This window comes from Furipterus horrens, unplaced genomic scaffold (assembly GCF_987537825.1).
Source record: "Furipterus horrens unplaced genomic scaffold, mFurHor1.1.pri manual_scaffold_7, whole genome shotgun sequence".
NCBI classification, from domain to species: Eukaryota; Metazoa; Chordata; class Mammalia; order Chiroptera; family Furipteridae; genus Furipterus; species Furipterus horrens.
Window position 1 is genome coordinate 31,952,361 of NW_028327177.1, and position 60,948 is coordinate 32,013,308.

At 43.5% G+C, this 60,948-nt stretch overlaps 1 protein-coding gene and 1 pseudogene across 1 annotated transcript; one reads left to right on the forward strand and one right to left on the reverse strand.

The window, feature by feature from the left end:
* The window catches only part of LOC150004236 (elongin-C pseudogene), a 421-nt pseudogene extending 170 nt beyond the window's left edge, over positions 1 to 251 (reverse strand).
* A 26,315-nt stretch (positions 252 to 26,566) lies between these two features.
* Positions 26,567 to 38,797, forward strand: GEM (GTP binding protein overexpressed in skeletal muscle). The gene is made up of 5 exons (XM_090283562.1): positions 26,567 to 26,735; positions 28,106 to 28,445; positions 35,077 to 35,153; positions 35,953 to 36,157; positions 37,557 to 38,797. The coding sequence occupies exons 1-5, from the start codon at positions 26,715 to 26,717 to the stop codon at positions 37,832 to 37,834; spliced, it is 921 nt and encodes a 306-aa protein (XP_090139688.1). The 5' UTR covers positions 26,567 to 26,714; the 3' UTR covers positions 37,835 to 38,797.
* Positions 38,798 to 60,948: the final 22,151 nt, after the last annotated feature.

The window sequence follows — 60,948 nt, forward strand, 5'->3', positions numbered from 1 at the left end:
TAAATGCATACTTTTGATAGCACATGTGAGGGGATCTCTCTAAAACTGACTTCATTAGTTTCATTCCCAGCAAACTGACCTGGGCCACTCAACATGGCTTTTATTGTTCCTGATGTTAATGCATGTTCTCTCTTTACAATAAATTCGTGACCATCTGAAGATATCAATTTGACATACATGGCATCAGGGCCTTCACAGCCACTATAGGTTTTCTCTTCTCCATCTGCTATTTTCTTATGAAACTTACCCATTATGTTCTTATGAAATTCTACTTCGCTTCCACAGGAAGTTTAGCGGTTTCTCGTCAGGCCTGCAGACATCGCACCAAGTCCCCACGCACCACCACAGCCCCTACTCCAGGGCCAAACCCCCACCCCCCTGGATATTAAATTTTAAGGACAACTTTCTTTCCTCATCTGTTAAGTTCTCAAAAGATGAGGTTCCCTCTATTCTGATAACCTTCCAGCTGAATAAAATTTTAGCTTTAGGAAGTGGAGAGAGCTTAGAATAGCTTTTAAAAAATAGAAATCAGAAGACTGAAGATTTTAGCCCTGGCCTTGCCACTTATTAGTGACTTTCAGGAGATCTCTGGAGACTTGGTTTCAACATCTGAAAAATTGGCAGGGATATTGCCTTAGTTTTCTTCACCTGGATGTCATAAAGATGATATTTTAAATAGCACTTTGTAAATTATTATATCAATGAAAGCTATTGTTTGGAAGGGTCAGCGCTGTTGAAGCAACTCTTGTTTTAAGCCTATGCGCTCTCAAAACCAGATTTTAGTGGGAAAGTAAGATCTTTAAAACAGGGAGTCTTGGTTCTAAAGGTACATTTATTTGTTTAATAAATGTTCACTATTAGGTTCAGTAAGAGCCTCAAAAACCCCCACCCAATAAGTTGATTAGCAGGAAGTAAAAACCACAAACAATGACTATTGAGGAGTCCAGTGAAAAGTTCCTCAAGTCTTGCAAAACACCAGTAGGAGGTAGAAAATTTTTTACTCCCTTATTCTATTCTTCTCCCCAGCAACATGCCCAATAAATCACCAAGTACCTTCTCCCGAACAACATACCCAACAGAACACCAAGTACCTCGTTGTTCCTACCATTGTTCACGCCGTTACCCCCAGACTCAACCCATTGTTCCTGCCGTTACCCCCAGGCCCAACCAATCACTAGGCGCCCCGATACCCTGTTCCAGTGATCCTCTATCCCTCCCTTTAAAACCTTGTCAGCCTGTACGCCAGCTGCTGTTCTCTCCTTTGAGACAGCCCGGCAGGTTCCTCTTAATAAATCTTGCATCTCAGCTTCCTTGGTTTTGGTTTTTACTATTTCTAACATTCACCAAGCACCTTCTCTGCACTTGTCACAATGCAAAGCACTGCAGAGATAATGATGAGTAAATCAATATGATGCCTGCCCTCATAGGGCTTATAGATTAGAAGGAAATATGCACATTATCCAGATAACCACTTAAGTTAATATGGCAGAATGTAGATACAGTATTCCCTCACTTATCGCAGGTATTACATTCCAGACCTCCCTGCAAAGTAGGAACCTTACATTTATTCTAGACTCTTAAACCTACGTAACTTTCAAAACATAAGTATACAGTACCACAAAATCCTGCGATATAGAGAAAAATTCGTGATAAATAATTAAATATAATATTTTTAAAAATCCTGCGATATAGTGAGGCCACGATAAGTGAACTGCGATATAGTGAGGGACTACTGTAGTCTGAAAACAAAGGATTTGTTTTGTTACTGCTGTGTCCACAGTGCCTAGACTGCTCAATAAATTCTTATAAATATTTTTTAAATGTGTGCTAATTTGTAGGGAGGAAAAGTCGGAAAGGCCCAAGAGAAAACACCAGGGGATCTAGTGTAGCCTTGGGGATTGAGGGCTTCCTTGAGCAAGTCATGTTTGAGCCAAGATCTGAAGGATGAGTAAGAATTAACTTGGAAGAGGTGGGAAAGGAGTGTTTCAAGCCCAGGGATTAGGGGAGGGAAGAACTCGTCATGTTCTGGTGACTAAAAGAAGGTGAGTACTTGACCGGCCTAGAAAGAGAGGTGACAGGAACATGGATGGAGACCGGGATGGGGGGAGGGGAGAGAGGCACGGACTGTGTCTCATAAGGACTCCTGGAACTTTAAAAAGATTGTGGTTTTTATCCTAAGAGCGAGGGGAAGCCAGTGACACACTTGAGAACCGGAAGGTCAAGGTGAGATTTATTGTAAAACAATGACTCTGTGGTCTGTGAATTCAGAAAGAAACCCATTAGGAGGCAGTGGATGAAATTCCAACAGCAGAAGCGATAGTTTAGAGGAGAGTCATTATGAGATAAATGGAGAGAAGTGCATGAAATCAAGAACTATTTTGAAGAAATATCAGCAGGACTTTGTGTTGGATTGTATGTGAGAAAGGAGAGACGCAAGAGTTGAGCCTGATCCTGAGTTTTTGGTTGTAGCTGAATGAATGGAGAGGAAACTTGGAGAGTAAGAAGGACCTCTAACAGCAGAAACCCTTAGGTGAACTTCAGGAATCTCTCTTAAGAGATTTCCCTTATAGTCCTCTCTTCCCGCCAATCCTTTTATCTTCTATCTGATTTTATTCCGTTGTGCAATAGTTGCCTTCAAGAACACCAAGCAAGCTATCCCAGAATCCAGAAAATCACATTGAACAAATTAAGAAGCTCAAATAACATAGATTATTATGTCAATTAAAAACACACAAGAAATAAAGAGAAAGAAATGGGACTGGTTACACACTTAGCATAGTGTGCAAGGGCCACTCTGCCTGAGTCCTGGGCTATGCAATGTTTGCATGTCCTGTCTCTCTCTGAGACATTAGTATTTCCTGGTGTGGCTACAAGGACCAAGTTGAAGTTTGAGTAACAACAGAAAGAAGGTACCTGGGACCAACACATATCCTTGTTCCATCAGCAAGACATGGGGGCAACTACTCCTGACCACCTTATAGTTCACCAGTTAGCTGACCAAGCACTATGGATTTTATCTGTGAATATGTGGGGACAGAAGAGGAATATTATGAGTGCCACCAATGGTTGGCCAATTTAGGGGTACCATAGCTGTCAGCTCAAAGTGGTGCAATCATACCTTATAACTTCCTTTTTTAGATCTAAGTAACACTCTTGTTTGTTCTATCATATATTCCATTTATTTGTATCTATTTTTAACAGATCTGACAGGTCACTGATTTACCTACTCTTTGTATTTAACGTATCTTAAGAATTCTGTCTAATTCTTACAAACTACTTGTTGACTCATTATCTATGTTTAATATTTCCTATGAGATATTATAGCTTACTTATGTTTTATCAGTTTCATCCATCCTTGTTTTTCTTGGTTTTTATAGCAAGCTTGGAAAGTCTTAGTAATTAGACACACATTATATACTCTATTTAAGATTGTTTAAGTTTTGTAAAACACCTGCACAGAGCCTAGTACATTATAGACATCCAAAAATAAAGAATAGATATTTAACATGTTTATATTTTATATATAGCATGTCTTACTTTAGTCAAGCAAAATATTATTTACTTTACAAAGTATTGTTTCACTTTATAAATTATTCTCCATAGTAAGGTCGAGTGTATTTCAAACATGATTCAATTTATAACAATTATAACTGTGTATATGATCTCAGGCAACTCTTACATAAAGTGAAGCACACTTAAATTACATAGGCCATTGTTTATTATCTCTCCTTTTCCATGGCCTGTTACTGTGTCCTGTCTTGTAGACAGCATTTTTAAAAGGCAGGAAATAACCACTCAAAACCTTGAAACTAGAGAGTTAAGATACCAGTTTTGTTGCTATTGCAAAGACCAAAATAATAATGGCTTAGACAAGATAGAAGTTTCTTTTTGTGGTAGGCAGAGTAATGGTCTCCCAATGAAATCTATTTCCTAATCTCCAGAACCAGTGAATGTTGCTTTACATGGCAAACAAATAAAAACTAACAAAAAACAAACAGAAAAAAGTCTTTGCATATGTGAGTAAGGTTACAGACTTTGAAATGGGGAGATTATCCTGTATTATCTGGGTGAGCTTTTAAAAGCAGACTCTTTCCTGGTTGTGGTTAGAGAAGGATGTGGTAATGAAGACGAGTCAGAGAGATTGACCAGAGAAAGATTCAACCTGCCATTGCTGGCTTTGATAATGGAGGAGGGGAACCACAAACCAAAAAAGATGGTGGCCTCTAGAAGCTGGAAAAGGCAAAAAAAGAAAAAATTTCCCTATCCAGGGAGGAACCTAGCCCTGCCAACACCCATGCCCTTCTCATGTGGGCATGAACTGTAAAATAATAAGCTAGTGCTGTCTTAAGCTATTTAATATGTGGTACTATTTATAGCAACAATAGAAAACTAATAAAATTTTGGCACTTGAAAGTGAGGTGCTGCTGTAACCAATACTTAAAAGTGTTGATAGAGCTTTGGAATGGAGCAATGGGCAAAAGTTGGAAGAATTTTGAGGAGACTAGATTGCCTTTATCAAACTGTTGGTAAAAATATGGACGTTAAAGTCTCTTGTAGTGAGGTGTCTGAAGAATAATTTTAGAGAATACCTAAATGGTTGTAAACAGACTATTAAATAGAAATCTGGACTTCAAGGATACTTCTGGTGAAGACTCAGAAGGAAATAAGGAACAGGTAGTGGAAGCTGGAAGAAAGTAGGTCCTTGTTATATACTGGCAGAAAGGTTAGCAGAATTTTGACTTGCTTTTATGTGGAAATATGAGCTTGTAAATGATGAACTTGAATGCTTAACTGAGGAGATTTTCATGCAAAGTTTTAAGGTATGGCCTGGTTTCTTCTTGCAGCTTATAGTAAAATGGAAGGGGGAGAAAAATAATGGTTAAACAAAAAAGACCCAAAACTTGATGTTTGGGAACCTCTCAGCCTACCCATATTGTAAAAGATTACAAGATCTTCTCAATCAAACCAAAGAGCATAGAGAAAGCGCAAGGTCTCTTAGCCATTTCAGGAAAAGCAAACACAGAGATGGGATTACCTATCAAAGATCTGTAGACAGGCTTCTTGCTTAATGGAGTGAATCTCTGTGACACACAGAGAAAACCCACAAAGTACTTGATAATTTTATACCAGCAGAAACACTGCCAGTTTGAACTGAAAGGGACAGGAAATGAAAGAAGACAGGTGGACCCCCAAACTTCTAGAAGCAGGAAACAGCCTAATAAAACTACTCAGCTGCAAACATGTTACCCTTCATAAAAAGAGAAGGGCATGTGGATGGAAAAGGAAGAATTTAAAAGGAGGGTTGTTTGTTTGTTTGCTTGTTTTTTACCAGATGATCTCACTTATAAGAGGAACCTAATGAACAAAACAAACAAACAGTGAAATTGAACCAGAGGCATGGAAACAAAAAACAGACTGACAGCAACCAGAGAGGAGGGAGAAGAGAGTAATGGGGGCAGGGAGAAGGGAAGGGTCTAGTAAAGGAACAGGTATAAATAACTCGTGAACATGGACAACAGGGTGGGGATTGACTATGGGGTGGGGGTGGGCGGGCAGGCTAAGGAGAGAGCAACAGGGGAAAATTGGGACAACTAATAGAACAACAATAAAAAATATAAGGAGGGTATTTGGGGGGGTTTCTTCTTAGACAGGCTCTGTGTAAAACGGGCCCCAGATTGTTTGTGATGAGCTATAAGCAAGCCTGAATTTTTTTGGTACTGGATTGTGGTTGTGCTTGCTTCCAGATGTTGTGGAGCAGAACATCAGAGTTATATTTATAAGCAGTTTATACAATCATATCTAAAATGATCTATGTTATTTTGATAATACTAGAGGGTAGTATCGAGAACTAGCACAATTTTTCAAGCAGATGTCAAAATTAGCTTCATTCAAGCTTGATTATTTGGATAAATAATAAATTTTTATGCCAATGGAAGCAAAAGAGAGGGGAAAAATAGTTTCATAAGAGTAGAGTTTATTATGATGTAGTACCATAGTTTTAAAAAGTACTGGCAGCTTTATTTTTTAAATTATATTTTATTGGTAATGCTATTACAGTTGTCCCAGTTTTTCCCCCTTTGCTCCCCTCCACCCAACCCCCTCCAGTCCCTCAGGCAATCCCCACACCTTTGCACATGGCCATGGTTGTGCATATAAGTTCTTCGGCTACTCTGTTTCTATGCTGTACTTTACATCCCCATGACCATTCTGTAACTATCTATCTGTACTTCTCAATCCCTTCACTCCTTTACCCATTCCCCTGAACCCACTCCCATCTGGCAACCATCAAATGTTCTCTGTATCTATGATCCTGTTTCTGTTCTGCTTGTTGGTTTATTTTTATTTTTTAGATTCAATTGTTGTATAGGCAATTTTAATTTTGAAATTCATCTTTCACCTCATTGGCAATGATTGATTATATTTCCAAAGGCTTGTGCACTTATGACCTTGCCTTTCCTTCCATCAGTAGATGAAGAGTGTTTTCTAACTCTTGACTGTGGGTTGACCTTGTGACTCACTTTGTCCAATAGAATGTGACAAGGGAGACATTTGTCAGAGTTCTCAGCTATGGGAATCTCAGCTAAAGACTTGTAGCCTTTAGTCTTGATTTCTGGGAATTTTCCTGCTGTTATGGGAAGAAGCCAAGGCCAGCCTTCTTGATAATGAGACCACATGGGGTGTGGGGTAGGGGAGAGAGAGAGAGAAACCCAGCTGAGAGCCAGCACTAACTTCCAATTATTTGAGTGAGGCCATTTTGAATGATCTAATCTTGGTGAATCATCAGCTGATAGTTGTCACATGCATAAGCCCCAGTGAGACGAGAGAAGAACCACCGATCTGAATCTAGCTCAAATTGATGACCAATAGTATCATAAACTAATAATAAATTATGTTGTTTTTTTTAATTATTGTTTTTCAATTACAGTTGTTCCATTCCCCCCCATTGCTCCCCCCCACCCAGCCACCTCTTCTCCCAGTCATACCCCACCCCATTGTCCATGTCCATGTGTCATTTATACACGTTTCTTGACTAGACCCTTCTCCTACTTATCCCCCTGCCCCTGCTCTCCCTCCCCCCTCCCCCCCTGATAACTGTTATTCTGTTTCTTGTTCAACTTTGTTCATTTGTTTGTGTTCATTAGTCTCCTGTATTAGGTGATATCATATGGTATTTTTCTTTCATTGCCTGGCTTATTTCACTAAGCATAATTCTCTCTAGTTCCATCCATGTTGTCGCAAATGGCAGGAGTTCCTTCTTTCTCTCTGCTGCATAGTATTCCATTGTGTAAATGTACCACAGTTTTTTGATCCACTCATCTACAGATGGGCACGTAGGCTGTTGCCAGCACTTAGCTATTGTAAACAGCGCTGCTATGAACATAGGGGTGCATAAGTTCTTTTGAATTGGGGTTTCAGGATTCTTCGGGTATAATCCTAGCAGTGGAATCGCTGGTTCAAAAAGCAGTTTCATTTTTAGTTTTTTGAGGTAAATTATGGTTGTTTTGAGGTGGTTTGTTACACCACAGCATATGATTGCTGTTGGGGAGCTCATTGTCTAATGAGTGTATTTCCATGGCTTTTTCATTCTAAAAGATTTACCTAGGAACTTTATATTTAGGTTTGTGGTAATTCAATTCATTGGGTTTCTTATATTTACATATTTTATTTTGCTTTTTCAGTCCAAATTTTCTGAATACCTTGTACTACTTTAGGATTTTGCTAATAAGGATTTATTCAATTCAGATCCAGTGTCTCAAGAGAAATTATCATTGGGTTTATGTTGGACTCCTACTTGGCAAAAGCTGTTTTATATCGAAAGCTGGGAGGAAGCAACTTGTGACAGGGAGGGATTAGCTAAACTATAGTTGAGTTCATTGCAAGAAGCAGGGATGTAGTTCTGGGACAGGTTACTTCTGACTTCTGAGCCTGGCTGTTCTAGAGTCCTTTGTCTGGGCTGAGCACGAGAGTAACTCTGACCAGTGTTCCGCTTGTGGAAGCAGTGTATAAAATTGGATCATAGTCCATTACTATAGTAGAATTTTAGATTTCAGGGATGCAAATGAGCCCCCCAGAGGGAATCTTCCTTGAGTGGCGTGTAGAAGAGATTGCCTTTCTGTGGTTATCAATCATATCAAACTCACCATATCTTAATGGAGTTTTTCCCAGTGACAAGCCTGATCTGGGCTGGCACACCTAGGGTCAGCTCATTTCTAGTCCTGGATAAGAGAACTTCATGATGGTGGAGGGTCTGCTTCTTCGGTATGGGGCAATGCTTTTTAACTAATGTGCCACAAGAACATTTTTCCCCAGTGCTTCTCAGTCTTCAATGTGCTAAAAAACTACTTGGAGCTTGTTAAAATGAAAGTTCCCACACCTTATACTAGAATATCTGTTAATTTAGGTGGGGGGGGCAGGTATATGTTTATATTAATTAGATCACTAGATCCAGGGACTTTAAAAACACTGTTCTAAAATAAAAGTTTAAGGTATTAGACAATGTGGTTATCTACCCAACAACCACCCCTCCTGCCTTTTTTTAACTTTATTTTTATTGTTGACATTATTACAGATATCTGCATTCCCTACCCCCTTTTGCCCACCTCCCTGTAGCCCTCAACCCCACTTTCCTCTGGCCATTACCATGCTGTTGTCTGTGTTTATGAGTTATGCATATATGTTATTTGGCTAATCCATTTACCTTCTTTCATTCAGTCTTCCTTTCCCTCTCCCCTCTGACAGCTGTCAGTCTGTTCCATGTATCCATGTCTCTGTTTCTATTTTGTTTGTCAGTTTATTTTGTTCATTAGATTCCACATATAAGTGAGATAATATGGTATTTTTGTCTTTCTCTGACTGGCTTATTTCACTTAGCATTACACTCTCCAGGTCCATCTATGCTGTCACAAAAGGTAAGAGGTCCTTTTTTATGGCTGTGTAGTATTCCATTTTGTAAATATACCACAACTTTTTTATCCATTCATCTACTGATTGACTATTGTAAACAATGCTGCTATGAACATAGGCGTGCATGTATTATTTTGACTTGGTGTTTTGGGGTTCTTAGGATATAGTCCCAGCAGTAGGTCTGCTGGCGAGGGTGTCAAGAAAAGGGAACTCTAGTGCACTTGTTTGTGGGAATGCAGACAGGTGCACCCTCTGTGGAAAGCAGGATAAACTTTCTGCAAGAATTTGTTTTTCTTTTTGAGTTTTTTTTCCCCATTACCATTTTGTCCCCTTGTACTTCTCACCCCCAACCCCCACAATCACCACACTGTTGTCCATGATCTTTTTTCCTTTTTGCTCAATCCCTCCAGATCCTCCCCTCCCCCACAGCTGTCATCCTGTTATGAATCTGTCTCTATTTCCCTCAAGAATTTTTAAAGCATGCAATACCTGACTATTTAGTCAAGAGCACTGACCTCTTCTCCCTTAGATTGTCAAATTTAAAAAAATGACAACAGTCAATACAACATTAGCCATATAATGTGAATTAATCAAAATTATACTTAATTTTTTTTTGTCAGATTGACAAAAACTATAATATATTTTTTGGTATGCAGCAGAATTTTAGTAATTCGTTTATGTGTGCCATGAAATGAGAAAGGTTGAAAATTGCTGGTATAGGGAAGTGCTCACCAGTGACTGGATGTTTTAGGCCATAAATGAATTGGAAGCTGGGCTTATATCTAGGAGATCAAAATATTTAGGTTGTTTTGTATGATCCTACACACTTTATGCAACATGATGTATCTGTCTTTTTCTAAAACTCCCATTGGTTCTCAGTGATATATATTTTTTGTTCTCAGTGACATTCTTTCCTCTTACATCATTTTTGTGTATTACTTTCCCTCCTAATTTATGGGGAGAATTGAAACATTATAATATTTAATATTAATTAGCTCATGTTTATCAGTGCAGGGCAGGAGAGAGAGACACTGCTTGTGTCTACTTGTTTAAATAAGAAATTTACAGAGGATTTTACAAACAGAATCACAATCTTATCACCAAGATCATAAGGCCTCAGTCACCAAGAAGTACTATAGCAGTCTTAATAATTTTGTGGTAGTGAGGAGTTTTTTCTTTTAATCTATCAATTACTTGCCCTTTTTACCTTTAGATTCTCAGAAGCCAATAATTGAAGAGTACATGTATAAGGCTTATTAAAATACCAGTTGAGGGTACAATAGTATAATGAATACTACAGTAGTAATTTTAGTAAATATATAAGAAATGCTAAACTAGCTATTGTTTGAAAATTTAAAATACTCATAGAGATTCCTAAGCAGCTCATTTTATGTCCAAACAGTATTTGAAGATAGATCAGGTTTTTTATGGTCTGAGTCCTAGAAGCTCATGTTACTCTTTGAGGAGAACTGCCAGGCCATAGTTCTCTTTTCGGAACAGTAGAAGCAGACAGTTCTTTTTTCTTGGTTTCTGTTCTGTGACCATACAACCCCACTACTCTGGCCACAGCTGATAGTACCAGAGATTGATGAACTAATGGATTGATGGCTGATCCAAAGAGAGCTACAGGTCAGTTGAGATCCAATCCAATCTACGTTTGGGGAGAGTGAATTCAATTCACTTAGAGAGACGTTGGCAGGAAAGTGGCACAGAAGCCAAGAGATACAGAGACAGGCAGTAAGTAGAAACAGTAGTAGCTATAGGTAGGCAGAAGCCATGAGGTAGAGAATAAGAGGGGAGAAACTTAGTGACTGTAGTAGAGACTATAGGTTCCTGAGTCACCATAAAGCAGTTCCTCCGCACTTGGAACAAGGGAAGCCTTCTGTGGAGATGACAAGATACCCAAAGATTAGTAAGCACTTTTTGTGGTGTTCACAGCAACCCCTTTCATCTGGGAATGCCCTTCTTTCACGGTATTAAGGCTCCTTAGTGGCAGCCATGATTATGCTATGTAACTCCACGTTCCAGGCCTCAGCTGACTGAACCAAGGATGACAGTTTCATCCAAACTGATCCAATCAGATGCTGTTTCTTAGGACTTTGGAATTGTGTCTGAGAGATTGCCTCTGATTGCGGCTGGAGAAAAGACACATAAAGCTAGGGGGTGAGAAGGCAAAGCTGGTGTGCGGAGAGAAAAGAAAGAAACAGATGTGCATCCAGGAGCAGACATGGAGAGACCATGCAGAGAGAGGGAGGGAGACAGTGTAAGAGTCTTGGCTTCTGGACCCTCATTTCCATTTCCTGGCTCTGAGCCCTCAAATAAGTCCCTTAGTGCCTCAAGATACCTGTGTTCTTATAATATCTACCACCACTTAAAAACAAAATTAAGATGCCTTAAGGTAGTGTCCAGTTTTTGCAGTGAAGAGTCTCCATGAACATGGCACTGGTGCGGTAACCTGTATGAAATTGGGCTCCAAAAAGCCCAGCGGGGCAGCTGTCAAGATGGTTTCTTTCCTCTCTTACAATAAGCTCCCAGCTGAGCATCCCTATTTTCTTGCAATCTAGAAGGGACTAGCAAATACCTGAAGACCCTGACATAATGGAACGAATAGCGTTAGCTCTTCAAACCAATTTCTATTTGAGGCTACGTTTGCTATTCTCTCTTCTCATTACCTTTGCTTTGTATTTGGCTATGCTCATGGAAGGCAGGGGCGGTCTTGGTGCCGTAGGAATGGGGAGCCCCTGCTCAATTTCTCAGGCTCAGAGATCCCTCTTTCCCCAATTAAAGTCTCCTATGATACTGCCCATCCATACTGGCAGGGCTGGCCTTCTTGGTGATTGTGAGTTTATGGAGCAAGGACTGTGTTGCTTTCATTTGTTTACCCTGAAGCCTGGCACCTGGCCCACCACCTAATAGGCCCTCCAACAAAATTTATTGAGTGAAAGACTGAATAAATTGCTTTTCTCAATGGCAATTTGAAGAGACAAAAAACAGAATATAAAACCTGAAACCCAATGATATAGTAAATTATATAATCTGAGCATGCCAATGGATAGATGCCTAATATAATTCCTTAGGGTATTAATTACAGTGATGGTATCTTTACTATGCAATTTCTTAATCCTCAAGGTGTGAATCCCTCATGTGGAAAACAGATAAGAATATTGAGTCTATGTGTCATTTGCATGGAATTTCTTTTTTTCTACCCCAGACCGTGCTTTAATTTTGAGAGAAAAATGGCAAGCTCAGTTGCCACAAGGCTATGTATCACTCCTGCTGAATTCTCCAAGGGAGGTGACCTCACAGTTTCTCAGAAGCTTCTACTTATTTCACTTGTTAGAGGAACATTTGTAGTTTTCATATAAATTTTAATGGGCAGAAACATCTGTCCCCCTCCCAACGGTGATGGTTCGCATAGGGTATAGATGAGAATTCCGTGGCTGAGCACCAACCATATATGCTACGTATTGGATGCTCAGAAAAACAATGCAGCATAAGGACAGAAGTGCAGAGAGGAGTGAAGTGATTGAGGAGGAGAAAGCAGAAGTGGTGAATAGAAGGTGGGTGTTTGGGCAGGGAACCTGTGCAGCTGTCCCTCCTGGGTGGTCTCTCTGGTTCTAGTAGATCCCAGACCTCCCCTCTTCCTCTGGGAGCACAGCCAGTGGGCCCTATGAGACTCTTAGCTCCATGTTATGGAGTTGTTTCCTCTTGAAACTGTGGTGCCTCTCTCCCCATGTATGGGAAAGGGCAGATGTGCAAGAGCCTGTCATGGCTCTGGTGCCCATTTGGCCCTGAGGCTGACCCAGCTGGCTTCCTGTTTGCTCCTGTACCTTGAGAGGTTTCTCCTCCCTCCCATCACCTGAGCTCCTAAAGGAACTTTTAACTCATGGAGTTGGACTAACAAAACTTTAAGCTTGTCCCTCCAATAGTGCAGAATTCAGAGGACACCCTGGCCACCTTTTGGGCCCTCTCTCACCCCTCACTTCCATGTTTTCCAGCCTCCCCAAATGAATTGTAATCCTCCCAGAGTCTTTGTTTTGGGTATTTTTAAAAACGAATGGTAATGGAGTGAAATGCTCATCTTCTCTGACTCCATCTTTTTCAAGCCTGCTTTGTTCCCATGGCCTTCAGAACAATAGCTTCTGCCTAGTTTTGTGTAGAGACATGCTAATCATTAAAGGAATTCTGCTTGCTGCTTGGGTTTCGCCAAAACAGCCCCTTACTGGAAAAATGCCTGTCCTGAAGAGATAAGGGAAGTATGCATTGTTTATCAGAGTTCCAGGAGCCTTGTGACAGGAATCACGTCAACTAGGGTCAAAAGACTAAACACAATCTTCCTAGACCCCTGCTGGCACCCAGATGTATGTGCTTGTCAATCACCACTTGCCCTTCCTGTTTCCCCTTCCCCTTCCCTCACATAAAAGAAGCCTGAACACTGTACTTCTTTCCTGAAGATGGGTTTGAGGATTAGGTCCCCCATCTTCTGGGTTAGAGCCGTCTGGATTAAGAAACCTTTCCTTATTCCAAACTCTGACTTTTTGAGTTCTGGCCTTTCAAAGCATTGGGTACGTGAACTTCAGATGGGTAACAGAATGCTTTCCCTTTCCTGGCCCCCGTCCGTGTGGTAGTATATGCACATGCACAGAGCATGCATGTGAATACATACACGTGCCACCTTGCCAATTTCTATCCATACTTCAAAACTCAGACTGAAGCCTCTTCTGTGAGGTGTTCTCTGACCCAGCCAAGCATAGTTCATCACCCCCCTCTGGCTAGCCCACTCTTCTGCACACATGCTCTGTGACAGAGTCTGTCATGTCACTTGGATGGTTTTGGATAGGAAGACTCTGCATCTGAAACCAAGTTGATTGGCTACAAATCACAGCTCCATCACTGGACTGTAATCCTGAGAAAGTTGCTTAATATCTCTGTGCCTCAGTTTTCTATTTTGTAAATGGGGATACTGTTACTAATATTGAGATAGTGTTATTTAAAAACAGTTAGATGAGATGATACATGTAAATCGCTTAACAAAATACCCAGCTATTAATATTGTTAACTCCTCAGTTTTTCTACCGAACCATCTTGTACAGGGACTATTTCTTATGTACCTTGTATTCCTAGAGCCTGGCATGATATAGGTTTTTCACATCTGTTTATTGAGTTGAATTGTAGAATTATTGGCTCACAATAGCCTACTGGATTAAGTCCATGTTCTCTGGAATGAGAAATTAGAGTTAAAGTCTTTATTACTCTCTAGTTATCGGGACCTTGGACAGATTAACCTTTTTATGTTTCAGTTTCTGCATCTGTAAAATGGTAATTATAATTGTACCTAGAGCTCATGGGGTACTTGTGTGGAATAAAAGAGATAATCCACATTCACAGAGATGAAATATGGAAAGATTTCAATAAATGTAAGTTGATACTCTTCTCATTTGTGTTATGAGTATTATTACATTTATTTATTTTTTTAAAAGATTTTACTTATTTTTAGAGAGAAAGGAAGGGAAGGAGAAAGAGGGAGAGAAACATCATTGTGTGGTTGCCTTTCGCACACCCCCAACTGGGGACTTGGCCTGCAACCCGGGCACGTGCCCTGACTGGAAATCAAACCAGCAACCCCTTAGCTTACAGGCTGGCACTCAGTCCACTGAGCCACACCAGCCAGGGCAGTATTATTACATTTAAAGTTTCATCTTAAATATTACTGCTATGAACTTTCTCAATCAGTCTAGGTAGAAGTAATTCCATTCTTTATTCAGTCATTCAAAGTAATTATTAAATGTCAACTATACACCTGGCATCATGGTAAGACATTGGCTGTGCAGTAGTAAATAAATCAGATATGATCTCCACTTTCATATAAAAGTTGGGGTTTGAGGGAGTGATAAACCTCAACCTGTTCTCAAGTCCTAAACCCGCTGAGCTATAGATTCAAGAGACAGATGGTGATCAAAATACCAGCTTTATAGCTGCTTTTGCTGGACTGGAGAACATGATGTGTTCTGCCAAGTTCAGTTTTTCTCTTACTTCCCGTACAGAATTAAACCCACCTGTCTTCCCAATAGTTTGGTCTATATTTAACAGAACACTTAACTGGCGGTAGTCTATTACCTGATAAAAAGCCTGGAGGAGGGTGCCTCCAGGATTCTTCTACAGCTCAGCGATGTTATTGAAGACCCAGGCTTTAAGCCCTGGCTGCTGTGGCTCAGTGGATTGAGCGTTGGTCTGCGAGCCAAGTATCGCTGGTTCGATTCCCAGTCAGGGCACATTACTAGGTTGCACGTCAGGTCCCCAGTTGTGGGCGCAAGTGAGAGGCAACCACACGTTAAAAAAAAAGACCCAGGCTTTGCTTTTCATTATCTGCCTGTTGCCTTGTGGTCTCAGGGTTGCAGCTTCAGCTCCAGGTAGAAGCTATCCTCATACTCGTATTTCCAGGAAGATGGCACTACAGAATGGCAAAGAGGGCTATCTTTATTAGTGAAGAAAGTCTTTCCCAGCTTTCAAATAGACATCTCTTACACTTTATTGGTCAGAACAGGATGACATGCTCATCTTTACACCAATCACTGGCTAAGGGGCTGAGGTCACTTCACCCTCTAGTACCGGGGGTCCTCCATGTACTACCAGAACAGACCTCTGTTAGAGGGAAGAGGGGAGAAAAATGCTGCTGGGAGGTCATCCACAGTGACTGCCACTCTGTTTACACAGAGAGTAACTGCAGGCCTCTCCCCACCGCAGCTGTGTGCCGCTTGAAAGACCACGAGGAAAAGAAGCCATCCACCCCACAGGCAGCCTGGCCCCAGTGAACAAGCAGTAAGGAGGCCTGACTTCACATGCTTAGTTTCCTCCCTGATCTCACCAATCAGGAGGGTCATGCTTTCCGCATTGGAAGGAACATGTATGTGGAGGAGACGAGCGCAGAGGTGGTTCCCAGTGCAGTTCTTCCCAAGGGACAGGAGATTAGCATTGGGATATGGTGCAGCCTGGAGCTGGGCCGCAGGTGGGAGGGCAAGGGGAGGCTCTGCCGCAGCAGGGGAGACTGAGTGGTCCAGCACCCGTTTCTCGCTCTCATGCACATTTATCACACCCTCTCACCATCTTCTGCATCGGCTCATGCTCTGTGTCTTCCTCTTCTGGGTTCTGAGCTCCTTAGGGCTGTGGCCTTGTATTCTTGGCTGTGTACTCTGCACACCTCACCTACATCCTTGCGCACACTGAGGATTCAGCACGTGGTTGTGGGTCACTCAGCTCCATTTTCTCGGATGAAGGCCCATTGCACTGAGGCCTGTAGAAGAGGCACGGCATGCCGAAGGGTCACTGTGCGATGCCATCGTCAGGGAGTTTCAAATAACTGACTGGATAAGGTGGTGGTGGTGCATGCTCTTTTTTAATTCAGTTATTAGTCAAGAGTCACATCAGGTTCCTGCTGTGTGCCAGGCCTAATCTCAGGAGCTGGGTAAAGAGATGAATGCAATCTACTACCTGCATTGACACAGCTCCCAGTATGAAGGAGGCTGACCTCTCTGTGCCACCTCTGCACATGCTAATGTAATATCGCCCAATTCTGTTCACCACTTCCTGCTACCCGAAAGAGTGGGGGCAGTGCTGTGTCTGTCTTTAGGAGCTGTGGAAAATCTCATCACGACAGCCAAAATGGTAGATGAGAGTTAGACAGACTGAATCTGCCAATTCCAAGCCATGTAACCTTTTCCATAATCTCAGTTTCCATATCTGCAAAATGGGAAGAATAGCAGCACCTACTTCATAGAATTGTTGTGAGGATTAAGTTAGGCATTGCACATCTGTGCCCGACACACATGGTATTGCTGTTATCATTATTCTGTCTATTAGCTTTCCCACCTCCAATACATGCACCATTTTGGGTTAAAATCGTCGTCGTCGGCAGCCGTCCGTCTCGAGAGACGATGGCGTAGCTTCTTGAGAGTCTATCTGCACCGCCGAGAATGGCTGTGCAGTCCGATTCGGGAGTGACAATCCCTGCCGCACTTGGTACAGGTGAAGGCAGATGGCTGTTGTTGCTGCTGCTGACGCTGCTTCCGCCTCGATCTTTTCTGGGCCGCCTCCTCGTTGCGCGCAGCCTCTGCGCGTGATGTACCTTGCCTGACCGCGAGCCTCCAGGGTTAAAATGATACCTGGATTATGTAGAGAAAACAGCATATGTTTGTTAGTTGAAGACTTTTGCCAGATTTTAAATTATGAAGGAATCTTTAAAAAATAACAGTAACTTAGCTATAACTTTTCATCAATTAAGGGTTTGATTCATTTTTCTTTTTTTAAAAAAAATATGGATAATAGTCATTGGAGGGCTGAGTTCAATGCATCCTATAAATACCAAAAAGTCTTGCTCCCTTTTAAGGGCTGGAGGAACAATCCAATTGTTTAATAAGACCTTGTAAATCAGGAAGATGTGGGATCAGACAAACAAAGCAGGCTAACAGGAATACTTACAATCATGGATGAAAGGTGTTAACTCTTATGTCCTCAATCCAACTGTTCATTCTCTCAGCCTTTCTAGATTTATCACTGAAGAATTCTTGTATCACTATAATTGCCTAAATCAAGGCCTTTGTCTCAGTGTGGTGTTTGACTTCTTGGGTTAAATAGCCTCATTAAGTTTTCTGTTGCTGAAGGAAGGGACCCCAGGGGAAATATGGCATTGGCTAGGAAACCAAATATACATGGGGCTAAAGTTTTTAATGCAGCTCTTGGATGATCCTCTCATGAGTCTGGTAGTGTGGATGAAAAAAGTGGCCACATACTAAACCCGACAAGTTCAGGGGAGGCCTGCATGGCAGGCTTTACAAACTCAAAGACCTAAAGTAACCACATAGGATGATCTGAAATTAAGACTTCCTAACTAAAAGTGAGTCATGTGGGTAGTCATGTCCTAGGCCTGTATTTCCATTGACAAAGGTCAATCTTTACCTTAACTGAGCCTGTCTATTGTCTTTTTGCATCTACGATAACATACCTTTAGAATGTTAGAGTGATCCCCCTTTTTCCAGATCTTTCAGGGCATAATCTACCACTATAGCACGAGACCCCTGTACCCCTCATTGTTATCTTGTTACCCAAATGCCATCTCTATGTGCTGGAAATGTTAATGTTAACTATCCTATAACCACCAATGTAAGAGAAGTAGTTGTCTTTCCATTTTACTCTTTATCCAGTCTCAGAGATTTCTCCACTTTGCTTTCTCCCGCCTCCCTAATTTGCCGTCAATGAATTTCAAGTAACTCTCCTTATGCATGTTCCTTGATTATAACATATAAAATAAACAGCAAAACTGCCATTTTCTAGAGCATTTTCTCAATCTGTTAAGGTTTTGCTTCCTGACAGTTGTCAATTTGGCTGAAATGAACTCATAAAAATTCTCTACAGGTTTGGATGTTTCTTATGTCTCAGTTAGGATAGATGTCAAAATGACTATAACCGATAAGAGCTACAGGAACTGTCAAGACAATAGTGGACCAACTTCCAATGAATTTGTCTTTTAGAATTGACAGAAGACCAGCTTGATCCAACATGGTGACTAATTTCACCTGTAGTGACCAGAAACCTCATTTTACATTCATTGTAATATACTAACATTCTATTTGTTTGTTTATTTATTTACTTATTTTTGGAGAGAGGGGAAAGGAGAAAGAGAAGGAGAGAAACATCACTGTGTGGTTGCCTCTCACTTGTGCCCCCAGCTGGGGACCTGACATGCAACCTAGTCATGTGTCCTGACTGGGAATAGAACGAGCGACACTTAACTCACAGGCCGACCCTCAATCCACTGAGCCACAGCAGCCAGCACTAACATTCTAAATGACACCATGGGGACACAAAATGGCCAATGGGACTCTTCTGAGAAGTCTCCACTCCTTTTCCAGAAAAGTCTTGAATATTCTGCCCCCTTTTTGAATGTCCTACTCCTCAATTAAATGAACCTCAATAAAATAAGTAAATTCCAATAAAGAGGGGCCACTCTATTTGTGAAGTAGCTACTCTCTATCTTATTGCTTCACTAATAAACTCTTTTACTTTTAAACTCTGTGCTGACTCATCTATGAATTCTTTCCTGCGCAAAGCCAAGAACCCACAATGAGTCAAGGACATTTGGGTCCCTGGATGCCCAGAACACCTGCATCATGTTGACAGTAGTTTCTGGGGAAAAGAACACCAGACTTTATGCTCCTTGAGGACAGAAACCTTGTCTTAAATAACTGTTTCTGGGTGTTGTTAGACTTCTGAATGGCGTGTGCTTGAACCTAGCTTTGCATATCCTCTCCAATATTAGCATTACCTTTTTACAGATGAGAAAACTGATGCTGAAGGGTCGCATGCTCAGATAATGAGTGAATGAATGCATGAATAAATATGGTAATACTTTGTTTATTATTTTTTCAATGTAAGAAACATTCAAACCTGTAGAGAATTTTCGGTGAGTTTATTTGAGCCAAACTGACTACAATTGCTGGGAAACAATATCTCAACTGGTTGAGAAATGCTCCAGAGAATGACAGTTTAGCACCTTATTTTATACATTAGAATCAAAGGAGGAGCCGTAAGGGGGTTACATGAAGTACATTGGTGATAGATTAGGGGAGACAGGAGAAAGCAAAGTGGGGAAACCTCTGGGATTGGATAAAAGGTAAAATGATAGACACATACTTCTTTTACATAGGTGGGTAAAGGATAGTTAACAATCAACAATTAACATGGTAACAATAACAATGAGGGGATTTGTGGTCTCAGCTTGTGCCCAAGGAGTTTGGGAAAAGGGAAGTTACCTTGACATTCCAAAAGTATGTTATTGCAGGTGCAAAAAGACAACAGACAGCTTAGTTAAGGTAAAGATTGACCTTTGTTAGGGAAAAATGCTGGTCTAGGACATGACTACCCACCATGAACTGCTTTTAGTTAGTAAGTTTTAATTTTAGATCATCCTTTGTGGTTACTTTGGCTCTCTGAGTTCGTAATTCTGCCTTGCAGGCCTTCCTTGAGCTTGTCAGGTTAATATGTGTCTCTTCTTCTTCCACAATTTCTCCTACTAAACCATATATTCTATGAGTGTAAGTGTTACATAGTGGGGCCCCCAAGGAAATGGGAGGGGCTTTGACCATAGAATGGTGAGGAAAGAGCTTACAGGGCCTGCGCAAGTTCTGCAAGTGGTCAGAACCAGTCACTCCACCCACTGCATCACAGGCCATGGTCAGGGATTTAAAAATTAGGCAGCAGCCATTTTGCAGGGGAGAACCATGTGGCTTTGAAAGGGGAAAGAGAATCATGCGGAGAACCATGTGTGATCCAGTGCAACATGGTACATGTTTTGCTGGACTGTTATATGGAGGCTGATGACATCGTACCTTAGATCCTGAAGGAGACAGCTGACAGATAAAGGGATGGGGAACTTCTGGGAATGTTTTTGGTTTATAGCGTTTTGGGGAGCAAGGGAAGTGCTGGGTCCCACAGGAGAACAGGTCTCTGAGCAGAAATGCTCACAGCCCTCCTCAGGTTGGAATATTGTAAATATTGTAAATAAAGACCTGTTTTACATCAAGGCACCACATGAAAGAACCCCCTTTTACTCGATAATGTAAATATCTTATCCCCAACCCTTAGAACAAGCCCTGGCATAAAGTAGAGGCTCAGTAGTTACATATTGTTGTTTAATGAATGAAGGAATGGGAGAACCTAGGCAGAAAATGTCCGCTTTCTTCAAGAGGTTCCCCTGGTCTTTTAAGATATATTCTGCACTTCCCTGCAATATTTTAGGACCCCTAAAAGCCTGTAGCAGGCTGGGCTAATGGAGTGGAGGAAGGGTGATAGCTATAAATTTTTTCAATGGCAAATTAAATCCGTTCAGCAAGAGTCTGATGAGAAGCTGGGGCTGGCCTAAAAGAGGCTGCAGCTGGAGGGAGTGTCCATTGGATTCCAAAGGCCTCTGGGTGTTGAGAGGTTATTCTTAGACATCTTTTCTTCAGTCTTTATTTTCTCTTAATCAGGGCTGTTATGATTTTGCAATTGGAGATTTTTCTACCCACTCCTGCAAAGCAATGATTTTCCATATAGTAATTCTTTCCTTCTTTAGACTTTCCAGAGTGGGTGGGTGGTTCTTTCTGTGCTCAAACAGTTCTCACATTGCCTCCCACCCAGCTCCTCCCCAGCCTTTTGTAGTTGGTGGAGACCTATTTTGTGTGCTGGGGATCTGACCCCAGCTCCTTGTTTGTCTACAAAGAACTTAACCATACCACTATTCTTGCAATTTCTTTTTCTTACCAACAGCAATATGAGTATATTTCTTGCCCTTCCTCCCTCCGCTTTATGTGTCCTGAATTCTGCTGGATTAATTTAACTTGAGTTTTATTTAACAGGCAGCAAAGCCCAGGGCATGTGGCCAAGCTCCAATCCTTAGCTCCTGCGTCATAATCATAATCACTCATATTGACACGGTGCTCTGTGGTTAACAAAGCACTTCCGACTTCGGTAGCTCTTTAGTCCTCAGAACAACAAAGCCAAGGTCTCTGGGGTTTGGTGACTTTCCTAGCATCATGTTCCTAGGAAGAGGAAAGGCCTAGGTTTGAACTTGCTTTTCTGATGTTAAATCCCCCACATTGTTTTTCAGCCCTTTCAGGGGTCACAAAGTCAAATGCACTTGGGGCCAGGTAGATAATGTGAATGAGAGAAGCTGACTGGAGTATCAGGCTTTAGGGAGTAATGAGGGAAATCAGAGAGCTTGCTTTGCCTGAAAGTATCAGAATGCAAAACATTTAAAAGCAATGTAAAACATTTATTATATCCCCTATTTAGTGCTCAGTCTGTAATTTGTTGGTGGAAAGGGAGGACATGTGAATGGTGTCACCTTTACTACTGAGTAGCATTTATTTGGTGGCACGAGTGAATGTAACTGAGCAAACCAGGGCTCTGCCACCTGGAACCTTGACATATGACCCAATAATTAGTGTTAAAGAAAACAGGTTTTTATTAACAGGGTTCCAAACTCGGGGGGCAGGACTAAGAGCACTCTTGCTCAGAGCCCTCCTTTCCCACCAGACCCAGAACCTCCCTTGCTCCCCAAAAGGCTACAAGCTAAAACCATGCTCAGAAGGTCCCCATATCCTTAACTGTCCTTAAGCCAGTCCCACAACCAGATCTCCGTCCTCTCTGGAAATGTGCACTTGTGGGTATCAGAGTCGCCATCCTCCTGCATCAGCTCTCTCCTTCAGGCCTGGGCTATGCTGTCCTCAGCATTTATGCAGTGGATCAAGGAAATATGTGCCATGTTACACTGGATCATGATGGAGTCCTGGGAGGCGCATGTCCCAGGAGAATGGCTTATCCATCCATCCTTCAGAGAAGCGGAAGTATGTCCTCTCTCACTAGGAACCACATGGCTTCTCCCCTATTCTCTTTCAGCCTGCCCTTATTTAAATGCCTGGCTCAGAACTTCCTGTGTGACCTCATATCCGGCCCCTCCTATGATGTGTCATTGTCTGCCATTTTTGCCAGTTCTCTTGTATCTTTTATCTTCTTTTGGCTGCCATCTTTGTCAGGGCAAAAGTTCCCAGCAATGGAAGGACATGTGGAATGGGCCTCTACCCCCTGCCTCTAAAACAGGTGCAATATAAGCTCCTCCCCACCCCTCTATGTCATGAGTCCCTGAGTGTTTTCACAGTACACAATTTGCCCTGAGTGGCAGCCCTCTTCCCTTCAGGAAGGCATGGCTATTAACTTGCCATTGTTATGCAATGTATCTTAAACACTGCACCACATACTCTTCCCTTCCCCCAAAGATTGTGAAGGTTTTCTCCTATTTTCAGGGGACCCTAACTGCACCTAGTTACATGAATATGACTTTGGTTGTGTGAGTCCACAGTATAGATGAAGCAGTATGGCATGCTGGAGATTAAGTGAGTGATTCTAATACATTTAGGATAGTATTACAGATGTACAGATCTTGGGCCTAGAGTTTTCAAGGAATGAGATTCAAAGTAATATTATATTGATGGTTGTGTGAGTCCTTGATGTTCTAACCCACCTCTTTCTTCTCTCTCTCATGCTTTTTTGAATTTGTGAATGAAAAGGGGACCATGCAATAAACCTGACAAGTCCAGGGGGGCTACCTGGCAGGCCTGACAAGCTCAGTGACCAAAAGTAACCACACAGGATGGTCACAAATTGCTACCTAGACAGGCCATAGTGGGTAGTCACATCCCAGGCCTGTAGCTTCCTTAGCAAAGGTCAGTCTTACCTGTGTGAGCCCTGTCCACTGTTCCTATGCATCTACGATAACATGCCTTTGAAATGTTAGAGTAATTTTCTTTCCCAGACCTCTTGAAAGCACAACTGCAAGCACCAGAGCAGGAGGTCACAGAACCCCTCATTGTCATCTTGTCCCTGACATACCATCTCTATGTGCTATACATGTTAACTATTCTGTACCCGCTGATGTATAAAAGAAGTATTTGTTTCTCCATTTTGCTTTTTATCCAATCCTAAAGATTTTCCTGCTTTGCTCCCTCCCCTTCCCTTTATTCTACCACTAATGGACTTCAAGTTACCCTCCTTAAGTCTTCTCCTTTGATTCTAAATGTATAAAAGGAACTGCAAAACTGCCATTGTCTGGGGCATTTTCTCAATCCATTGAGATCTTGCTTTCTGGCATTTCCTCAGTGCAGATAAAACTTTTCTAAAGGTTTGGAAGTCTTTTCGTTGACAAATTCCTGGGATTTGGTTGATCAGGTTTATATGCTGAGAGAAAGAATGACAGTGACAGTGATAGAGACTGTAGTCCAGGTCCTAACGGAACCCCAAGTTCACTTTCTCACCCAGGACACAAGACTTGGAAAAGAGAGAGAGCCTGGATTATGCCTTTAAGTAGAGAAGTCTCACCCATTAGTGAAATGTGGCCCAGTGAAGGTCATGGGCTTTGGCCCATCAAGTAAAAACTTCTCTTTTGAGACAAGTTAGGGAGTTGGTTGCAGTGAGGTTAGCATGGGAACCAGATCCAAGTGCATTCCCTACTCTAAGTAGAACAGTGGTTAAGTCTGCGGCCCCGGGGAGCACAGCTCTACTATCTACTAGCTCTATGGCTTTGGATAAGTTGTTTCACCTCTCTCCTCAGCATTTTCATCCAGGAAATGCGGGTAAAGTGCAGTGGTGATGAGAATTAACTGAGATGAGGCATGTATACAATTCAGTAAATGTTGTTTTTGTTGTTTTGAGCCCTGTCTCCTACCCATACTCTCCTTCATGTTAGCTAGAACCTGAGGAGACCTTGAAGTGCTGGCAGAAGGAATATGAAGAGACTAATTCATAGAACAAGAAACTACAATATTCTGCCAATTTTTCCTCTTAAGAACTTGCCACTTGTCCAAATGCCCTGATTCCACTTTTTCTTTTTTTTTCCAGTTTCATACCCTCAGATGGTCCCAGTGAGCTGGAATCCTGGACGAGGTAGCTGGGACTGCTGGATAAGATTTGGCTCTCAAATATGCTTTTTGCCAGATGTGACTGTGATTTTTGTCTAAATATTCACTCAAACTTAACTATTATTCAGATGAAATTTTCCCTAAGTAGTTGTTTTCTCATTTGGCCTCTTGTGGGACAGAAAATTTAAAAAGACAGATTATTCAAATGCAATATGATTCTACTCACCCAGTCAATTCTAGGCTGAATGCTCTTTCCTTCCCAATCTTTAGAGTTTGTTTTCAATGTGTGCCTCACATATACCAATGAAAAGTAGTTCATAGTGATTACTGATGAGGCATAGAATTTGGTTCTTGTTAGTGTGAAAAATTGGGCTCTTATCAATGGGCAAAAGTAGAGTTGAGAGGCTATATACTATACTTACAAACCCTGATTTATTCTGAATTTTCACCCATATAATGTTTCTTGTGAGACCAGTTGGCAGAGTAGGAAGCTCCGCATGGATAAGTCTGAGATGCAGATGATTCACAAGTTCCTTTACCTGTGTTTTAGCATGGAGTCAGCAATACACTCTTTGGTGATTTCTCTTTCTCTCTGCTCAACTCCCTCTCCCTCCCCTTGCCCCCCCCCCCAACCCCCCATCTATTGCCATCCCTTCCTGGCTAAGCCTAGAAGGAAAACTTGATCCAAGTGAAGGGCACCATCCAGGAACTTATGATACCCATGTTCTAGTTCCAGCTCTGCTGTCCACTAACTCAGAGGTAGTCATCCCTATGGGTCTTAGCTTCCTTATGTATAAAGTAGGCAGGAGGTTGGGGTTGAGGCATCTGGAACTGAAGGAGCTCTAAAGTCTGTGGATTCCACCTTTGCCAGTTTAGGGCCTGGTAGTTCTCGGTAGCTATAACTTGGATAACCCCCAGTGCAGGTAATTTTCTGCAGGGTAACAACATGGACTCTACTGACAGCAGTCTGGCCATTCAAATAAATGCTGGCGCTTTTGGCTGCTTCTCAGAGCCACTGGCCAACATAGAGATAAAGCTGGCTGGAAAAGAGGGTGGCAGTGTTGGAAAGGGCAGTGTCATCACCACACACAGTATCTAGGGGATGCCCATGTCTCCAGAAAGAAGCCACTGAAACCTTTCAGCTGGTGGTGCAATGCAGAGTCAGGCATACCAGGTTTTGAATCTTGACTCGTCACTTACACGAGCTGTGCGACCTTGGGCAAAGCGTTCCTGCCAAGTATCATTTTTCTCCTCCACGGAATGGGGGCAGCAATATATCCATCTTGCAAACTGTTAAGGAGTGAGACACTGCAGAGGCCTAACTACCTACTGATCACAGGTACTCAGAGGTACTTAGCAAATGGTACTAGTGGTGGTGGTGATTATTATCCTGTGCCCTTTACACAGCACAGGAATCTCTCGGTGAACAGTGGGCCCCAGTGTCTGGCTCAGGCATCCTCCCCATGGCTGAGAGGCACTGATTGGCTCCATGCTCAGGCCCAAGCTCCTGGCACAGAGACTCTGCTGATTTGAACGCTGATTAAATTCCCTGACTGAGATGCCTTAGTATCCTAGCCCAGAGCAGGAGGGCCCACATTTAGCACAATCTGGTGGAGCCTAATTAAATTATTTTTCAAAACTGCCCCTTTCAAGGTCTTGTCGCCTTTCCTCACCTCTCTCTAGTTCCTTCTCTCTGGATCCCTGTCAGAGAAGGAAAACAAAAAAGTAGTGTAGAGCTCCTTTTCCTCTCCGTTTCTGCTGAGGAAGTGACTGGGGCTGGCACTGTCAGTTTTCCTTGCAGAAGATGCGGCTAACACAAGTCCTGGCCACTCAAGGTGGCTGCAGCCCCATTCTAGAGGCTAAAGTGTCCGCCCGCCAGGCCGATCCCTGTCTTTTTGTTTTGTTTTGTTTTTTGTGGCAAAGCCGGGCTCACAACTCAAACTTGTCTCTTTCTTTCTCCTTTCCGGACGGTTCGCAAGAGCTTTGCGGGTAAGCTCCGTGAAGTGGCACTTAACGTAGTGTATTTTTCCATTTCCCTGCGTCCACCAGATAAAATAAAATAAAGCAAAAATAAAGCAGGCAGCCCGGAGATTGCGCTGTAGCTATTTTTCAAAAGCTACGATGGGTCACATGACTGCGAGTAACTGACTTAGCGAAGTGGCTGCAACTCGGAGTTTGCTGCAGAGCCGCCCCTCCCGCCTGGGGCGCTGACGTCACGGAAAAGCCCCGTGCGACCGATGGGCTATAAAACGGCGGGGCGGCGGGGCTGCGGGCACCACACGGACGGCGGCTCGGCGGGAGCACCCTGCGCTCCGCGGCCCGGGATCGTGGCGAGCACTCGCGCGCGGACGCACAGATACTCGGATGCCTGTCTGGCCGAGCCAGGTAAATGGGAGCTTATGGAGGCGCCCTCCCGCCGCGGTAGGGTGACTGGGGAGGGAGTGGGCGTTCCCAGCCGCCAAAACTTTCTAAGTTGTGAATGCAGCCCCTGGAACGTACTGTTGGCTCTGTGGTTTTTCCAGGGAGAGGCAGAATTTAAGGGGGAAAGGAAGTCATTTGTTATCAGCAGGATCTTTAGTTCAGTTCTGTAGGAGGGTCACCTCCTTCTAGAGGGCAGCCCTCAGTGATACTTCTTGCTTTTGTGGTTTGGATGAAAGTGTTCCAACAGAAGCGCAGCTAGTAAGATGAAAAAAACCGGGCAGATCATCCCGGCTAGAGGCTGAGGTGTTGGGGTGTGGAGTGTGGGGCAAGCGTGCGAAGGGGTGTGTCTGTGCTCTTCGTACTTGCATGAGTGGATCTTGCTGATTAAAATGAAAATGCTTCTGTATCTCGAGTAGCCTGGCAGAGCAGACCTCTGTGCCAGCGGAGGGAGTCTTGCAAAGGGAAAGCTGTTGCCAGGTTATTGAATGTCGTTTAGGAGAGTCTTTGGCCTTCTGGTTTGCTCCAAGGTGGATATCGAAGTTAAAGTAAGGAACTGTGGGAGAGGACGTGCTTTAATGAGAGTGAAACGTTTTCTTTGCAAATGTGATAGATAGGTCTGAGCCTGAGCAAGCCATTTCCCTGCCAGCACAACAAGGCTTGAGGCTGGGATTTTTAAAATGTAATACCTGTGGGCAAGAGGGCAGAGCTGAGGCATAAACCTTAAACAGAAATTATTTATCCCCTCCAAATAATAGTTTTTTTAAGGTAGTTGGAGAGCATTAGGGCAACTTTACTAAACATGGAAGTTCAGTAAGTGCTTGTCCAGTCCAGCTAGGGGGAGTGATTTCATTGCCACATGTTTCTCACTAAGGCACAAAAGCCTGCTGGATGCTAGCGCAATTAAGAGCCTTGTTTAGACAGGAGCAGCTAAACTGGCTTACTGGTTCCCAGCTGCATTAGCTTGTGGATTTTCAAGCCATCCCTGGAGGCTGTGGTTCCTTCCTGCTGCCTCTGTGCCAGCTCTGAGTGGGGGTCTCAAGGCTTCCTTGAGAATAGGGGAAGCTCCAGGGCAGTGGGCCATGCTAACGGTACTTTTTTTCTTTGCAAATGACAGTCTGCTTGAGGAGCTACTTACTAATTTTGCGTGTGTGTATGTGTGTGTGTGTCTCCAGTTGAAAGCCTGTTGGATTTTGGGACTATTTCATTGATGTTCCTTATGTTAGGAATAGTTGGATCTCGTCCCATTTAAAAGAATATCACTGATGACTGACTGAGATCCCTGAGTTCTTGGTCATGCTTACTACTGCTAACATATTGGCCACTTTGCTCTCCAGGACCCAACGATGACGCTGAATAATGTCACTATGCGCCAGGGCACTGTGGGCATGCAGCCACAGCAGCAGCGTTGGAGCATCCCAGCAGACGGCAGGCATCTGATGGTCCAGAGAGAGCCCTACCAGTACAGCCAGTGCAACCATTACCCTGCTGCCCCAGAGGACCACTGCCGCCAGAGCTGGTCCTCTGACTCCACAGACTCAGTCATCTCCTCTGAGTCTGGGAACTCCTACTACCGGGTGGTGCTCATAGGGGAGCAGGGGGTAGGCAAGTCCACTCTGGCTAACATCTTTGCGGGCGTGCATGACAGCATGGACAGCGACTGCGAGGTGCTGGGAGGTAGGTGGCCCAGCCCCAGCGGGTTTCTGTCCATCAGCAGTGTTCCAGGCAGAAAAAGCAAGCGGGTGGGTCATTTGTCTGCAGAGCTGAGAACTGTGATGATGCATTTTTGGCCCTGGCTGGGGAGCTAGGTCCCCAGAAAAGCCGTGGTACAGGTCTATGGGACAATGAAATAAAAATGCTTATAGATAAAACTCTGGGCCAGGAGGGGAATTTCTTAGATTCCAGCTTTAAAGGGACTGGAGGCACTAATTAAAGATGGCAGAGCTAGCGGGTCAGGCTCCCACCTCTGGCTTTTGCTAACTCTGCCCTGGACCTTTAAGAGCTCAGTGTGGTTGCAGCTTTCTTTCATGGTTATTCCGAAAACCATGAAAAACAATTTGAAAAACAGGTTATCAGTTTATTTCTACCAATATTAGAGGTTTGTGAGGATGTAAGGTAATTTAAAGTCTGTATTTGAAATAGTACAATCTTAAAATTTTTTTTTGAATTATAACAATAAGGATATATATGTCTGTATAGAGTTCTACAGTTTTTCAAGACAATTTTCCCTGTACCATTTCATTTAAAATATTTATTATTTAAGTCCTGCCTATTTCCAGAACTGATTTGAGTGGCATAGCCTCCAAAGTGCATGCATGCCTCAAATGTGTGTAATGCATAGCACTATATTTTGGGATGTGATATGAAGATCCTAATTGTCAATGGTATTCATACTGTGTCTTTCAGCCATGGCTTCCGTCTTAGCATCCATGAACAGTGTGGCTGTATGTCCCTATTCACATATGTGAACAGGGTAACTGTATGTCCCTATTTGCTTACATGGCCAAGGTGGTTGCATATACCTATTTGCAGCTGTAGAAATGAAGAAAGAACCTTCCAGAGTTTGTCCAGATGGCATGGTCTGTACTCTCAGCTGTGACGCACAGCTGAACCCTTCAGTTCTGCCCTATACTTGTTGCGTAGGAATCTTGCTCCATCCCTAGTACTGTGTCTCCACTTCCACTAAATGTTTATTCTTCTCGACTGTCTCCATTGTTAGGGAAGTCACTGCTTCCTAGGGCAAGCTCCTGAGAGGGGCTCTAAATGATGATTAATTAGAACGTTGATTTCTCCTGCTGGAGTCTCAGGGACAATAGCTAAACAAGAGTCAGGGGAGTGATAGGGTCAGTATTGTGCACTTGCTTTATTTTCTTTCTCTGTGAAGGCTGGTGGATGACTGTGGCTATAGGAGGAAGAGTAACTGACATCGGGAGTGCACATTTGCAGTGGGAGAGGCACTGTATTTGGTGTCCTATATTCGCTACTGTTTATTTTAGCCCTCAAAATTTTGTGCTCATGTGAGCCAACAGTCTCCAGGATACCAACTGGGTTCACTGGGGTTAGAATGTGTGGTTTTTAAATCTTAGTTTGGTGATGTCCTCATTCTACAGCTGATGGAGAACCAGGCACTGTGCTAAGTACTTCCCATAAGCATTTTTGATAATGCTTATAAAAGTGGAGCCAATTTGGTACTTATTATAACTGTTTTATAGGTGAAAAAATGGAAGCTTAGGACGTCAGGTCACCTTACTAGGGTGAAAAAGCTAGTCCATGGTATGGCCAAGATTCAAACTGAGTTGTTATTGAGCCCAAATCCTGTGTTCCTTCACTATACTCTGCAGCCCTTGGATTTAGCTTCCAAATGTTATTAAGTACGACAGCATTTTGCCTGGCTCTGTGGTCCCGGGTGATGATTAAGGTCCAACATACCCCCTTAGGAAGCTGCTAAGTATCAGTGGCTGTAATTAAGAGCAGGGTAAAATTCGTGAATATCTTAAGAAGCAACTATTAAGTGCTTTGGGGATTGACATAAGGAAGAGATTAACTGAAAGTTTGTTGTTTTTTTAAGAGGGAGAAATTGTAAAAGTTAGTAGATAGCAGATTTTTAAAAATGTTTGTCAATTAGAGTGGAATGGTATTTATGTAGAGGGCAGTATTCCCATAGACACAGAGGGTTAAAAAATCCAACTCATGCCAGGACTTTGGAAGGCAGGCTTCTATATTTGGGAAACCTTTTTGTTTAGTGGGGGGAGGGGGAGACCCCTTTCCTTATCTCTTCAAATAGAGAATCTTTTTTCCTCCTTTTCATTGGGATGCTGCTGGTTAAAATTATACAGGTTTCAGGTGTACAATTCCACAACACATCATCTGTACATTGTATTGTGTGTTCTCCACTCTAAGACAAGTCTCCCTCCATCACCATTTATCTCCCATACCCTCCTCCGCCTCCCTCTACTCCCCTCCCCCTGGCAATCACCATACTGCTGTCCGAGTTCATGTGTTTTTTTCCAAACAGAGAATCTTTGACAACAAGAAGCTTCTCAGGTGACCTATCTAATGTGTCCTATTTGAGTAACTTCTTTTCTGTCATACAGGATTACTTACATCCCTTATCTGTTGGAATCACTAGTCGGCTTTATGTTTCCCAAGAGGAGGATTTTGCAAGGCACACCCCTACGCTGTTCTTTTTTCAGCATTAACCTTAAGAAAAAAAATCTACACAATACTCTCATCACTATTTCTCCTAATAAAGATAGATGTTGTACAGATATATTGCAATAATGTTATGACTGTGTACACATTTAATGCCATTCATTTATTTATTCACTCATCCAGTCATTCATTTCCACACAGTCGCTGAACATATACCAGAGCACTTGGTGAAGCACTGCGGGACACGTAGGTCATGGGCCGTCTTCCCTAATGTTGCTGACAGTTTCTGCAATGGAGATCAGATACACACCAACCATAACTCAAGATAGGATATGATAAGTGTCTTGAAAGAGGTACAAGGACAGTGCTGTGGGAATTCAGAGGAGAAAAGATTACTGCTGGCTATGGAAATCAGAAAAGGGTTCATGGAAGAGGTGGTCTCTGATCTGGATCCTAAAAACAGCTGGAATGTGGAAATTTTCAGATAGGTGGGAAGGCATTACACACGCACACAGAAAGTACCTGAATGAGCCCTGGACTCACGGTCTAATGATGTGGGCTTGGATCCTAGCTTCCACAATGAATTAGCCAGGTGCTCTGGGACAAGATATGCTCCTCAGGCTTCCTCATTAGTAAAATAGGGACAAATCCTACTTCATAGGTACTAAGAGGATTAAAGGAGGTAACATCTTAAGCATGTAGCATGGTGCCTGGCACATAGCCAGTATGAAATGAACCTTAGAGCTGATTCTGAATCTACCATATCCTTTCCCTGGGCCTATCTTTCCCCATCCACTTTGGTCACTCTTAGCCTGTGAGGAGACGTGAGCCGCTAAAGGAGAGGATAGTATTCTTAGAGCAGGTGTTCCTTCCAGAGTCCCTTGGGATCCCTTGGGATCCCTTGGGCTGTGAGAGGTAAAAGCAGTTGAGAGCTTTGGGGGAGAGGGATGCTGGAGCCTCAGGACCTTTGAGGGGCTGCAGGATCCAGTTTGAGAATCCTGTGCATGAGCCGGAGAGCACTTGAGCGAGTCTTGGGCAGGAGAGTCCTCCAAGGACAATGGGGTTCACTTGAGGAAAGACAAATTGAGGTGCCCCAGCCCGGGGAGAGTGGCTATTGCCCCCAATTGCCCAGTCACAGAAACTTCGTCCCAACCCATCAGTTTGACCTCTCTTGATACACAGAGTATGAGCACACACCCTCAGCTTCCATGGAGAGCATTGGAGAAATAAGAACGTCCCCCGACCCACGTTACTGAAGAGCCTTAGCCACAATGGGCTTCAACCCTTTCTCCCCACACCTTAACCTAGGGCAGATTTCAAAGGACTCTTCTAGAATATCATATTCTTTGATTTTCCCTCTCCTCACCTGATTAGCACTTGGAAAAGCTAAAAGGTGAGGGATGAGGGAGGAAGAGAACCTAGAGCTTGGCAGGTTAGTGAGCAGGTTGTCAAGCAGAATGCTTCTGTGTTTGAAGTCTCCTTCAGGTGCCTAGCTGGAGGCAGTATTTAAATCGGGCATGGGGCATAGGCACAAAGTAGGGTGGAGCTATATCTATTGTTTTTGGCTCCAGAGTTTCCAAACAATCATTTTCAGGCAGTGGGAAGTCCAGACTGAATGCTCTGGTCAGATACCTTCCAGAACAGCAAAGCAGTTTGGCTCTACCTTTACAGCTGTAATCCTTAGTCCATTTTTTTCCCCCTCAATTTGTTCTGATATCCCTTAAACCAAGAGATGGTTTGCATGCATTTTCCCTTAGCTGTAGGAATACAGTATGTTTTTATTTCAACTACTAGGGATTCAAGGGAGTTCCTTGTACCTGCTTTTGAGTGGTGGGCTGAGGGCAGAGAAAGTGCTTTGGTGAGTTTTCTGGGTGCAGGGAGAGGTTTTAGAGAAAGCACCCCATCTCCCCATCTTTGCTGCTCAGGCTCTGAGTTATACAGCTGTTTGGTTATATAGATTCACCTGTTGGGGTCCTGAGACTCTACTCTCCAGGAAGGAAATCCTATTAGTGCTTAGCATTGTGGAAAGCATAGGTGATGGATGGGCGTGATGGGTGGGATGGGCGGAACCGATGTTTAACGGCCCAGTGGGAAGCAGTGACCACTGATGAGGAGAATGACCCCTAAAGGAGGTAGGGAAACTGACCGACAGAACCATGCCTGGTTTTCTTCTCATTCGTCCACATTTTCCTTCCCCTTTCCTGATTCTAGTTCCTAGATTAAGAAACAGTAAACCAGGAGCATTGCTTTTTAGAACCACTCACTATAATAACAAGAAGAAATGTCCTGGTTTGCCAGTGTACAGTATTCCCTCACTTATTGTGGGTATTACGTTTTAGATGCACCCCCCCTGCACCCCGCGATAGGTGAAAATCTGTGAAGTAGGAACCTTACATTTATTTTAGTATTTATATATATTTTAAGGCTTTATAAACCCTTCCCATACACTTAAAAACCATTCCCAGTCCCTTATTAACCTTTCCCACTCCCTTATTAACCGTTTCCACACTTTTATAAATACTACGTATGTTCTTAAACATATTCTACACTGTAACTTTAACATGTGTATACAGTACTGCAAAATCCCGCGATACATAATTAAATATAATATTTTTTAAAATCCCGCGATACAGTGAAGCTCCGATAGAGAGAGGGACAACTGTAGTGTTTTTAAGCTAGGATTTACCTACAGCAGGAGTATTGCAATAGCCACCTGTTGGCATCTGAAGAAGTGATGATAACAGCTAGCATGTACTGCATTTCTTCTTTGTGTGCAGTCACACGGCCCTAAGGTGTGGATACTTTTATCAGTCTCATGTCACAGCTGAAGACCCAGAGTGTTTAAGTAAGTGGTCCAGACCACGTAGTTAATAGGGGATGGCACTCAGATTCTAATTTAGGTTTGCTTGTACTCACAGCCACAATGTTATATTTATAATTCATTCATTTATTCCTTTGATAAGTATTTACTGAGCACTTGCAAAATACCAGGCACCGTCCTGAGTGCTGGGGATTATAGCAGTAAACAGCACAGATGCAAATCTATGCCTTAACATTCTGGGAGAGAGGGGGGCATAAAATAATAAGTAAGTTAAATGGACTTCATGTTAAATAGAGATGAGCACAATAAGAAAAATAAAACAGGGGAGTAAGGAATATTAGTAGAGAAGAGGTTTTGCAATTTTAAATAGATGGTCAGGGAATACCCCATCCAGAAGGAGGTAAGGAAACAAGTCTTTGGATATTTGAGGGAACAGATTCCAGGCAAAAAGAAGAGGAAGAAAAATGGCCAAAAAAAAAAATCATTATAAAAATTACAAGTTTCAAATGATAAAATTCAAAATAGGAAACCTCATTGTGAAAATAGAGTGGGATGGGCTCAATTTTGGAGTTGATGGGACTCTTGCAAAAATTCTGGTTAATTCAGTTCCCTGCCCCACTGATTTTTCTGGGCTGAAGCCTCTCCGGCCCACTGTACTGTGTGCACCCCTCGTCTACACTCAGCCTGGGCTTAAGTGTAGAAAGGAAAAGTTTCCATCACCAAGTAGAGCTGAAGGTTGCACTGTACTTAAGATAGAAAAACAAGCCTGTTTATTCCGAGGGAGCCATCTTTTTTAAGGAGGGAAACTAACCAAATCAAGGATAGTCTCAAGATTTTTTTACTGCATGTCTCAAAAGAAGGAAATGTCTTTGAGCTCAAAGCTTCTGAAATTGCCAGTGAATGTTCAGTAATCACGCCACTGAAAGGTATAGTGGATTTCCATGTAAAGCTTATCAACGGGGCTCACAGTTCCACTGGCCAGTCAGTGTTTTCTTATGGCATTGGAGCTTGAATCTGAGTCAAAAGCTCTAGCATGAGTTTATACTCAATGGTTTTCCTATATAAAGTGTCCAGGAATGATGAAAACGAATGCCTTTCACTGCAAGTGGTTTAGTGATACATATTCGGGGAACTTAGGCATTCTGCTTATAAGTACTAGAGGAATATACATAGAATATTGTTCAAGGTGATAAATTATAATCTGCCTTTATGAATGGGCATTTACATAATTAATTATGTATTTAGTATATTTATTGTTTAGCATATTTTTTACATGATCCTCTTGTATAAGAGTGTTACTATTTGACTCCAATATCACTGTTCTTTCTTTTCTAGAAGACACATATGAGCGAACACTGATTGTTGATGGGGAAAGTGCAACGATTATACTCCTGGACATGTGGGAAAATAAGGTATGAGGAGCCTGGAGCTCTCTGTAAATTCCTTCAGGGTTTGCCTTCCATTAGGTTATTGGGTATGAGGGTGACCTTGCCCTTCTTGGTGTTCCAGATGAGGCAGGCTAATTTCTTGATTAAAAGCTTTACCTTCTAAAGTATGAGACTGTTCTAAGGAACAGACCATTCACAAATGAGCTTTTAATAATAAGCAAGTTGCAGTGATTTGCCCCTAGTTCTATTCAAAAATACAAATAGTATATGTGTTTTAAGGAAAGTGCCAACAAGTATGAATGGTAATTTTAAACTATATAAAACCACATTATATGAAGTTGACAGCCTCAATCCTAGCCTTCTCAACATTTGCTTTTTAAAAATTTTGGGTTTCTGTGAATATACTCATATGCTAGACTTTCTGTTTGTTGAGAACTCTCCTATCCTCACGGAGGATTGTTAATTATATCACTTGGGAAAGACAAAAGGGAGTTTTATTGAAGTCAGAAAAGGCACATTTTTGGTAGCTTCAATAAAAATGGAAATAATGTTTGATAGAGTCATTGTCTAATTTATCAACTCAAGCTGTAGGAAGAATTGGACAGCAGAACCTTTTTTGGCATAAGTACTTTATAGGCCAGCAGTCTCTACAGCCACCAGACATCTTGCAGACATGAAAGACCAATGCATTTTAGGAGTTGGAATAAGTTTTCTTTCTCATATCAGCGAGGGTACTTTTGGATACACGTATTATTCCTTTGCAAGCTGATGCTTCATTTACCAGGCCAACCTGCCCTCATGGAAGACCTTCTCATTTCATTAGGGGGAGAACGAGTGGCTCCAAGACCACTGCATGCAAGTTGGGGACGCCTACCTCATTGTCTACTCTATCACAGACCGAGCCAGCTTTGAGAAGGCCTCTGAGCTGCGAATCCAGCTCCGCAGGGCCCGGCAGACGGAGGACATTCCTATAATTTTGGTTGGCAACAAAAGTGACCTGGTGCGGTGCCGGGAAGTGTCTATTTCAGGTAAGGGAGTGGTGCCATTATTACCTAGAAACAATCTCCAGGTCACCTGCATTTTCTCTCAGCTATTCTTCCCTTCCTCTTTCATGAAGTTGGAATTACGGACTCATTCGAACACTCTGTGGAGTTTTATGCATACTCTAAAACTCCTACATTCCCAGCTGATCACCTCTGCTGGCTGCTGCTCCCTTGTTCATCTGGTCTACCTGCAGGATTCTAATCACCCCACACTGGAGGGTTTCCCTACAATTCCTTTAGGGAAGATACCACACTCAGAGGTTTACTGGCAGTCTCAAACCTTGTCTCCTGGGCTCCTTTCTATTTTTCAGGGAGATCTCAAGGGTTCAGAGAATTAGAAATAGCATCTTCATGCAACAATGATGGGAAATCTGATTTAGGGGAACTGCGAGAAAGAGTTTCATTAAGGATAAGAATTCTACTCAGGCTGTTCCTACCCTTTACTTCCTAAATTTCAGTTAAGACATCTTTTACTGGGTGTGGTACAGTGGTTAAAATACAATGCTGCATTGCCAGGCTCTGCTCAAGGGAAAAGAAGTCTATGAAAGGCTTAATGGACACAACTTGTTTGGGAATGTCTTACTCTGAGGGAATGATTGTCTACAGTAATCATTTTTTTTCAAACCAGACTTTAGACGTATGGTCACTAAACACAATGGAGCATTTAGCATTGTGACTGTTCCAGAAAAGCTTGTTTGTGTAGTTACTTGGTTGTAACTGTTATTGTATATTTGTGATTCCTCAAAAATTAAAAAAAAATAACTCTTCAAAACTTCAAAAAGATTTTATTTTTAAGAGAGACATCCATGTAGTAGGATTCTTATTTTCAGTTGAGGAAACTGAACCAGGAGGAAGGGTTAAGAATATGAGCTTGAGAATGAAGCAGGCCTACATCCGCATGTGCCACTCATAGGCTGTGTGAATGCCTCGGGTTTTCAAAAGACCGCCCTTCCCCCAGTTTCTTTATCTGTCTGAGAAAGATACTGTATTTTTCAAGATTGTGATCATTAAGAAATATTTACAAAGTGGTTCTCTAGCACACAGTAAGTGCAGTAAATTAAGGCTATGGTTTTTACTGTTATAATAAATACTACTATTTTGATAAATGGGACCTTCATACATTGAATTTGGTGGACCAGGTCTAAAGCCTACCTCTCCTCTTCCAGGCATCTTCCTGTGAGATTCTTCGCTTTTGTTTATTACGTTTGTGCCTGTGGAGGACATAGGTCACAGGGGCCTCCCATACTCATTGCATGTGTGACTGACTTAGAGTTACAGTGAGGACCATTTAAAAGCATGAATCCTTCAGCTTGGCTTTGTGCTACGTGGGATCACACTCTGCAGCCCCCCTAACTTTCTTCTTTTTCCCTCCTCCCTACCCCAGAAGGGAGAGCGTGTGCGGTGGTGTTCGACTGCAAGTTCATTGAGACCTCCGCGGCTGTGCAGCACAACGTGAAGGAGCTGTTTGAGGGCATCGTGCGACAGGTCCGCCTTCGGCGGGACAGTAAGGAGAAGAACGAGCGGCGACTGGCCTACCAGAAGAGGAGGGAGAGCATCCCCAGGAAAGCCAGGCGCTTTTGGGGGAAGATTGTGGCTAAAAACAACAAGAATATGGCCTTCAAGCTCAAATCCAAATCCTGCCATGACCTCTCTGTGCTTTAGGCACCCAGAGTCACCCAGATGTCCCCCTGATGGACATCACTGAAGGCCCTTGGGACCGATAATCTATATTAGATTGGATCGTTAAATATTGTTAGATGTGGCTTCCCTTAGTGCAGCTGGGAATTAACGTATTAATTAGCCTTACAGGCAACAAAATGCGTGGGAAATGAAAGATCTTTGTAAAGAGTCAGTATTTACAGGAAAAGCCAGACCTTGCTACTTGAACACCTAAGACTCATTAGAGTATGTGTTTGGTGTTCACATGTGTCTCCTCTTTCCTTTGGATAGTAGAGAGTTGAAGCTATAAAAGAATGCCTAAAGAACTTTCCATTATTAAAATTTTCCCCAGTGTTTTGATATGTAAATTTGAGACCAGTGGGTCATAAACAAATATAGGAACATGCCAAAGGGTTTATTCAAAGGAGGGAGAACTTCTTCCTCTGTACCTGGAGCAAGGACTGTGGAATTGGGCTCATCCTGACTATTATTGCTACATCAAGCTGTGAAAAGAAATGATGGACCTTGCTGGAAACTAAAGCTTGCAAACTGTTTTTGTTCAGTGCCCACAGCAGGGGCTCCAAAAATCTGTAGAATTGGGAACTGATACATGTACTACTATGGGTTTCAAAAATTATATCTTCTGTATCTTATAATTTTTTATTCAGGGGAATTTATTTTGATCAGATTCAACTTAGTTAAACCACCTTTTATGTTTCATTCTTTTTACAGTCATAGGGCCATGATAAAAATATTTTTAACATCTGGATTATTGATAATCTGGAGTGTAAAATGCCAAAACTAAATATAATCAAAGTTGTGCATTTTTATAAAACACAAAACATAAATACTCCCAGTACTTTGAGTTGACCCTTGTATATCACAGCTATGCTCTATTTATTATTATTTTGCAAAACAGTAACCATTTTAACGTTTTATAAAGCATATTTATGACATGTTTCTTAATAAGAAGTGTCCATTTTATTATCATTTTCTATCTTTTTCAGAATATACAAGTTTTTACCTATATGTCTTATAATAAAAGAAATAAAATCTTTGAAAAAAGGTATTCTTAAATGTTTTCCCTCCCCAACCAAGATGATTATGAACATATATTTTGATATAGCTTTTAGAATAAGCACATTCTAAAGAAATAAACCTACTGTTGTGTTTCTTCTTTTCATTAGAAACAGGCCAGTCTTTAACTGTTTTAAAGAGTATCCCTGACATCTCTCCTTTTGGAACCATGAGTCATAGTAATGCAAGGTTATTTTTGGCTGATGCAGTTGGGAAGTGTTGGGGGTCATCTAAATACCAAGTTACAGTAAAAGCCAGATTGATATTTTTTTACTTTGGTCTGGCAGATTCCTGGCTGGACAGATGGGCCTTGCTTTGCTCCCTGAAGGCTCATGATCCTCAGCTTGACTAACGCATTAGAGGGAATTATAAAGGATTAGGAGGAAAAAAAAAAAAAAGAAACATGATTTTCAGCCTGAGATCTAGCCAGGCAAGGCTTCAACCAAATCACCATCTCTGATATTATTATGGCTTGACATTAATCACGTGACATCTGTCCAGTGGTGGTGTGTAACCCACTTGCTGGAATGGAATTTGCTCATGTTCCCTTTTTACATCTGGCTCTTACACATTCCTTCTCACACTCTCACCTCCTTATCTTCCTGAGTTTGTTATCAGACACACTAAACACTAATAATGACAATCATGGGGCCTTGCGTATTACTAAAGTGACACAGGTTTAAAAGATGTCTGCTCGGCTTTATTGGCCCTTTCCCCTTTTCCCAGGCTGGGAGCAAGGGTCCCCATCCTTGTGCACTTTACATCTTTGAATTGCTCAGGAAATGGTACAGGAAAGTGATGAGTAATGATTCAGGTTACACAGGCCTGGGGTAGGTCTTGGCTGGGCCAATTAACATAAGTGTATCTTTGGAGTAAAGATTAAACCTTTCTGGCCATCAGTTTTCTCATCCACAAAATGGGGTTGCTAATAACACCTATCTTTTAATCTGTCTGAAAGAGGTCAAGAGATGTCAGCTTTCTTTGTTGCCTGTCTTCCATTGTGCATAAATTTAGAGTCTGCCTCCCTCAATTGGAATGGAAGTCCTTAAAATCAAGGACCACTACTTTCTCTTTTTGTTTCTCTACTCTCTTTTTGGTGCAGTGCATCTAATGGGGCTTTCATAGTGTCCATCTTGAATAGAGTCTCTCCATGGGTCCACAAGGTTGGTGGGCCATTTTACAGCAAGCATATCAAAGAAGTTTGTTCCAATGTTAAATGTCTGAGTCAGGACTGGAGTCTAGATGTGGCTCTGAGTCATTTGCATATTCAGTATACAAAACTGTTTCCTGTAGACAGCCCTTTTAATCCCATGTATTCCCACACACACTACCCACACATACCACAGCACATAAAAATCACAGGCGTATCGCAACAACCTTCCACACAGCACACATATACAACATACACATAATAAACATAGCACATATACATCCCACATCAAGTACCTCCCCACAGACACCCTAAACATACACATTCTTTATACTGTTCTCCGTTTTCACAGTTTTGACCTTCCTCCTCACTTATTTCAGACCTTCCCAGTCGATGGCCAACAGCTCCCACGCCTCCCAAGCTTAAGGACAAGTTCAGGATTGCTGCAGAATGCTTCCTCAGCTTGAGACAGGGCAGAACAATGCAGGTTGCATCACAACCTGAGAGGCTTTTTGGTTAAGAGCTGCAGTTCTGGAGTCAGACAGACCTGGGTTTCAATCTGGTTTCATCACCTACTAGATGTGTAACCAAGAGTAACTTTCTTATCTTCTAGCCTCAGTTTCCCCAACTGTGACATGGTAATAACAATAATGCCTACTTCACAGGGGTGTGGTGAGGATAATGTGAGACCTGCAAAAGTAAGTTATCCCAGGTGAATGCTGACCACTTCCCTAATGCGGCATTCATGACTTTGTTTACTCATGCATTCTTCAGACCTTATCGGGCATCCAAGCACCATTGGGTACTGGGTACATAATGATAAGTAAGATACTGTTCTGATCCTTGGAGCCCTTGAGAATAGTACATTTGACTGTTCTGGAAAGCCAGAGAAGGTGGTACTGGATATAGGAAAAAAATGAAAAAGAAAAACTCTGGGAGAATTGTACCTAAAAGAAACTGGATTTGCTGCCATTAGATAAAATTCAAATGAAGGAAAAATTGTCTTTAAAGTGATTGAATTTAATGTAGAAAAGTAAATTGGGCTATTTTTAAAATATTCCATTTTGGGAAAGCGGAGCATGGGGGAAAGTTTGGTTCTTACACATCCTAGATTTTGGCTTACTAATTCATGAACTTTTCAATACAAGGAAAGAGACAGGTGATTATCAAGTCACTTGGCTAAATTTTTGGAACCGCTGCTTGTGCAAAGTGCTCTGAAGAATGCATGGTGGGAGAAGGCAGTTTTGCCATTAAGAGTCTTATGATATAATTATGATATAGTTAGCTTACCACTAGTTGTGATACAGTAGTGGCAAGTGGGCACTGTGGTAACTAATAACTGCACAAAACCTAGAATATGATGTAGAAGATATGAAGGGCCAGCAGAGACATGTGAAGTAAAGCAGTTGGAACTTGGGCAGGAGAAAGAAATTCTTGCTTGACTCATGTAATCATGGTGTTTCCTTGGAGGAAGTGGCATTGAGCAGGATCTTGGAGACCATTCAAGATTTCCACAGGTAGGGTTAGTTGAAGGAAAGCAAAAGGGAAAGGGAAAATAACATGAGCAAGGGCAGAGAGGCAGGAAAGAGAAAAATCTGTTTAGAAAACTGAGAGAAGTCCAATCTGGCCAGGATTTTCCGGGAGGTGGTTAAGTAAAGTGAAACGTGTGAAGCTTAGAATCAGATAGACGTAGTTTCAAATTCTTATTGGGTGTAGTAAGTGGAATTGTGCCCCCACCCCAAAATTCATGTCTACATCAAAATGTGACCTTAATTTGGAAATAAGGTCTTTGTAGATGTGATTAGTTAGGGATCCCAAGATGAAATCATCCTGGGCTTAGTGTGGACCCTAAATCCAATGAGCTGTGCCTTTATAAGATAATGGGGGAGAGAGAGAGAGAGAGAGAGAGAGACTTGGACACAGAGGAGACACATGGGGGAAAAAAGTGCAGAGACGGAGGCAAAGATTGGAGTGATCCAGCTGCCATCCCAGGACCACCTGGGACAACCAGGGCCATCAGCAGCTGAAGACTTACTTCCAAGGGAGTATAGCTTGTTGAGAGCGATTTTAGATTTCTAGCCTCCAGAACTGCAAGAGAATACATTTCGGTTCTTTTAAGCCACCAAGTTAATGGTAACATCAGGAGCCCTAGAAAATGAAATACATCAGGTTATTAAGGGCAAGTTACTTAGCCTCTATAAGCCTCAATTTCTTTATCTGAAAAACAAGGATAATATCCATCTCAAAGGATTATATTGAGGATTAAATGTAAAACGCTTAATTTATTCTAGGAGATGGAGAGTGAGTAAACCAGAAAATAAGTTGGACAGCAGCTGCTGAATACGGCAATTTGCAGGCTGAGAGGGTTGGATTTGCTTAGGAGGTCTCAGATAGTTCCAAACAGAGGTGTGACAAAGGAAGTGCTGCTACTTCAGGACATCGCCCAGGAGAGCTGATCCGGCAGGAACTGGAAGGTATGAGACACACACACACACACACACACACACACACACACACACACACACACACTCGCTATGAGAAGACCAGCGGAGAAGCCATCAGAACACCTAGCCTGGAGTGCTGGGTAACACACTCCAGGCAGAGGGAAGGAGGTCGACAATGGAGGAACCTCCCCTCAGGAAGTCCATTTGATGTGTCACTGACTTACAGAGTGCCTATATCTGACAGTGTTCAAAGTTCTGTACAGGGAGAATTCACAAAGCAATGTGGCCTGAAGATTCAACAGCCAGACAGTGCAAATCACAGAGAGCGAGAGGAAAGCAGAAGGGTGCTCAGACCCAAGTGTTAGCCAGGGCCCTAGTAACAAGATTGCACTAAGGTGAGTGTGTGACTGCGTAGAAAACAGCCACAAAACAGCAAGGAACCCTAACCATTAGTCATTGTCAGTCTAACTCCTGGGGAAATAAGGAAGTTGGTATTACATGCCTGCTTTTCCTGTAACGTGGCTAGGGAAAAATGTGTGCAAACCAAGGACTTGCAGTTTTTAGCAAAGAAATACTGTTGTCTGCACAGGTGTCTCTGCATGTGTGTGCATATGCATCCATGTGTGCATGCATGCAAGTGCCTGCATGTGTGTGTGCATGTGTGTTGGGGAGGGTTAGACCTGGGAAAGAGAGGGCTTCCAGTTAAAGGAAAAGTAGAGTACTGCAGGGCAACAGCAGACCCTCCATATCACCCTGCCCAGGCTCTGTAGCTTCAGTTTCACTTGAGAGGACACTCCAGCGTCATCGCAAGATGTCGACTCAACATGGGAGGAGACAGATACCGGTTATAAGCTCATCCAATTGGCGAAGGAAACGAGCGCCAGGGGTCTCCTCTGACGGTGGGAGAGGTCATCGCACCTCACTGGACAGCTACCGTCTCGCCATGGCTCGCCTGCCCCACTGGGTGCGTGGGGATCAGAGAGGCACCTCTCGAAAAGTGGGCCACAAAACACCCGCACCAGTTAATTCCAAGCAAACAACAAGAAAGAAGCCTCCGGCTCTTCGCCTCGCTAGCTGGAACATCAGGACCATGTGCCCCGGACTTACTGCAGACCTTCCGTGGATCAAGGGTGCCAGGAAAACCGCTGTCATCGATAGGGAACTGGCACGACTAAACATCGACATTGCGGCTCTACAGGAGACCCGGTTGGCCGACAACGGAACTATCAGAGAAACCAACCAACTACACCTTCTACTGGCAAGGGAAGTCTCCGGACCAACCAAGACAGCACGGTGTTGGGTTCGCTGTGAAGAACACGCTTGTTAACTCCATAGAGCCACCCACAGGAGGCACAGAGAGATTACTTACCCTCCGATTGTCAACAACTTTCGGCCCAGTCAGCATTCTTAGCGCGTATGCCCCAACCCTCTGCGCCACCACCGAAGAGAAAGAACAGTTCTACCATGCACTGGACGAAGCGTTATCCAAGATTCCCAGAAGTAACGCTCTCTATCTCCTTGGAGACTTCAACGCAAGAGTAGGAGCCGACCACATGGCCTGGCCCACCTGCCTTGGAAACTTTGGGAGAGGAAAGATCAATGAGAATGGTCAGCGACTGCTTGAGCTTTTGTGTCACCACGGCCTGTGCGTGACAAACACATTCTTCAAGTGCAAAGAGATCCACCAGGTGTCATGGAGGCACCCCCGCTCCCGCCATTGGCACCAGCTTGACCTCGTCATCACCAGAAGAACGGATATTGGCAGCACCCTCCTCACCCGCAGCTACCACAGTGCAGACTGCGACACGGACCATGCCCTCGTGGTAAGCAAGGTGCGCATAATGCCGAAGAGGTTGCACCACTCCACGATGAAGGGTTGCCCACGCATCAACACCAGTTGTGCCAGCAACCCAGTTAAGACCCAGCAATTCATCAACAAGATGGAAGATGCACTCGGCGAGGGAGTGGCGGCAGATGACATTATCGAATCCAATTGGCCACGTCTCCGCGACGCCATATACAACTCCGCCATTATTGCTTACGGGAAGAAAGAGCGGAAGAACGCTGACTGGTACGAGGCTCACTGGGAAGAAATGGAACCCGTGATCGAGGCTAAGAGGAAGGCCCTACTGGCTTACAAGGTCACGCCCACTCCCAGTACACTTCAAGCTCTACGGGCTGCCAGGAACAAAGTCCAGAAGACCGCCCGCCACTGTGCCAACACCTATTGGCTAAACCTGTGCAGAAGCATTCAGGAAGCTGCCGATATAGGCAACGCAAGAGGAATGTATGAGGGTATCAAGAAGGCAACAGGTCCAATCCCCTCCAAGATCGCCCCCCTTAAGTCCAAGACAGGTGAGGTCATCACTGACCAGGAACAGCAAATGCGGCGGTGGACCGAGCACTACCTCGAGCTGTACGCAACGAAGAACACCGTAACAGACACTGCTCTTAAAGCCATCCCAGACCTACCAGTCATGGAGGAGCTAGACACCCCACCTACTGCGGCAGAGCTCGGCAAAGCCATCGACCGCCTCGCTTGCGGGAAAGCACCAGGAAGCGACGGAATCCCTCCAGAAATCCTAAAGAGCGGGAAACCAGTCCTGCTACAGCCGCTCCACCATCTACTCTGTCGCTGCTGGAAGGAGGGTTACATCCCCCAGGATATGAGAGACGCCAACATTATCACCATGTACAAGAACAAAGGAGACCGCAGCGACTGCAACAACTACCGGGGCATCTCTCTCCTCAGCGTCGTCGGCAAAGTATTCGCCCGGGTTGCTCTTGCCCGCCTGCAGACCCTTGCTTCCCGCGTCTACCCAGAGTCCCAGTGTGGCTTCAGAGCTGGCCGATCAACAGTGGACATGATCTTCTCCCTACGCCAGCTGCAGGAGAAGTGTACGAGCAGCATAAACCACTCTACCTCGCCTTTATTGACCTAACGAAGGCGTTTGATCTGGTCAGTCGAAGCGGACTCTTCAGCTTGCTACGGAAGATTGGCTGTCCACCACATCTGCTTGCTGTGGTCATGTCCTTTCACGACAACATGCACAGCACGGTGTCCTACAACGGCGCAACCTCTGAGGCCTTCCCAGTCAGCAGCGGAGTAAAGCAGGGCTGCGTCCTCGCGCCTACGCTGTTCGGAATCTTCTTCTCCATGCTCCTCCAATACGCCTTTAAGGACTGCAGCGAGGGTGTCTTCATTCACACCAGATCCGATGGCAAGCTCTACAACCTGGCCCGTCTACGAGCCAAGACCAAAGTCAAAGAGGTGCTCATCCGTGAGATGCTCTTCGCCGACAACGCAGCCTTGACATCACACTCCGAAGAGGGACTCCAGCAGCTAGTCACTTGCCTTTCCCACGCATGCAAGGAGTTCGGACTAGCCATCAGCCTGACGAAGACGAATGTTATGGCTCAAGGCACGGGGACTCCCCCATGCATCACCATCGACGGATACACCCTGGAGGTTGTCAACGACTTCACTTACCTCGGGTCCACCATCTCGAGCTCTCTGTCAGTCGACTTGGAGGTCAACCGGAGAATCGCCAGGGCAGCCACAGTTATGGCCAGACTGAACCGGCGAGCGTGGAACAATTCCAGCCTCACTGAGAAAACCAGACTGCGCATCTACCAAGCCTGCGTACTCAGCACTCTCCTCTATGGCAGCGAGACGTGGACCACCTACGCAAGGCACGAAAGGAAACTCAACAGCTTCCACATGAGGTGACTGCGACGTGTCCTGCATGTCGCCTGGCAGGATAAGGTCCCCAACACCGAGGTGCTGAAGCGAGCCAATATGAGCAGTTTGCATGCAGTTCTTAGCGAGAGACGCCTCAGGTGGCTCGGCCATGTCAAAAGAATGGATGCAGGCCGTATCCCCAAAGACCTCCTCTACGGCGAGCTAGCAGAAGGCAAGAGGATGACAGGGCGCCCAAAACTGCGGTTCAAAGACATCTGCAAAAAGGACATGACACAATGCTCCATCAATCTCAACACATGGGAAGTTCAAGCAGATGACCGCCTAGCCTGGAGGCTCGCGGTCAGGCAAGGTACGTCACGCGCAGAGGCTGCGCGCAACGAGGAGGCGGCCCAGAAAAGATCGAGGCGGAAGCAGCGTCAACAGCAGCAACAACAGCCATCTGCCTTCACCTGTACCAAGTGCGGCAGGGATTGTCACTCCCGAGTCGGACTGCACAGCCATTCTCGGCGGTGCAGATAGACTCTCAGGAAGCTACGCCATCGTCTCTCGAGACGGACGGCTGCCGACGAGAGTACTGCAGGTAGAGTAACTTCAATAATCAACTGGACTCTCATCTCCTCTTGTTCCACCTTCCAGTATATTCCAAAAATGGGGCTGCTGCCAGTGGTCTAATTTATTTCAGTATCTACCAAGGACATGGAGCGTTTAAGCAGTACATGCCTTTCTGAAACTCAGGACAATTGGTAACTTAAGTTTGCTGGGACTCTGGTCCAATAAGTCAAAATAAAAGTGTGCTGGTGTCTTCTGCTTTACTGAAGTTTTTAATCACTGGTTTTGAAGTATTTTTAAAAATCAAAATGCAGGAGGACTGAGAGTACTTTCCCAAGTATCATCCCGAGGCTCCAAGAGAGTTGTTTTACCTGGAGAAATCTGGCTGCCTTTTGGGTAAGTTGAAACAGTTTTGGAGGGCACTTTACTGAAAGGTTTTGTGTTAGCCAAGAAGTTCATTTAGTTTTTACCGTAGGATGGCTCTAGTAGCACTTAGTTGTTTTTAACTTCATTTGCAAAAATTTTGTTAGATTGTATTGTGACAGCTGTCATATTAGCACGCATTTTAAAAAATGTATCAAAATGGTGAATTTTTGTGTAGCCGTTTTAATATTGAAGATGCAATATGTGTTGGACATTTTCGGCATTTTGTGCTTTATTATGTCAAGAAAGGTAAAAACGCAACTGAAATGCAGAAAAAGATATGCGCAGCATATGGAGAAGGTGTTGTGACTGACCGAATGTGTCAAAAGTGGTTTGCGAAGTTTCGTGCTGGAGATTTCTCACTGGACGATGTTCTACAGTTGGGTAGACCACTTGAAGTTGATAACGATCAAATTGAGACATTAACTGAGAACAATCCACGTTATACCATGCAGGAGAGAGCCAACATACTCAAAATAGCCAAATCAATAAAGTTATTGGTGAAAATGAAAAAGGTGTCTTTTATTTTACGGAAGAAACCATGCGGACTTTTTGGCTAACCCAATATTTGCAATTTCATATCGTCGTCGGCAGCCGTCCGTCTCGAGAGACGATGGTGTAGCTTCTTAAGAATCTATCTGCACCGCCGAGAATGGCTGTGCAGTCCGACTCGGGAGTGACATGGTATCTGTCTCCTCCCGTGTTGAATCGACATCTTGTGATGACGCTGAAGCTACAGAGCCTGGGCAGGGTAATATGGAGGGTCTGCTGTTGCCCATGCAGCAGACCCCCCCTCTCTTCGCAGCTGAAGGGTCCAAGGGAAAGACGGAGTCGATACAGCTTGGGTTCAGGTGCGCCGCAGGAGTTGCCGGTGTTGACTACAACGTCAAACCGCCTTAGGGACTCCGGCTCCGGATTTTCTGTCGGGGTTTACTCCCTTAGCCTTTCCCCTGAAGAGGTATGCCGCAAGGCAGCGGAGGTTTTTTGGAGTCAGAGTTTTCCTTCTCTGATGTACCCTGACTGGAAGATCGAACCAGCGACACTTAGCTCGCAGGCCGACGCTCAATCCACTGAGCTAAACCAGCCAGGGCATGCAATTTCATATACATATGTATATATACACAAGCACATATAGATAGACATACACACCTATACTTACATATATACTATGTGTGTACACATACATATATTTACATCAACCTCATTTAAAGGCAGGGAATAATTGTAAAGATGGCAGATGAGGAATTATAGCCCTCACGTGAATGTTGGCAGAGGACACCTTATCGGGAGTACTCACAGACACAAATCAAGAGCAGGTCTGTGAATGTCAGAAACTGGGCAACGTGCGGAGGTGTGAGGCATGCAGCTTAAGCAGTCAGCTCTTGACTAAAACACACAACCAGATAGACTTGAAAGCAATGAGGGAGGAGTGGAAATCTTATTAAAAAATCCAAGGGAAATTGCCCTGTGATTCCTTTATTTGATTATGAGAAGGAGCTGGTTGCCTACCATTCTGTGTTCCAGTATTTGGTAACAGCAATGTGAGGAGCTTGGATTATCTGAGAAATGACTGGGCAAAAGTAATTTTGAGTTGAGGTGGAAAACGAAGAAGTGGAAACTAGGCTGTCCAGGTGTGTTATGAATAAAAATTGCAAGACCATGTAATGCAACCCAAGGAAGCAGACAGGAGACTTAACTATAACTTCACTTAGCACTGGGTGAGGTGCACCTGGTGACTGTCATGTGTGAATTATCTGAGTCACAGTCAAGATTCTGGTCCTAAGGATGGTAGTAGCTAATTGTTATGGCTATATTAAACGAACATTTGTTAAGTGGAGTACGGGGTGCCAGGCGGTGAGTGGCAGTTCAAAAAAGACAGCAAGAGAAATTAAAAGAGTTTATTATGCATGGGTGCTGGAGAAAGTGCACAGCACACTTTGAGGGACCACATGGGGAGGTCAAGGCGGGGTCCAGAGAGAGAGGTAGGACCTGGGGCACATGCCTTTATTAGGGTCCTTGGTGGAGTGTGTTGGGGTTCTCTAGCTAAGGCAGGGTTTGTCAATTCAAACCGAAAAGAGCAGGGGGGGAGGGGGTTGGTAAACTGCGAGAGGGTCTTATTTAAGGTGCAGGGTAGGGGGGTGGGAAAGACTGTTGCTCACAAGGGCTGCTGGGGAAATTATATCAGGAACTTCCATGTGCTTGTGAGACGCTGTAGACTGTTAATCTAGGGCATGTGCTTGTATGAGGGGGGTTGTGTCCGTTTAAGGCCCCCAGCTGGTCCCTTGGACAAATGAAATGGAGTGGCTTAGCTAAACTCTTGACAATAATGTAATTGATTATTCTTGGTCCCACAGCAGCACATGCAAACCCATTGACTCCAAAAGATGAAAAGTTTAGAGCTTGAGAGGACCTGAGATACCAGGTCTCTTTCCCTTTTTGCACAGAGAAATTGAGACCCTGGATTTGTTCAGGGTGACCGTTGAGTTGGAACGCAGGCCTCCAGTTCCCATTTCAATGACTTTCCACAAGAGTGCATGCTATGCACCTGGGCCTACCACAGTGGTCAGGCAGCTGCCTCTCCCCCAGCTCAGAGTGGAGCTCTTTTACCCTCCTTGGGCCTTCCTTCTTCCTGATGCCATCCTCCAGACTTGGCTCTTCTCGGTATACCTATCAAAACTTCCTTGTCTCGAGCTCAGGCTTCTACCAGGTAAAGGAATTGCTTAAGAGGTGTTGATAACTGCAAATACCTTAAAATCCAGAGAACACCAGGCTTGGAGTTAAAAGCCTTTGATACTAGTCCTGGCTTTGTTAATCACTAGTGAGCTTTAAAATCCTCACATATAAAATAAGGAAATTGATACCAACCCCACAGTATTTTTAAAATGATAGGACTCATCCTATCATCCTACCAAGTAAAAGTGCTTGGTAATCTCTGAAGAGTATTCAGATCTCTACAGGATTATTAAAGGGCTATGCACATATGAAGGAGTATTAGGGTCGTTTGCATATCAATGGCTTAAATAATGTTTGAGGGAATATTGCAGGAGTGTATCTTTTGGAGTAGGAGGGCCTCTCAGTGCCTACCCCGAGCTCACCCTTTGAATTGCAGCCTGTAGACCCTTACCTACTTGCACAAACATTTTTAATTTTGATGAAGTCCAATTTATCTATTTTTTTGTTGTTGTTGCCTGTGCTTTTAGTCTTATATCCAGGAAATCATTACTGAATCCAATGCTGTGAAGGTTTTGTGTTTCCTTCTAAGAATTTTATAGTCTTAACTTTTATGTTTAGGCCTTCGATCTATTTTGAGTTACTGTATTATTGTATATGGTGTAAGGTAAAGAGCCAGCTTCTTCTTCTTCTTCTTCTTTCTTCTTCTTCTTCTTCTTTTTCTTCTTCTTCTTCTTCTTCTTCTTCTTCTTCTTCTTCTTCTTCTTCTTCTTCTCCTTCTCCTTCTCCTTCTCCTTCTCCTTCTCCTTCTCCTTCTCCTTCTCCTTCTTCTTCTTCTTCCTCTTCCTCTTCTTCTCCTTCTTCCTCTTCTTCCTCTTCCTCCTCCTCCTCCTCTTCTTCTTCTTCTTCTCCTTCTCCTTCTTCTTCTTATTCTCCTCCTCCTCCTCCTCCTCCTTCTTTTTCTCCTCCTTCTCCTTCTCCTCCTCCTCCTTTCCCTCCTCCCTTCCCCCTCCTCTTTCTCCTTCTTTTTTAGAATGTGGGAAATAGATTTCTTGCATCTTCTAGAGTTTATTGGTTGTGAGCAACAGAAACCAAGACAGACAAATTATTAGAATAATTTTAGATAGTTCACAGGAATTAAGGGAAAATCTGAATGGTAAAATCTCTGGGACTGCAGGATATGGCCAAGTTTTAGTAATTTTGGTAACAGGAACTCATGGACTATTTCTAGCGGTGCTGTGATCTGGGAGACTCAACTCCACTGATCTGTGTATGTGTACTTCAGTGCTACTGTCATATGTTGCTGGAGTCCTGTAGGTGGGAGTGTGTGTGTGGTGAAGATGAGCTAGCATTGTCACTGAATGGTCTCAGCAAACAAGACCACGGGAAATGCAGGGCTGGGTTAAGTGAGAGGGAGACAGTAGCCCCCCCTTAAAAAACGAGAATTCTGTTACAAAAGTGGGGAGGGGTACTGGGCAGGTCAAACAAATGCTCACTACTATTTTTTTTCTCTCAAGATTTTTTTTACTCGTTGTTATAAGAACATATGACATGAGACCTACCCTTAGCAAATTTAAGTGCATAATACGGTATTGTTAACTATAGGCACAGTGTTATACAGCAGATATCTAAAACTTACTCATCTTGTACAACTGAAACTTTATACCAATTGAACAGCAACTCCCTATTTCCTGCCACCCCCCCCCCATCCCTCCCACCCTGGCAATCACCATTCCACTCTCTGCTTCTATGTGTTTCACTACTCCAGGTACTTCATTTAACTGGAATCATGCAGTATTTCTGCTTTGTGACTGGCTTATTTCATTTAGCACAATGTCCTCTGGTTTTATCCATGTTCTTGCAAATGGGAGGATTTCCTTTTTGAAGACTAATATAACATTCCATTGTATGTCTGTATCACATTTTCTTTATCCATCTGTTGGTGGATATTTCTGTTGTTGTTCCGTCGTCGTCGGCAGCCGTCCGTCTCGAGAGACGATGGTGTAGCTTCCCAAGAGTCTATCTGCACCGCCGAGAATGGCTGTGCAGTCCGACTCGGGAGTGACATGGTATCTGTCTCCTCCCGTGTTGAATCGACATCTTGTGATGACGCTGAAGCTACAGAGCCTGGGCAGGGTAATATGGAGGGTCTGCTGTTGCCCATGCAGCAGACACCCCTCTCTTCGCAGCTGAAGGGTCCAAGGGAAAGACGGAGTCGATACAGCTTGGGTTCAGGTTGTTGTTATACCATGTCTATTGTGATACTTTAATATATATGGGAGTATAGATATATATATCTCTTTTCTGATAATGTTTTTTTTATTTAAAAATATTTTTAATTTTTTTACATTATTTTGTATTAGTTTCAGGTGTACAGCATAGGGCTTAGACAATCATCCGTTACAAAGTGATCCCCCTGATATTTCCAGTGCCTGCCTGGCATAGCTGTTACAGAAACAGGGGAGTCCAAAAACAAACCCCAGAGTTTGCGGCTGGGAGATAGGGAGCAGGAAGCAGCTTTCAGGATGCTATTGCATGCCTGGAGCTAGTGGCTGGAAACATTGTTGCAAAGATCTGCTTTACTTCCAAGACTCAGGAAGATGGGAGGGATCTTGGACTGTGGGCTGGTACTGAAGAAGCAGACAGAGCCTACGTAGGGTTCTGTGAATGGTCAGAACGGTTTGCAACACCCACTGAGCGAGAGGACGCAGGGAGAGAGAGGAGGCAGGGAGGAAGAGAGAAGCAGCTGCGGACATTTTGGGCTGGCTCTGGCTCTAGGAGGCTCTCTCTCTCTCAGGCTCTCTCTGGCCCTCACGCCCTCACTCTCTGGCTCTTGTGGGCTCCCTCCATGTGGCTTGGAGAAGGGGTCTCCAGGATGCTTAAAGAAGGAGCTCTCGCCAGGCGGCTTTGAGAAGGAGAGGAGATCCGTGCGGTTTACAGGAAGAAGGCAGTTTGCAAGGAGGCTGAGAATCCAGGCGGTCCTGCATTGAGAGCTGGAGGGCACCACAGCGCAGAAAGGACCTCCCCAATCGGATCTGAGTGATTGGCAGCTGCTGGTAAAGCTGAACTGTGCCTAGGAAGTAGGGAAACGGTGTTTCTGACTTTCCTAAGACTGGCCAGGTCTGGGAGGGGGAGGCAGGACTATGTGTAAATAAACAGTTCTTTTTCTTTTCACTAAACTCTGGTATTAAGAGTTATAATTCTGGCGGCGGGCAATCGGGCGCCTAACTAAACAGCCCGTGGGTTCTGTTTCAGTCGGAGCAGCCCAAGGGTTCTGTTACATAGCTACCTTCTTAAAATTCTGATTTAGTTATTTTAGATGTATGTGAGATTGCTGGATCGTATGGTCAGTCTATTCTGAATAATTTGGGGTAACTTCCAGACTCTTTTTCCCTGTGGCCATAGCAGTTTGCATTCCTACCGTCAGAGAAACTGAGTGCCTTGCAGAGAGTCACACAGCTTGTCACTGGCATTTGATCCTAGGCCTGTCTGGGGGCTGCTACACTGCACTGCATTCTGGGATCATTGACAGAGATAACTGAGAGGACACAAACTCTGTTCTTTTTTTGGAGAGCTAAACATTGTGACTTTGGCAGAGTCCTTCCTAGGCTGCTGCTGGAAGAAAGGGAGAGAGCCAGAGGACTCCAGGCAGCTGTCTGTGGACAGGCCTTAGCCAGGGCCCGCAGCTAATGGAAGACCCTGAGGTTGGGGCCTTCTTGGGGAGTTATGACTGACTTACAGGCCCCAGAGACATCCTAGGTCCCTTAGACCCAGAGGCCCCAACAGGAGTCAGCTTAAACGCAGAAGTCCCCTGTCATTTTCCAGAAGGGATGCTGCTGACAGGCTAGGGAAGCTCCTCTGGAGGTTGAGACCCTCCTTTTCCCCTGTGCCTGCTCTCCGGGGCCCCTTCCTGCCACAGGCCCCCAGAAGCCTTTCTTCCTAAAGCCTGCCTGTTCTTCTCCCTTTACCCAGCACTTGGAGGCTCTGAGAACAATTAACCTCTTGGCTGGGCAATGTTCCCACTTTGGGGATTCTGCTTAGCCTCATGCCATTGTGGGAAGGCTGAAAAGAGTGGGGTGTGTTCCCACTACACAGATGGAGAGTGTAGGTTTAAAGGTGACAGAACTAGCTCACCTAACTAACCACGGACAGAGGGAGCTGGGCCTGAAGCCCGGGCTTAGTTCCTGAGGGCAGGGTACACAGAGCTGACCCAGCAACATGGGGTAACCATTGCTCACATCTGTAGTTCGATTTCAGGCGCTTTCTCTCATCTACAACAACCCCACGAGGCAGGTGGTAGAATCTCCATTCCACAAATGAGGACAAGTCAGATAACTAGCCCAAGGCCCCTAACCTCTGGATCCCATCAGTGTGTCTTCCGACCCTTCTTCCCCTACTCCCACCGTGTGATTTCCCAGACTTGTAAAGTTGGGTCAGGTTGACGACAGTTCACTGGATGTGAGTGAAGCTCAGATGATTCTTTATGCCTGAGTGGCTGGTGACTGGGGCCCTGATTGCCCTCAGAAAGTTGATCCTCCAGGCCCTGGTTTTTAATTATCTTGCAAGCAGCCACGGAAAGCTTAGACTCATTTGTTAGAAACAGGAAGTGTGTGGGATGTGCAGAGGCTCCCACAGGACCTTTTAAGGTAGCCGGCAGCTCAGGAACTGCTATAGGGAGAGTAAGCAGAGCAGCCCTGAGATAAATCCTTAAGCGCTGGGGCTCCGGGAGAGGTAGCTTTGACAGTTGGTGAGGTCACCCTCTGGTGGCAGATGCTACGGGATGGTCATGGCCTTCATGGAGATGGGCGTGAGGCATATATCTGTGAGTCACTGTGGGAGAGACTTGCAGGCAGGCCCCAAACCCGGGGACCTGAACTGAGCTGTTTCTGTAGCCACCCTTCCGTAAAATACATGATTAATTATGATAAAAGCTTCTTACAAATGTGAGGCTCCAAACTGGGTGTGCAATTAACATAAAGAGAAGGTGCTTCACGTTCAATTAATTGTTATCTGGCCTGCCTGATTTCCTAAAGCAAGGCTCTGCTCAAGCTGTAAGGATTAAATTCTCTGCCAGGGCCAAAAGGAACTGCCGCTCCATATCCTTCCAGACTGGACAGTGTATTTGTGAGCCGTGCAAACCAAGCAGATGGGGAAATGATGGGCTTAATTGCCCTCCTTGCCATTCCCTGGAGACCTGGGCAGGTGTAAGAATGGAGTCACTCAGAGAACCATTAAGACACAGTGAGCAGAAAAAAGTTTATCGACGGAATTAGCAAGCGGGGAGGAAGCCGTGCCTCGAATGGCTCCGACTCCGGCCTCCTAAGGGGGAAGTACCTTGCTTTATAGGGGGAAGAAAAAAGAAACTATTGAATTTAGTCGTTTATCTTGCAGCTGGCTGATCAAGGCCGAACGCCATCCGGTTTGGCATATTCTGGGATCACGGGAAACTCCCTTCACAAAATACCGCTTTTTCCCAGGCAGCTGCCAGCAGGCGGGGGAAGTGGGGAAGGCATGGGAACCCAGGCTGTTGGCAGGAACACAAGCTGTGGACTGGGCTCTCCTGGGTTCCTGATACTCCGTGTTACCTTGGCTTTAACAAACTTTGTCTTGGTTTTCCCCTCAGGTACATGCAGAGGAGCATGCTGGAGTATGTGAGGCTTGCTCTGAGCTTCTCAGCCCAGCACATGCTCTGGGGAGAAGCACTACATCTCGGGGTGGAATTTGATCTCTGGAGCGATCCTGGGCTGGTCCCAGCTCCTGATCCGAGGGCCAATCCCACCAGACGGGGGAGGGCAGGGTGGTCACAGGAATACTGAGGCATTGGCTCTTACTGAGCACAAGGCGTACGGGATGGGGGAAGCCAAAGGGACAGGTCACTGGGATGAAAAGTCCCAGGTGTCTGGCTGGGATGGTATGGGAGGATTTGAATCTGGGTACTTGGAGTCACTTTATTCTGCCTTCAAATAAGGACAGGATACAGTGAAATGCCACCATCCAGAAGGCCTGGGAGTTTGAAGTTTCAGGAATAAGTATTCAGAGCTCTGACCACCTAATTAGATTGACTCAGACAGCTGGAGTCACACAAATCCGGTTCTACCTCTTCCGTGTTGAGTCATCTTGGGGAGGTTATTGAATCTTTAGATTAGAAATGGTTTCTCATTCATAATACAAGGGTAATAAATATCTCCGTTAGGGCCGATGTGAGGCTCCAATGGAATAACACCAGCATGTTCCAGGTTCTGCTGCAGGTGTGTTCCCAAGCTCTCCAGCCTAATAGAGTCACCTTATCTTTTCATATCCTGACAGACCCATTCGAGGCCTATTCCACATAATGTGGCTTGTCCCATCCCTCCTCCTTCACAGCTCTCTGAATTTTGGGTGGGAATATTGTTTTCCTCCTGATAATCTCTCACTCCAGTTTCCTGCCTCTGCAGAATTTTCAAGTTCCCTCTTTTTAAAAATCAATCCTCATTGGAGGACATGCTTATTGATTTTAGAGTGAGAGGGGCAGGGAAAGAGAGGGAGAGGGAGAGAAACATCTATGTGAGAGAGAAACATCAATCAGCTTGCCTCATATGTGCCACACTGACTGGGGACCAAACCTGTAGCCTAGGCATGTGCCCTGATGGGGAATCGAACCTGCAACCTTTCAGTTTCTGGGGTGACATTCCAACCAACTGAGTCATACCGGCCAGGGTTCAAGTTCCCTCTTCATCTCTCCTGCTATGACTGCTCTCATTGTCCCCTAGCCCCTTTATTCACTAGGGAAAATATCATTAATTAAGGCAATTGTGCATATTCGAGATGTGGGCCTAGCTGGGTGGTTCAAGAGGGTTTATAACACGGACCAGACAACAACCTAAAACTGAGTATTAAGTATTGCCCTTCTAATGTCTCAGTCATTCCACAGACCACCTCCCTAGTCATCTATATCAGTTAGCTATTGCTACATAACAAATCACCCCAAATTTAGTGGTCACAATTCTGTTCATTAACAAGTGAACCACATTAACATGTGGTTCTTCTGGTCTCAACTGGACTCTCACATGGATTTTCAGTTAGCTGTGGGTCAGTTTGCTGATGTTGGTTGAACTCTCACATGTCTGGGGCTTGCTGAGAAGCATAAGCCCTATTTCATGTGGTCTTTCAACTCACGGCAGATTAGCCCAGGTTTGTTCACATGGCAAGTGAGTGGGAGTATGCAGGGCCTCTGAGACCTAGGCTTAGGACTGACACTCCGTCACTTCTCCGGCATTCTGTTGGTTAAAGCAAGCCACAGGGTTAGCCCAGATTCAAGTGGAGGGGAAAAGGATCCTGCTCGTGGAAGAGAGGAATGACAAAATCATTTTGCAAAGGGTGTGCATACAGGGAGCAGTGAGGTAGTATGTTCATGTTTTGTAACCTACCACACCATCTCTACCCCTCAGGGTCTCGCCTGGTGTCCTATTGTTGGACCTTTGATCTCTCCTCCTGGCCTGTCTATATCTCTTCCCAGATATTTTCTCCCTGTTGTAGCCACCCCCACCCTCCCACTCTTCTTCCTATTTGAAGAAGTTTCCAATTTCTGCCAACTTTATTATGCAGAATATTTACTTTTCTTTGTTGACATTTTTTTCCTTTCAAATCATGTTCACACCAGAAATGGTTCTAAGTGTGTTGATTAAAGGAAACCAGTGTTTCTCAGCCTTCCTGGGCATCAGAGTCAACTGCAAAGCTTTTAAAAATTACTGATGTCTGAGACACACCCCCAGGTCTGAGCTAGGTTTTGGATATTAATATTTCAAAAACAAAAAAACCACAACTCCGTAGGTGGTTTTAATATGTAGCTAGAGTTGAAAAGCCACTGGAAGAACTAAAAGTACCATGTCTCTCTCTCTGAGATGAATTTTACCCCTTCCTTAAAATATAGCTATCTTAGAAACTACTTTTCTAATTTCATGAGCAAATTCTTTCTTCATATTACATTTCTAATATGTCCAGTGCATTACAGGTACTCATTAAATATAAATTATCATCATGTTACTATTGCTGTCATAGGCAATATAGTGGTAAGGAATGTGGACTCTGAAGTAAGACCAATTCATCTCTCTGTCTCAGTTTCCTCATCTGTAACATGAAGATAACTATAATCTTTATATCATAAATATCTGCCTACCTCATAGGATTATTGTGAAGATTAAATGTCTTAATCGTACTTGGACACAAAGTAATAGTGCAATCAATGGTGAGTACTATGTAATTATTGTTGTATTCATTCAGCACCTCATAGCTCACTAAGCTCACCCTCAGTTTGCTTTAAAAAATGTGGTGACGAAGGGGAGAGAAAGATGGTGGTGCAGGTACGCGGGAGCACGCTAAGGGAGGAAGAACGCCGAGGAGAGACATTCCCATTGCTCGGGAGAGCCCTCAGCTCTGCCAACTCCAGATTACTAAAAGCATTAAGAAAATTCTCTGGCAAACTTGGCTATCTTTTTTCTTTTCCAAATTGAGTTTTCTTCAGCCCAAACATTCACTTTAATGGAGGGAGCCTCAGACTTGGACAATTACTTGAGTAGTGCATAATTGGCACATCTAGCTCAGTTCAGATGTCCTGGAGATAACAGAAGTGAGCAAGGATGCAAAAGTCTGGCAGGAGACTGAGCTGGGTCCAAGTGCCAGCCTGGGGTGGGGACAGATAGCAGACTGAGTCGGGGTGGATAGGAGAGAGGACATCTTAGGATCATAGAGTCCAAGCAAATAGGACCCTTTGATTTCAAGACTCACATAAAAGGAAACAGAATCCTAGAGAATTAAACATCTCCACAGTCACATAACTGGTGACTGGTAGAGCTCAGATCAGGGGGAACCCTGGGGATTTTAACTGTTATGGCTGCCTTCCTAGTGCTGGGTTTGTGCTAGGTCTTTATTTTTTCTACCTTAGTTGTATCTCACAACTCCAAGAGGCAGGAATTATTGGGTCCATTTGCAGTTGAAAGAACTGGGCCCTTTAAGAGGCTATGATGTCGCACAATTAAGTGAAGAGTTAAGCAATAGCACAGCCATGACAGCACAAGGATTGTTTAAGGCAATGGAATGACATTTGTAAAAACTCCTATAAAATTTCTGTTCTCCTTGAACATTGCTCACCTAGCTGAAGAAGCTGAATGAGATTATCTCCATGGTATATGAGTTTAGGAAGACCCTGAATAAAAAAGACATATCCTTTCCAAAAAATAAAAATCAGAAAACCCAAGTTTGATATGTGAAAATAAACTAGAGCTCAGTTTAAGATTTTAATTTTTGATACAATAGAATCATTCTTGAAAGAAACTAAAACTTAATGTGACCTGAAAGAAGAAACAACATAGTATATAGGGGAATGAGCAATGTGATCTCATATTTTAAGTAACCAATTTGGGTTAAAACTTGGCCATCCCAGTACAAGTCACATATATGGAGAATTCTGGAAGTAAAACATGGACAAGATCTTATCTGGTGGAAAAAATTGTTGAAATTATGAAGTACAGCAGTTCCCCTTTATCAACAGTTTTGCTTTCCATGGTTTCGGTTACTCATGGCCAACTGCACTCTGAAAATATTAGATGGAAAATTCCAGAAATAATTCATAAATTTCAAATTGTACACTCTTCAGAGTAGCATGATGAAATCGTGTGGCATCCCACTCCATTCTGCCTGGGATGTGAACCATCGTTTTGCCCAGTGTGTCTACGCCCTGAAAGGCCCCCTGCATGTTAGTCACGTGGTAGCCCTCTCAGCTATCAGATGGACTGTTGCAGTATTATAGTGCTCGTGTTCAAATAATCCTTATTTTACTTAATGATGATCCCAAAGTGCAAAAGCAGTAATGCTGGCTACTCGGACATGCCAAAGAGAAGCTATAAAGTGCTTCCTTTAAGTGAAAAGGTGAATACAATACAGTAATATTTTGAGAGAGAGAACATTTACATAACTGTTATTACAGTATATTATCATTGTTCTATTTTATTATTAGTTTTTGTTAATCTCTTAATGTGTCTAATTTATAAATTAGACTTTATTTTAGGTGTGTATGTATAGGAAGAAACATTATCTATAGGGTTCAGTACCATCTGCAGTTTTAGACATTCACTGGAGGTCTTGCAATCCCCACTGTGGATAAGGGGGGGACTACTTATTTAGAAAATATACAAATGCATTATTGTCTCTAGTATAAACTAATGCATGTGATATTATTATGCAAAAGAAGATGGGAGAATAAAAAATGACAAATTTCAAGAGCCCAAATAAGTCTCCTAAGCATTAAGAAATTATAAAATTAGAATGCAGTATAGTAGAGTGGTTAAGTTTTTAGACTTGGGAACCAAACTTCCTAGTTTCAGATTCTGGTAGAACCACTTTATTAGTTGTGTTACTTTGTGCAAGTTTACTTCCTTATCTTTAAAATAGCAATAATGATATGTATATATCTCATAGTGTCATTTTAAGATCTGAATGAGTCAATGTATTGGGTTGGACAAAAAGTTCATTTGATTTTTTCTGTATGATGGCTCTGGTAGCACTTAGTTATTTTTAACTTCATTCAAAACAATTCTCTTAGATTGTATTGTGACAGCTGTCATATCAACATGCATTCAAAAAAACTTACCAAGATTAGTGAATTTTTGTGCAACCATTTTAATACTAAAGATGGAAGATATGCATGATATTTTTAGCATATTCTGCTTTATTATTTCAAGAAAGGTAAAAGTGCAACTGAAACTCAGAAAAATATGTGCAGTACATGGAGAAGGTGCTGTGACTGACTGAATGTGTCAAAAGTGGTTTGTGAAGTTTCATGCTGGAGATTTATTGCTGGCTGATGCTCCACTGTTACATAGATCAGTTGAAGTTGATAGCAATCAAATAGACACATTAATCAAGAACAATCAATGTGACATCATGTGGGAGATAGCCGACATACCCAAAATATCCAAATCAATAAAATAATTGATGAAAATGAAAAATGTGTCTTTTTTTTTATGGAAAAAACTAAACGGGCTTTTTGGCCAACCCAATACTATTATCTTCTTCCTAGTGCAGGACTATCTTATTAGGAATCCTCTTTTAGTCATTGCCCTATTGC

Excerpts from the sequence above, each read along its gene's own strand:
- GEM (XM_090283562.1), top strand. The coding sequence starts at position 26,715 with ATGCCTGTCTGGCCGAGCCAG. Across the intron at positions 28,446-35,076 it reads CGACTGCGAGGTGCTGGGAG|AAGACACATATGAGCGAACA; the intron begins GTAGGTGGCCCA and ends TTTCTTTTCTAG. Across the intron at positions 35,154-35,952 it reads TGGACATGTGGGAAAATAAG|GGGGAGAACGAGTGGCTCCA; the intron begins GTATGAGGAGCC and ends TCATTTCATTAG.